This window comes from Falco punctatus, assembly GCF_963210335.1.
Source record: "Falco punctatus genome assembly, chromosome: 7".
Lineage (NCBI taxonomy): Eukaryota > Metazoa > Chordata > Aves > Falconiformes > Falconidae > Falco > Falco punctatus.
Window position 1 is genome coordinate 21739815 of NC_137587.1, and position 71532 is coordinate 21811346.

At 43.9% G+C, this 71532-nt stretch overlaps 6 protein-coding genes across 11 annotated transcripts in view; all 6 read right to left on the minus strand.

The window, feature by feature from the left end:
* The window catches only part of LOC308066952 (deubiquitinase DESI2-like), an 84057-nt gene extending 64441 nt beyond the window's left edge, over window positions 1-19616 (minus strand). For 4 of the 6 annotated variants that reach the window (XM_080394961.1, XM_080394958.1, XM_080394956.1 and 1 more), the window contains exon 1: window positions 1-19616. This exon is cut by the window's left edge. Coding sequence is in view for 1 of the 6 variants with exons in the window: in XM_080394960.1 (XP_080251086.1) it covers window positions 7516-7566 (51 nt within the window). In the remaining 5 variants the exon portion in view is untranslated. The other 2 variants (XM_080394957.1, XM_080394960.1) reach the window with 2 other exon arrangements.
* A 7207-nt stretch (window positions 19617-26823) lies between these two features.
* Window positions 26824-35671, minus strand: SYNJ2BP (synaptojanin 2 binding protein). Its single transcript, XM_080394962.1, has 4 exons — window positions 35538-35671; window positions 31488-31624; window positions 29810-29905; window positions 26824-28340 (listed from the first exon to the last, which is right to left on the minus strand). The coding sequence occupies exons 1-4, from the start codon at window positions 35602-35604 to the stop codon at window positions 28200-28202; spliced, it is 441 nt and encodes a 146-aa protein (XP_080251088.1). The 5' UTR covers window positions 35605-35671; the 3' UTR covers window positions 26824-28199.
* A 2101-nt stretch (window positions 35672-37772) lies between these two features.
* On the minus strand, window positions 37773-39959 carry LOC308066950 (disintegrin and metalloproteinase domain-containing protein 20-like; the record flags this gene model as incomplete). Its single annotated transcript, XM_080394954.1, has 1 exon — window positions 37773-39959. The coding sequence occupies one exon, from the start codon at window positions 39957-39959 to the stop codon at window positions 37773-37775; it is 2187 nt and encodes a 728-aa protein (XP_080251080.1).
* A 3244-nt stretch (window positions 39960-43203) lies between these two features.
* On the minus strand, window positions 43204-48391 carry LOC308066951 (disintegrin and metalloproteinase domain-containing protein 20-like; the record flags this gene model as incomplete). The annotated part of the gene is made up of 1 exon (XM_080394955.1): window positions 43204-48391. Exon 1 carries the CDS (start codon window positions 45388-45390, stop codon window positions 43204-43206), a length of 2187 nt encoding a protein of 728 aa, XP_080251081.1. The 5' UTR covers window positions 45391-48391.
* Window positions 48392-48634: 243 nt separating this feature from the next.
* Window positions 48635-52481, minus strand: LOC308067471 (disintegrin and metalloproteinase domain-containing protein 20-like; the record flags this gene model as incomplete). Its single annotated transcript, XM_080396345.1, has 1 exon — window positions 48635-52481. The coding sequence occupies exon 1, from the start codon at window positions 50819-50821 to the stop codon at window positions 48635-48637; it is 2187 nt and encodes a 728-aa protein (XP_080252471.1). The 5' UTR covers window positions 50822-52481.
* A 10202-nt stretch (window positions 52482-62683) lies between these two features.
* Window positions 62684-71532, minus strand: part of MED6 (mediator complex subunit 6) — an 11560-nt gene continuing 2711 nt past the window's right edge. Inside the window, exons 2-8 of the mRNA XM_080396137.1 lie at window positions 70187-70346; window positions 69118-69209; window positions 66501-66583; window positions 65700-65808; window positions 65122-65237; window positions 64331-64358; window positions 62684-63764 (exon numbers count right to left, since the gene is read on the minus strand). Of these exons, the coding sequence (XP_080252263.1) occupies window positions 63634-63764; window positions 64331-64358; window positions 65122-65237; window positions 65700-65808; window positions 66501-66583; window positions 69118-69209; window positions 70187-70346 (719 nt within the window). The 3' untranslated portion in view covers window positions 62684-63633. The remainder of the gene's footprint in view (window positions 63765-64330; window positions 64359-65121; window positions 65238-65699; window positions 65809-66500; window positions 66584-69117; window positions 69210-70186; window positions 70347-71532) is intronic.

A 71532-nucleotide genomic window follows, 5' to 3' on the forward strand; every position in this document is an offset into this window, starting at 1 on the left:
GGAAAATACCACCATCTAGCATGGAACAGAAAATAAAGAACCAGGTACAACCTTCAGTAATTACGTGGTACATTAACCAAGGCAGCAGCTAAGAACTTCCACCACCTCCCCCAGGTCCCAGACACAAAAGTGACTTGCCACTGTAAACCCTGCTGTGAGATTCCACTGGGGACAAGAACAAAAGAACTGCAGCACAAGAGAGAACTAATAGATGTATTAGAGGTGATGGTCATATCTGAGGGTTTGTCTACTTGTACTGCTATTCAGGAATTTTAATTTAAATTATTTCCTTATTTTCCCCTCATGCACTTTCAAAGGCTCCTTAGCAACCCAGTACACAATGGGGCTTTCAAGCATGTTTCACAGCAGGGCTGCCCAGTTGAAACTTTAAGAAATTTAATGTTCTTGTCATCACGTCAGGTACACCACCCCTGGCTGTCCATTATACTTTTTGACAACTTGTCATTTTGGATTGTATATAGTGCTTTTGCCCGTATCAACTTGTCATTATTATCCCGTTCTGAGCATATTAGCCAAGACTATCCTTTTTGAAGTAAGTATAAAATGGCCTTTTACAAACTAGAGAGAGTATTTTTTCAGGTCGCTGAGAATTGTGAAGGGTATTCAAGAATGTAAAGAGAGTCACGTTGCCCTTCCTCCACCTACAACAATAAATCACCTCCTGGGTAGGTGCTGGAGCTTTGTAGCCTTATTCCAGGAGTGTCAGAGGAGGTATTTTGGTTGAAAGAGGTTTATCTCATTTCTACCCAATACATTTGCATATACCAAGCAGCTGACTGATTCTGGTCTGACTTGAGTGTGGGATATGGGAAAAAATGGGGAGAGAAAATCAGCACATGATGCTAGCAACGGCAGAGGGCTTGTGCTTTGCCCTATGTAAGGAAATATATGAAATATTTAATTGCAGGTGGCTCCACAAAGGGAAAGAACAAGAGTTAAATTGGATGATTCCAACCATTTAAAAGATTTTATCCAAGATTGTGGAAATCTGTAGCTGAAAGCTGGTTGCATGTTAGTAGCTGGGGAAAACAAAGTTATTTTCATTCAGTTCCTCATTGAGTCACTACTGGGTTTGCATTTTGTCTCCCTTCTCATTGCAGCTACACTTCCCAGCTTCTTCATATTAAGTTGTTTGTCAGGGGGGAAAGAAGGCTGTCAGCTCCTAAAGGGAAAGGCACCTGAGTGCAGCAACAGGGCTGGCAGGGCAGGGACGTCACTACCCAGGGCCCTATCCCACAACCCATGAGTGAGGTGCACAGGGCAGGCCTGGAGATGGCCACCACGTTCAGCCAAGAGCCCAGATCATCAGGCAAGTTCATAAGGAGAAGGCAGGTCTAAAGTCAAGCTGAAACATCAGCCCCTGGGTCAGGCCAAGGAGGGCAGAGCTGGAGACCAACATCCTACCTATGCCACTGGGGCAGGCACTGCTGGGGCACAGACTTATGGCCCCAGGCTGGGCTTAAATGGTGCTCCTGGGCCATGGGCAGGCCCCAGAGGACTACAGGACTCTTATCATCTCTGCTTACATAAAGCAACACTGTCAACTGATAGCCAAGCAATGTACATAGAGACTTTCAACCTGGAAACTGGGTGAAAATGCTGAGCATTCATGTTCATTCTGATGCTGAGGATTAGGCAAGTAGTTGTTGTTATTATGATTAGAAATTCACAGCACAAACAATAATGGTTCAATGCATGCAGTTAAAAGGGATAGTACAAAGTAACAGTAATTTTTGTTGTGTATCTGAGGAGCTAAACAGGTTTCATGAAATGGGTTCTTCCATCAACAACATCTTCAGATTATTTATTTGCATTATGTTACAATAATGTTTAGAGGCTGCATTATGTTATAATAATGTTTAGAAGCTGGAGGGGGGAGCAGGTCCTCTTATTGGGCACTGTATGAACACACACAAGGCGACTGCACCTACTCAATGAAAGGTGGTAATTTAGAGCGATGATATAGGTGAACGGCAAGAAAGAAGGTACATCATCAATGCTGTGTCACAGAGGTATGGGGGAAGGAACGTGACCAGCCTTCAGCCAAACAGCAAATCTGCTCAAGTCGGGATCAAAGAGAACTGAAGCGAGGTGCAATGCCACACTTGCAAAGAAGAAGATAGGTACTGACATAAGCTGTAATCCAAAAAGCCAGATGCTGCTTAACTCTGTGTGTGTCTAAGCTGTCTCCCTCTTGGACCAGGACAATCTTTGTTACCCTGCTGAGCATTACCAGAACTACTCCAATGAAGGCACTGTGGTTCCTTACTGCTGTTGCAGTCTGACAGACACCCAGAAAATCAGCATGGTAGTATGTAACACCCCCAGATAACTTGGTCTGCCTGATGTGCTCTGATCCCCCCATCACACGTTGGCAGTGGAACACAGAATCCTGAAGAAGAGGCCAATCTCCTTCAAAAACACACTGCTGAGACCACTGACTGCTTTTTGCATAGTCACCTATTAGTTAGATTACAGGGAACTGGAAACCTGGGCTCTCTTAGTCCTGCAGTTTTAAAACTCACCCCATCAAGGAAAGCACCCAAACCTTCAGATTACAGAGTAGGTGTAGGCACCTTACATCCTTCTTGCTCACCACACAGCACAGCATGCAAGAGCCCTGGGCTCCATTCCCAAAGCAATTTATGCATTTAACGTTGAGTGAAGACAATCCGCAGAAAAGGAGATGGGAGCTCTGGCACCTCCTCCTAGACATGTTCCCTAGCTACTAAGCTACACTGTGCCAGCACCCTCAAGCTGCCTATTGATTCGTGTCCAGGCATTAGATGCCCAGGTATTATGTCTCTTTTTCAGTCAAGCTGAGTATCGTATACTGCAGATGCATCATAGCTGCATTCCACCCATTGCAGAAAAGCTACCAAAGCCAGTGGTACAGGGCATTGATTAAAGAGATGCTTATGTGCATCACAACGTATTCACAGAATTCAGGTATTCTTTATTCTATACCTAAGCTTCTCTTTGCAGTGCTTTTATAGAACCTGAACATAAAGGAAATGAAGAAATCACAAAAATATTGAAAGGTGTCTCAAAACTGGTCCTAATTTTTAACTTTTCCATTGAGTTTTTTAATTGTATGTGCAAAGTAGGGTAAAATGCAACTTGTAAGCTAGTCTTACAGCTTATTAACCAGTGGTTAGTAATTACAAGTGCTCCACTCTCTTTACTTGGATTGTATTAATTTCTTCACAAATCACTGTGGTTGGTTGTTGGTTTGTTTTTGTTTCAGAATACTAAAGCTTAACTCCCTTTTCTTGTTTTACTTGCCATTCATGTTGGGTGATTAGCCAGCAGATACAATAGCATGCTGTGATTCTCCGGAGCTATGATAGCATCCAGACAACACAAGGAACCTTTTAGCTTCTAGAGTGACACATCAAATACCACATCTGATGGCAGGTTCATCCACAAGTGCCTTCTGATAGGTTCAAGACTGCTATGCTCTACAGACCAGCACCACAGGTACCACCATGCCAGCTTTAGTTAGTTCATTTTGTTACTAGTTTTAATACCTGTCACTTAAAAACTTCTGTTAATAAACCTCTGTTAATTTTAAGGAGTGAGATTTTGATCTATGCCTAAGCAAAGATGGCAGCTTACTAACTCCCCAGGAGCACCTCATCTCTTGCTTGGTTAGGTAGAGTGGACAGCTCAGTCGATTCATTGGATCTCTGAATGTGGATAGCATTTCACAGCTTTACAAGGCTTAGTGATGGGTTTTGTTTAACCTAATATATTCCATAAGACATACCCGGAGGGCTCTAACAGGCCCTTGCATGTAATCTGTAAGAGCAAACAGGCTGTTAGACACGTGTATACTACTCAGATGATTCCTTATTTAGACAAGCCAAAACCCACTGCAGTGCCTTCTCAAACAACATTCTTCATATATAAAAAGATCATCAAACAGCGAAAGAATGCCTGCTGTTAAAGAAGAAAATCTCGAAGGAATGGGAGATGGAATTCAATAGATATTTTTTTCCCCCTTGTTCCTCCCACTCCCAAATTTTCATAAGCCTGCTGGGGTACACATGGCATAATCTGGCTACCAATGTTTATGAATACAGCTATAACATAAGCTGAAATCCATACCAAAGGAAACCAGTAATGGTGTCCCATCCCATCCACATTTGTTGAGCTTAATTTGAGGTCTTGGCAATGGCATACTAACTGAAAGAGCCCACTGCACAAAGGCAGCCTGTGGCAGTGCACATGTTCCATTGTCTGCCTATTTTTTGTCGACACCATGAAAGCAGCTCCAGGTTTTGTCACTATTTGCAGTCTTCTGCGAAGGACTGATGTGCTAAACTCTGTCAAGTCTAAATGCAGGGAGATTCTGGTTAACACTGCCTAAGCAAAAAGCTGTGTGTTTGTTTCTACAGAGCTACCAAAACCCAAAGCTTCAGATTAAATACATTTGTTAATTAGGAAGGCAGAAGCTATCACAGATGTCTTGGAAATATACTGGTCAGAAATGGATTATTTGAATTTATTTTCCCCATCACTTACTAACAACCCTGTAACACAGAAATCAGATCACCACCTGAAGAGCAAGCAAAAAATGTGAACCCAGCCACCCAAAGGATAAGGAAAAAACATTCTGTTTTGCAACAGTGATGGAGAAGGTTCAACTGGCAGGTAGGGTAGAGAGACAGTTGGTAGAGTTCATGGATATAAGGATGTGTTTCTTACCCTTCACTAACCTCCTGCGTCCAACCTGATTTTGGGATGCTGTTGCATCCTTGCTAATGCCTCAGTCTCTTCCTCCAATTTCAGGACCACGGCTCCCCATGAAACACAGCCAAACAGCTATTCTGTGGTAGCTACTCTCCAAACCCAAGTACATCAAATTCCTCTCACCCAATAAAGAATCAGGGAAGAAAGAGGAATGGGAAAGCAGCAGGCCTGGCTCCCCAAGGCATGCATGGGCAGGGTAGGCAGCAGAGCCTTGGTTCCCCTTTCCCAGGGCTGTTTTTCCCCCTCAGCAGTCTGCCCGGGGACCCAGCCATGAATGGAAGCCAATTCTGCATGACTTCTTCAGGTAGCCGAAATGCTAATATCAGCATCCCAGCAGAACTCCATTTGCTGCCTTCATTTCTCTGCACACTTTTAACTCAGGAACGCTATGAAATGCCACGAAGTACTAGTGGTATGTCACTAACCCCTCCAACTTCACCACAGACACGGCAACTATTGAGAGGACTACTATCAATAGTCTCTGAATCACTTTGATATGAATCAGACTGTTAAAATATTTAATAGTCATGCACCAGCTTGGCTGCTTCCTTACCAAGCTCAGACCTTACAAATTATGAGTAATACTTGCATTGAACAAGGAACTAACATTTTGAAGAGAAATAATCCCTATTTCTCCCACTTTTCCCCCCACTGGCTAACACCAGGGCAACTATTTTCAAACTGCTGATGAGATTGAATTATTTTATCTTTAAAGAAAGGGGGAAAAAGATCATTACATGAATGTTTTCCAAGTAGTTTTTATCCTTCTAAATACTCACGCCATTATTTCCTGCGTTCCAAAGGATGAGGAGGCTAGGTGGCACTGCAGGCTAATGGACTAGCTTATCATTATAGGAATTAAGTGAATTTAGTGATCTTAAGATCCACGGCTAACATAGACTTCTTCAGCCCTCAGTCACTGAAAAACTGAAGGCAACAGGCCTAGGTATGTGATTTTTCAAGGTCAATACTGGAATGAATAGCCAGTAGGCACCCAGTTTTCCTGAAGTACTGCTCATCCTCATAACTTTGCTTGAAGTAATGGAGTGAGTATGTAAAAAATGTCAATACTGCTTCAGACATACATCAGTTTGCCTGTTTTGCCAGTTCCTCACTGCAGGTGTCATGAACACTAAAGTACTCGCATTCCCACCTACAGCCATAACCTAGCCTAACAGAGACAGTGGTATCTGCTTCCTTCTGGTTAAAGCCCTGAAATAAGATTAAAAATAAAATAATGAAACAAAATAAAATAGTGTAATTCTTCCTGTGTTGCCTACTCTGCCTAAGCAGTATGTCAGTATCAGAGGCCTATCTATGTTCCTATTAGGAAAAAATGATGATATTAGTCAAGGTGTGATGCAGGTACAGTCCTGCTGGCTCACAAAAATATACACAAGGTTCTATTTCCACCAACAAAGCAAAACCCCATAGCAGGTTTGCCTCCCAGTGAACTCTGTGCCTTGCTCCTTCAGCATCATTCCTGACACCTTCATTTTCACTCTCATAGCCCTCCACATACACACACACATGCATCTTTGGTTCTCTTTTCAACCATTCCCAGATCACATGCTTTAAGCCTTGCTCAGACCCCATCTTACAGTCTAGTGCCTGTTGATCACTCTTCCTGTCTCTGCTTATTTTATTCCACTAAGAGATTTCATTTATCATTCTGTGTGTCTTGAAAAAACACATAGTTCCTGCCTTGCCCTTCTTGCATCTTTGCACAGCAGTAATCACAGTCACCCTCTATAACAACAATAATTCTCATGGATAAAATAACTGCAAGGAAGGAACTCCAGCTCTGAATTAGGGTGAAGATGTTAGTTTGAAGGACAGGTGTGCCTAGAATAAAAGTTCCTGCACGATTATTACTTAGCAAATGACTCCTTATTGAAAAGCAAAACACACCCTTAGCAGTATTCTAACAGAGGCAGGGTAAGCACAAGACACAGCACACAGGACAACAATAGACTGAGACAGCAAAATCCTCCAGCTTCTCAGATTTGACACTCCTGCTCGTATAGTGTAATTTTTCTTCCATGCTTTATGACTTAGATTTTGATTGTCACATGCTAAATCTAAGATTAGGACATGCCTTACAACGATGTGAGGATTGTACCTTGCAGTCTTGTCTAAAGAACCTGGGGGCTTCAATTACATCATCTGCTCTTTCATCTGCTCCAATAGGATAATCCTTATCCTTAAAGGATCCTTAAAGCATGCCACACCTGCTACCTTCATTTCACATGCACTTTTGCTGCAGTGACACGAGCACTCCAGAATATATAGCAAAACCTTAGCATTGTTACACTTAACTCAGGAGACAAAGTGGCTGTCCCTGTGATAAGGCTCCAAAGATACCAGTTATACCTGGAACGCACTTGTGTACTTCATACAGCTGAGGATTTACTGGAGCAGAAGGGTCTTAACCCCTACTCAGCCCTCTCCCTTTCTCCTGCGAGGGGGCTGTGAATCCCCAGACCAGCACCTGTCTTCCTTTCTAACTCCTAATCTCACTCACCAGATGTGGGGAATGACAGAAAAAAGTGACAGTGTCGTGGCAGGAGAAAAGGAGAGGAGTGAAACGCTCTCCCTGGGCAGGATTTGCTGAGCAGGAGACAGGCTGGTGTGGCTCCCACAGGGTCTGTAACAGAGTCTGTGATAAGAAGTGTGCAAGAAGAAATAGCCTCTATGTATCACCTCTACCCCGAAACCAGCACCACTGCCCTTTCTCACCAACAGGACGAGGCCAAGGCAGTATCTTTCTTCCCAGTTTCCTCTTGCCATAGAAGTTGTCTTTGAGCTCAAGCAGAAATCCTGGCCAGGGAGCTCATGTTGACATGGGACAGATCTCAACAGCCCCTCTGCTTCTATAACCCTGGAACAGCCTGAAAAGGGAGACGATTTACAGAAAAGCTGACGGGAAAAGGGGAAGGGAAGGGAAAAGGGAGGAGGCAGGAGCTGAAAACTGACCCTTTTTAAACCCACCCTATGGCAGTCTTGGCACACTTGTGCCTCAGATTTTCAGAGGTGAGGAGACACCAGGCTTAGCTTTTCTCTCTTGTTCTGTTCCCAACCTCTCTCTTGACTTCCACTAAGAAATCCAGTTAGATCTTGTTATCTATTGTTTGATAAAGGGCAGGGAATGGATCTGGCTACTGATAGAATTTCTTTTTATTTTTAGATGTGATAAAAAAATGGTGGGAAAATAAATCAATTGCGTTGCAAATCAATTGAGTTGAATGGGTGGTCCTTGCTGATCTAGAAACCAAAACACATCAAAGTAGCCATAGAAATAGCAACTGCTTCTGGTACATTTCAACAGCTAAAAAGCTCAGCTAAAGCACAGCAGCAACACCTGCATTTTTCATGAAAATAAAGCCTTAGGGGATACATAGACCCAAATGGTGTGTCCTATATAATTTCCTGCTCATCACTAAATAAGACAGATGAAAACAGCTGTCAGGCAGAAACAGCCCAGCACAAACCCTGTGTTGGCTAAGATGTGCCAAAGTACCAGATGAGAACTATGCCACCTTAGCACTACCATCAAAGAGCCCTGGCTTGCAGACACACCAGCCTGCTAGTGCCCGGGATGCAACTCTTGAAGTGGGAACCAACAAAGACGCAATTAATGTATTTATATCAAGGTGAAATGTTGCTATCTGGGTGAAAAAGCAGAGAGTTCCCTCAGTGCCAAAGCAGCAGAGCTAAGCCATGCAAGGCTCCACTGTAACACAAGGGCACGCTCCTGACATGGAGAGCACTATGGAGTGACTAAGCCAAGGGTACAGCCTAAACAGACAGAAAAGAGAAGAGAGAAAAGAGAAAAATAGAAGAGAGAAAAAAATTTAAAAGATACAACAGGAAGATCTGTCGTGTTGAACTGGGTAGATGGAGTGTAATAGAGAAGAGGTGCATGATGTGAATTCATCAGGCCTCCCCATCCCACCCTGGAATGACCACGTGTAATGCTCTGGAGACCCCTCTGGGATGCCAGTGGCTGTACCAATCTTATCACATGAGGATGCAGAGGCTATAGATCCAACACATCAGAGAACAAGGGAGAGGGGGGCTATACAATGAACAAGTTTGATCCAACATAGAGACTGAAGCCAACTGAAGGGTGAAGTCACAGGTGCAGATTTTGACCAGCCCCAAAGGAACCTGGATTATTAGAATTGAAAAGTAAAGTCTGATGATACTGAAAATATTGGCATGGAGACTTTTTCCACAAAGGCGTTCACGGTTTCATTATATATGCACATGGGTGTATATTCATATGTACACATAGATTCACATACATACAAAACCCTCAACTTCTGACAAGAGTTCAGTGCATTATTATTCTCACTTTGCTAAAATCCCTTTACCTGCTCCCCAGAGTCTCTCCACGGACAATGGAGAAGAAAGAAATTTGCTTCCTTTGGTAAATCCCACTGAGACCGAGTGGGAAAACGATGTTTTCTGATAAAAAAACCTAGCCTTTTGGATGAAAAGGCCAGTTTTTACTAAAAACACATTGCAGCAGAACAATCCTTGTCATTATAGAGAAAAGAACCACTTGCAAAATGGAATCCCAGCAGGCGTTCAACCTTTCTCCTTCCCCAGCTTAAAAGCATTCCAGCCTCATCAAGCACCAAGACCTCAACGAATTCATCCTTAGAAATTTAAGCAGTACAACTCCACCTTTTGCTACCAAGTCACACACATACACATCCTCTCTCACTCAGGAACTGTCGTGCTAATAAAGGCAAGGGGGTTAGTGGTATTTTGTATTCTGGGCATACTCCAAAGGGGCTCTTGAGATCTCACTAGGCTGAGGGAATTCAGCTTGGCCTCATTTGCAGCTGTTACTGAGATCCCAAATGGAATCAGATACAGGTCAGGTGTTTTTCATTATACTGAACTGCATTGCTTTTGAAATCCCTTTGCTAATCACATCTCTTCTGCATGGTATGAGAAGAGAGATTCAGATGCCAGATTCCAGAAAATGTTGGCTTAAAGAATTTTTTTTTAAATCTGCTTAGTGGCATCTCCTGTCCCTGCCACTTAGTTAAACACATCCAACCAGGAAATGTATCCTGACCCCAGCAGCTGAGGGACAGTCAACAATATCCTTTGCACCAGTTCAGCTATGTTTCTGCCATGCTTGTAACGACTCAGAACACCTGAATTTTCCATCTCTGACTCTCACTGCTAGCAGTAAGAAGACTTTCACATATGAGGTCTTTTTAGATATGCACAGGGCGTGTAACAGCACAGGAATAGCCCTGCCTTCTATTCCAACAAGGTCTTCATCAGGGCTACATCCCCATCTCCTTTGTACTACTCCACTACTCATCACGGACCAAAGATGAGCTTACCTCCCCTGGGACTACAATGCAAGAGGGGATCAACCATTTGTACAGGAACTAAAGAATCCACAGCAGAATATAATCTGAATAGTTCCCTACAAACTGCCCTGTGTTGCCTTATCACAGCTGTAGGAATCTGTGAGGGAGGCAGCATCCAGAAAGAAGGAAGTAGGATAGCTCAAAACCACCATCCAGCAGAGTACCCAAGGTTAGAGAAATAGGCTCAGGAGCACAACTTTTTATGGTACACAGTAGCAAACCAGTGGCCATCAATGGCTTTAAGGAGAGCAGACAAACAAGAGGCAAGGATCTAGGAGAAAGACATAATACAGAGCTTACAGGAATCAAAGTGCAGCCACCAGAGGCATGTTTCATGTGTGCCCAATGGCACCTCCATCCTCTTGGGACTACTAGGGAAACACCTTTGTACAGATGCTTGCCACATGTTAAAGCTCCACTTTTCCTTGATGTGTGTTCTACTGAAACAGTTACACAGTCAGCATGCTTTGGTAATCTCATCTTTAGATGGACTTGACAAGGGTCATACCCTACCCAATGTCTGACTTGCTGAGGCCAAGCTATGAAGAAACCAGTACCTTCGCTCTCATTCATACCAATCCTGTCCTTCCCTTGTGCCTGGCCCTAAGCATATTTTGTTCTTTCATACAGTCAGTAGACCACCACCAATATGCAGGTCTTAGAGGTACTATGGTCCGTGTACCTGGGGTCTCCCAATCTCATTAAGTTACACTAGTTTCTCAGGTGAAGGGAGAAAATGCATAGGCTTAGCAGGAAACATTCTGTGCTGTGTTTCTGGTGGATACAGCTCCACTAATAGTGCTGCAAGCATGATGCTGTTTTCCATCGTCTTCCCATTTCCCCTCTGACCAGCTCGCATTCACGCAGACACTGCCCAAAAAGAGCAGCGCTCAGCTTTGAGCAAAGCTTGCAGACTGCAACTGTCACCGCCCAAAAGTTGGGGGTAGGGTGCGGGGCAGGCACTTCTCTCTCCTCTCTTAGAAGTCAGCACCAGGGCTGTTGGATTTATCCTCAGAATAAGCTGCATTGATAGCCGTGAGAAGCTAAAAGAGACCAGGAGATGTGAAAACTCTCCAGGGAACCACTTCAAAGCCAGGTCCTCTAGGAAAGCTTTCACCCCTCTCGAAGAAGCCCTGGAAGGTCAGGAGATAAAAGCTTTGCATCAGATGTCCTTTGCTCAGCTGGAATGTCTGAAGCCTCTTCTATTTGCTGGAAAAAGGCCAGGCCAGAGCTCTGAGCACTGACAGGCGAAACCTGCTCCCACTCAGGTAGGAAGTCAAAGTCAGCAAGAGCAGAGGACATGGCCACAAATGTTTTGCCTTCTGGCAACTCAGTTCTAACCCAGCTCACGCTGTGCCTCCAAACCGCACAGGTGACAGATGTGTTCTGCTTATTGCTTACTAGAAGACAGCCAAAGAGAAAGGATTCACTGACCATACCCTCTTCCTTCTCCACTACCAAAGACAATGCTATTTACCTAAATGAGGAGGAGGTATTCAACCACACAAGACAGCTACCGGATGGGTGCTTAAGGAACCGATACACTCAATTGAGCAGTGCAGAGTATGTGTGTATAAAACAGAAACCTATTTCCTGAATAAGCCATACCTGCCAAGCAAAATACCTTGCTCTAACACATGGTGTCTCTGACATTTACCTTCAGTCGTGAGGAGACTTACAATTCACAAGTGCCATAATCATGTATGATTCATCAGCTGTCTCCACAACACTGAAAAATAAATCAGATTGAAACCATAACCTGTTTTATAGAGGCTTATTAACAAGTTATTTAATGTGCCGAGTTTGTTTTGCTTTGAGTAGTTGAAAGATTTTTTCAGCATTTTTGTTTATTTTATATACAGCTCAAAAGCACTTTCCCACAAAATTAATTACACCTGAAAAGTGCTTTCCTGCTCAGAATTCATGTTGTTTGCTTTGCTTTTTATAACAATTTCCCTCTCCTAATATATTGAAACTATGGACAGAAGCCCCACTGAATTCAGCATCAAAAGCAGACCCAAAAGACACAGAGAGCAGAACAGATTTTAGTGCTAAGAAACAGCAGCAATTTCACAGGTCTGAGAATCAATGGCATGGGGGAAAGAGGAAGCGTCCTACCACACTTGGAGAGCAATGCAAGATGTAGGGAAAGAAGGAAGAGCCCATGTGCCTGTCTAACATGGGTGATGAGGAGCAGTCTAATTCTGCAAGGTGCTGAGAGCCTCTGGTCACTGAAGCCTAAGTAACGCTGTTAAAAAGGATGTGCAAATGATTACCCCCAAACAAGGAGAAAGAATGCCCCTGTTCTCCCTGCTGCTGGGCTTTCTTGCAGTTTTCAGCATGTGCCCACTGGCTGATGCCCACTTAGCCTAGCTGAACTCACCATGCTGTTTATAGACAGCAGCAAAGGCTGGATGTGGCCATGATTCTGGTTGGCAGGACAGAATAGGCCCTGGGCAGCAGGGTACAACACATACTGCATCACCGTGCACACACTGCTACATAGAGGTGATCCCTGTAAGTGGCTCTACTGATCCCCAAAGTGCAAACGTGTTTCCCATGAGGCTTTGACTCACAGGCCGTTAAGTCAGCAGCACTACACTTTTTAGATGAGCTCATAAAGATCGTAATTCTTTTTCATGTCCTGAAAATCCGGAGTGCAGTGACAGCTCACTCTGAGCACTGCAGAAACTCCATTCAGTAAAATTTCACTGGCATGCAGGTCCAGACAGCCCCAGCCTCCACCTCCTCTGCCCTTCCAACCCCAGAGTGTTGTAAAGGCTCAGATTCTTCCTGCTTTGCTTCTAGATGGCTGGGTACCAAAACCCAGGGGCACTAGGTGTCATCCGCAGGACTGGCATTGCATGGCCACTCCATCACAGGGGACGAGTAAGAGATCCCAGGAGCAAAAGCTAACAGGGGCAAAGTAAAGCCTTTAGCATCTCAATGCAGGCAGCAGCAGCATTCTGGGAAGCCTAGCACTAAAAATAGTTGTGTCTGTAGAAAAGCAGTTTTACTGACACATGCCACTATATAACTTGACACAAGCTGAGCTCACCTTACCCACTACTGCTTATGACAGTTGTGTTTATAGCTGCATCCTGGGAGGAATACTGGGATTAAATCCAAAGTCTGCCACCAAACACAGACATGGGCACACACTCTCCTATCTTGCACACCTAAACATTGACTTTTGAATAGTTCTCGAACGGATTTTGTAGGCAGGCCACATACAGTACAGGCATGCAGAAGTCCATATATTTAAGCTGTACCTTTGTAGGGGATGCTTATAAACATAAAGCTGAGTGCATGAAAACGGAGATGAAGTAGCTGTCAGCCAGAAGCGACAGCCTTCAAATTTTATCATTCTTGTTTTAATTTTCATTAAAAATGACAGGATAAAATGGCTCTCACACAACTGTGGTGCTATGAAAAGGAACCAGCTCCAGTGCAGGTATCTCCTACTAGACAGCAATATTCTAAAGACGAACTCAGATTATCAAACTCATGTAGCTCTATTCTATTTAATTAAAACATTACTAGTGATTAGGCAATCCCACTGGCTTCCTTCCTCCCTCCCTCCTGATCCTCCCTATCCTTGAGATTCACATTTGCACCACCCTGAAGCACAGAGCATTTTTCAGCTCTGGATTCATTTTAGAGCAGTAGGCAGATAAAAGCAAGCAACAGAGTATGGATTGAAACTCCAATCAAAACTTCTTTAAAGTTCAGGAGAGTAGGACTGAGATCTGAAATCTGGAGTACTCACCTCCATTCACACATAACTAAGGACGTATTCAGCCTTTCAATCACATCAAGAATGAATCTGTTCCATTAAACCTGGTATACTGCACAATTTAAATCTGGGGCCAAATAAAGGTAACAGTTACCAAACATTTTCACCTTATTGACATATCGATTGTAAAATATCTTTTTTTATCCTATGACTGGGAACAGTATGAGCTAAGGAAACTCTCTGCAGACAAAAAAAAATAATGGATTGAAGCATAACATAGATATGTCAGAAAAACAGTCTGCAGAGCGAGGGTCCAACAAAAGACACCAAGAGCAGGAGGGATTAGATATAAGTATATTGGAAATCAAACCCTGGAACACTAGCATCTGACTCCATAGTTGTCAAAACTAGGTTTTTTCCTCTGCTCTCATTTGCGGAAAACTTGCTAGGCTAAAAGAAGGACACTGCATTAAAGCCAGATAAGAGAGGCAACCACAATGTCCCTCTTTTTTTTTTTTTTCTTCTTGAAGTAATCCAGAATCAGCAACCTTTCAGTTCTAGTTTTGCAATCCAGATATTTTACCCTTTTTTTTTTTTTCCCCTGGAAAATAAATAAATTAATAAATAAGGAAAACTATTTTAAAACCTTAGATCACATTTTCTGCATTTGTATGCATCACGTTGTTCAGCTCTGGTAGAAGGTTTAGCATGAGCAATATCTCACCTCATTAAATCCAGCTACCCTGCGAGCTCAAAACACACTCTGTGCCACTGTCAGCAGTGCTACTGTGATTCTGCCACTGTGCTGCTGAATTCAGGAGAGACCTCAGCCTGTGTTTCTGCCTGTTAGGAAGACTGCCAGCTGCTTATTTGCCTCCAACCTTCCTGTTGCTGTAACTGTTGATGTCTGAAAGAGGGAAAGATAAAGACAAGGAAAGGAGAGGGCATTTTGTAGATAGAAGACCCTTATCTGCTAATAATCTTGAGTGATCTCCAATTCTGAACAAGATAGAAGAGTGGAAATAGAAAGAAGCTGTTAGAACACCAGTAATTACTTGGTTCTCCACAGAAATAAGGTAACTACCTCTAAGGGATGCATGTATTACTCCCCCAACACTACAGGGTCGTTACAGTTTTATTAAATTGTCCCAGAAGACAAAGCACTATTGGGAGCTCTTCCACTTACTTCACTGCAGTGTTATTAGATCACTCCTTCCCAAATCTTTCTGGGTACTGCCATCTATAAACAGTTGGCTTTGATTGCTATAAAATTTCAGAGCTTGTGGGAGTCACAAAAACCCTGTCAGTGGCTTTTCGGTGAGCTGAGCACTGACAGCTGCCCAAAAAAAGCCCTTAAAAAGAAACAGTGCTTTCCAGAGGCAGTCTTTCAGCTTGGCACTCTTCTGACCTGCAAACATCAGCAAAAACATTAGAGAGTCAGAGCAGCTTTCCTTTGGCATCTCAACCAAAATCACACTATCTCTTTAAGATCAGCTTCTGTTCTGGAGGACAGGAGTGCAGAAAACATGGTATGATGTTCCAAACGGCACTCGGAGGAATCTGGAGAACTGTAGGCAGAAAGAGTCTTACTTTTTCTCCTGGTAGATTTGAGCAACGAGAGAAGAGGAAAAACTGAAGTTCATGGAGGAGTCTCTACCTAGAGCTCACCTGCAAGAGGATGGACCAGAGCTGTCTCTTTGAAACAACCTTTGCATTCAATGTCACATTGCCAGCCACATCAGCATCCTGAAGCATATCTCCCCATGTGGAAGTTTAGCTGACTTGAAGCTTGATAATGAAGGTAAGAACCTATCATAATCAAGATAATACATACTGAAATTAGTAGAAAAACTAGGACTTATTATTTAGGATGTTATCAGAAAGAGTTTAGCAGCCTCCACTCCAAAATGCATACATCACTGCTCAAAACAAAGGCGTTTATGGGGCTGTCCAGAGACTATAAAACAAAGGGGGTGAGGTGTACATTGCTTTTGATAGAGGGCTGCACTTACACATTTGTAGGAGAGCGAAACAAAAGTCAGGAGAAACACCACAGGAACCAGCATCGAGTAGGAGAAGAAAGCAAAATACCTGACAGACAAGCAGAACATGGCTTGGAGGCCAATTCAGAAAGGGAGTTTTGGGGTGAGATCTGGGTATCTCCTTGCAAGAGACAAGGAGAGGGCACAGGTACTACCTGCTGTAGTAAATGAGAAAAGAACCTTGAATATGTTTGTAAATTGGAAAGTAACATCAAAGACTCCTAATTCTACCATCATTTTCTTTAGTATAAATAACCCAAAGGGATTTGGACTCTAAGCAGCAGAAGGTGAGGCCTAGATGTTCAACTTTCAAGTGACTAGATACACAGTAAAAGCATGTAGCCTTATTAAGACCAGCATCTCTTCCAGACAACTGGAAAACAAGTTTGGTTTACCTGTTTTAAAACACTCAGACAGTAATCTGGGCAAGTTAGACCTTGCTTGCCTTCTTCACAAATCAGCTGAATAGCTCCTAGAAAGCATAATCCTAAAAAATACCCCCGCAGGATTAGGGGCGGGAGGGAAGCACCCTCTATTGTAATTCTTTGATTGTATCAATAAAACATCAGGAGAGAAGCAGTGACCAGCTGCTATTTTTGGAAGGCACCTAGCAAAGCTTGTCATGGTGCAGTGATGAATAATTATTGAGCCGCAAGAAATACAATTTGACCATTCTGATCTAAGATTGAGGGCAGAAAAATGGGAACAATTTTCCTCAATGACAGAAGGTCAACAGCAGGATCCATCAACTTTCAACAACTTGGATGTATTTTGTATAAAATACATGCTAGTGAACTGGAAGAGAAGACAAGCAATACAATCACAGTATTTCAAGTGATACCATTACATAGAAAAGCAAATTTTATACAGAGAGATGATACCTTTTATTTGACTAATGGATACAGGTGGTAGAAAACAGCAAGCACCTAGGCACATGCTAACTCTCCTCTGACCTGCCTGTCTGTTTCCAATTCTGCTAGCTGATCAAATAAAAGGATAACAACAATAACACCTCCTCATGAAACTTGCCATAGTTGCATCTGTAGATGATGTTTATAACAGTACTACCAGCAACAGTATTTACGAGGATAATTTTCAGAGGGACTTTGACCTTGATGTTTCCAAATATAAAGTAATGACTAATTACAGAGATTTATAAAAAAAGACCATCCCCTCACAACGCCTCCTGTGTGGTCCATTGCATATGCCACTGAAACAGCCGACACTGGTCCTAAACAGAGACTGGAACTAGAATCAGGCTCAAACTGGAAAGATCTATGAACTGTTCCAGAGCAGCAGTTCTTCTATCCCTATTACTTTCATGATACACACTACTTATATCATCACTGACTTCTTCTAACACAGGCTTTTTTAATATCACCTTACAAAAAGATGATTTTATCCACATGCCTCCACTACTACATTTTTTATTAAAATTGTATATAAATATTTAAAAAAATACAAATTTACTCCTCTACAGTCAGAAAAGCAGTTTCATGAAAGTGGTACTAAGATAGAGTTTGTCTTGTCTTGTAGACAAGAATTCAGCTTCAGCAGACATCAAAAGCTCTAGATCTTCATGGTGTGTTTTTATAGCTTGTGCTATCAACAGACAAAAGAGCACCTGAATATACTTCATATTGATGACACTTCCATTAATTCAGTTTTCTAGGGGTACGATTGTAGCAGGATTTGAGGCCAGATGCACATGCTATGGGACACAGGCAAATCACTTTGCCCTTGAAAGCAGATCTTCAATGCTGCAAGGCAGCTGTGCCTTTCCCTGAGTTTCTGTAAACATCTGAGGCACCTTTTGCAACAGCTGAGCAGAGACAAAGTTGTCTGTGTGAATGTCCCTTCCATTCAGAGACAGGGCAGAACTTCAATAGAAGCACTGCAAATTAAAAACCAGCAGGGATCTGGATAAAGACCAGAGTCCTAGAATACAGTTGGTGTCTTTTGCTTTGAGAGCTGTGGCACTGTCCACTTAGATAAGCTCCACGCTGAACAAACACTTGGTCCAGCTATGTGTATTTGAATTTGTATGACATTTGGACCCAGTTCCCTAGTTTGGAGTTGTCTGTCCTATGGTAAAGTTCATTATTATCATCCTGAAAGAAGCACAATCAATGCAGCCTCTTCTGAAAGGGGGGAACTGCAGTTTAGATAGTGAAAGAAGTGAAAAGCAAGAATGCTTCCTCTCTTCAACACGGGTAACTCCACTGATGGGTGGATTTTCCTCCTGGTGTGTATAACTAGAGAATTCTAACATGCCACGTGTCCTGGTTTGCAAAGCTGAAGATGTGCTGGGTAAAATATTAAAGCTCTCCATTCTTCTGCCCTCTTCCTGCTCTTTTAAGGTTATTTCAATAATCAACACATATCCTCTTAGCTAAGGGAAAACAACATAGCTAGTCACTGATTCTGGCATAGATCATCTTGCTGGAGACCCTCTCCATGCAGCCATGTGTGCAAGCAGCTGTGAACAAGTGGCTATAAGCATCAGCTCTTGAACAGTCTGTGTTGTTAAAGCCTGGGGATAAACACACAGGCCTCCAAATGGTAAGCTTAAACCGTACTAACAACTGTTTGAGAAAGAGTTCATTCATCAATAACTATTAGCACATCCAAGTCTGACACATCTCTTTCACCATCTGTGACAACGTGTTATTTGCATTAATCCCTCATTTTCCTTGCTCCACATTCCTCTTAGCATTCATGCTTCCCAACTTGCAGGAACATTTGTCTGACCCTTCCTCATAAAACAACAACCATCAGCACATCTATGTAGATGAGACACTGACCATAATTAAGAACACCACACTGATTTGATACTGCCACCTTGGGAACAATGAACTGAGAATTGATAATGAATCACTAATGCTCAGTGATTGTATCTTGAACAGGCAGTGATTGTACAGATGGGTCATTTCTGTGTATACACAGTATTACTTTTTTTTTTTTTTTTTTTTAATCCCTACTCTATTATGCACCTAAAAATATGTTCAGATAGAGAAAGTATATCAGGTGCCTTCATGAAAAGTATGGGGGTTAAACCACACAAATACTATGCATCAGAAAGAATTTACCGGGACAATTGTTAAATGATAAGAAACATGCCATTACCAGTGGTTTCACAAAACAAGCATCCTATTTTCAACACTTTAGATTTAATTCATACAGAAGATGTACAGAATACCTTTAAAAGGCAAATCAAACAATTTGAATTTATCTCTGAATCAGAATCTCCAGAAGACAGCTTTGGGGTACACTAGGATTTCCCTCCTGCTAATCCATCCCTGCTCCACAAGTTATAATCACCCCTCTGCCTTTTAGTAAAGGCAAACAGATCTCTTCTCTGCAGGAAAAAAACACTTTCTCTCTCAAGTTGTCTAAGCAACACAATAAAGTTAAACTCAGAGAAAATGCATTAGCCTGTATTTAGCTTCAACTTCATGGTTTCTATTTCAGGCTTGAAAAAGTTCTTGTGTCCCTCCAGTGCATGGAGGAGCTGGTAACAGGTAAAAAACTTCCAGAATTAGGCTGAGAAAGGTCACGTATGTTTTCTGGCAGCCCAGAAAATAAGCAATATATTTCAGGCATTGAAAAAAACACTAGAAGCAAAGTTCTAGAGAACAATTTCCTAATATAGAGAACAATTCCCTAATATCCTAAAATAGATCAGCATTTGACAAGCATGAGAGACAACTCTCTTGCCATCCTCCTCCTCCTTCCACCTGCCCTGGCTGCCAGGAGAAGTGTGGCGGGAACATCAGCCTGACATTGCTTTTCTTTTCTCAGTGCAAGACATTCATCCTCTCTACCCCCTGTTGTTAAAGCCCTGAATCAGAAATCGTTGCCCCTATTAAAGGGCAGCCTACAATCTCACCTCTAAAATGTTAAATATCACAACTGTCAGAACCTATTTCAGTCAGCTGAAGCCATTAAGAGCAAATCCCTTTAACCACTTCAAAATCAAGGGCATGTTGGCTTTATGCAAAAAGTAAATCTGCATTTTGGGAAAGTAGGTCCTGCTTCTCAAAGAATCTGCACAGACAGGGGACATTGACCAAGACACATGCCAACAGTGCCACAAGATGGCCCAAACCTCGTCCTTTAGCAACAACTGTTGAGTCCTCGGGGTTATTCAAACCTTTCTCCCTCTCCAGCCAATCAACCTTTTATATCAGTGCCTTTCACACCCAGCACACATCTCCATACTACTGTGTTCACTTTGTACAACACCACCCATGTTGTGATGCCAGCATTCAAAACAGCACTTAAGAGATGGCAGTAGCAGGGTAAAATCGTTTCCTTGAAGCAGCGTTTTGACTACACTTTTTTTTTTTTTTTAACCACAGCCACTGAGGTCCATGTGCTGGATTGTTTGATTTTATTTTACAGCTTCACACCACAGCTTCAGAACCTCATGTTCTCATTCAGCTGATCAGTGCTCTTACATCTTCCGTTCAGGATTTTTGTAAATATTTAAACACTATAAACAAATTCAGTAGCCAAAATGGAACATACTGGAAGTTCAAGGAAAGATTAATTAAAACTTGCCAAGCAGGGAGAACTTGAATACAGAGCGAAGGCTTTTCCCTCCCCATCCCAGCACATCTAAATGTTCACACAAGAACATCTGGAGTCCTGTTTCAACATCTGAGCAAAATGCAGTGGAGCCCATTAACCACTGTGCTGTGTAATTTCAGTACAGATTCAAACACTCCCTTTTAATTACCACAGAAGAAAGTTAACAGTGTGATCAGATTCCTTGACAATGTCCACCCAACACTTCCTTTGTGGTTTATAGTTAACTGGCAAAGCTGGTACCACTGCTAGGGAAAAAATTCAGGCAAATTAAGAAAAAGGACTCAGGACTGAAATGTCTTTGCAGAACTACAATCTGCAAGTGCTGGGCTGCCTGACAAACTGGCTTTTTGTGGCATTCTTGCTGCAATTCAGCCACGTGGCGAGTGACAACTCAGCTGGGACTCAGAAGCCCCACACTGTTGCAGGGACTTGGACAAAGGGGCCAAGGAGCTTGGTTTATGCAGGGAAGCTTCCCAGCAAAGAGGGCTGCTCTGCCAGGCAGACTGCATCTCTGCCACGTGTCCCACTGATACCCACTCTACGCCTGCAAGACCTCTGCACCTTTTCTGGCCTTACTTCCTACCTGATTTCTGCTCCCTTCCCATGTGACCCCCGCACGGCAAAGCCAAGAACACGTGAATACTTCCCTTGTATAAGAGCACTTTACAGACAAAGGTATTATCTTCGCCATGAGAGCGTGTCACCAGCATGCCTTTTTGTGCATCAGCTGACAACAGTCTGTGGAGGAGCATAAACATAGCTGCATAAAGTCTTTAAATTCTCTAGAAACACTTCTGAAGAGTATTATTTACACAATGCAAGACAAAAATAATAATGGATTACTACTTACCTTCTAAAATTAAATTCCTGAATTATATTCCCAAACTTTGTACCACATTCGCTACATTTAGAAAGAAGTGAAAGAAGCCCTAAATATCACAATTCTTTTATCCCCTTTCCTTCCATGTTCTATTGTTTCAGTGATTTAGAAGTTTACTAAAACATGCTGAGGAGCAACGAATGCAGAAGACCATTGGGGTAACTGTGAACCCACTATTTCATGTGCTGCATTTGCTCTCCCATACAGCCTATGTACTTAAGTGAGACAGCAAATATTTCACCAGTTAAGCAAGTAATTTCTTTCATACAGTCTCCAGGTCCACCCAGGAACCCCCATGCTAACAACTTCTAACATCACATTGCCAGTATCTCAATCATTCTAGGCTTAAAAAAACACCTTTAAGAACCCAAGCATTTTCATGCACTAATGAACGTTAAATAACCACAGAACTATCTAATTTAGCCTATTTCCCATTTAACAGCTTGATGTCCTTCAATTAACGTCAGCAATCTACATTGGAAACGATCTATGAACTCTGAATTTTAAGTGATCCAGGGAAACAGAGCTTCTAGTCTATCTGCATGAATGTTATTAACATCCAGAGTAGCTCTAATGGTTCATCAAGTGCTTATTACTAGTTAGACTGAAGTAGTTGAAGCAGGTGGCTGGGTCAAAGATGAAAAAACAGCATGGCTTATACCTCACACCACTACTTTTTCATTCCCAGAAAACACCGTGTTTAGATCAGCCAGTCCCAGCTGCGTTCCCTGACTTACCCCCTCATCCCCCCAGCAGTCCTACTGAACCAGGTTCAGCTGTCATTTCTCTTAAATCTCATTTCATTTTCTTTAGGAGCACACTTCCTTCACACACTCACTATGAATGAGAACAGGTTTATTTCAGCTTTTCTCTTCTCATCCACTCTAAGTCTCCCCAAAAATACTTTTCCCAGAGATGTTGTAGCCATGGATATATAGACAACCCTGCTCTCAAGCACAAGCAGAGCTGTCTCTCCAAAACTCTGCTTGCCTTTGCTAAACTTTCTCTGGAAATACTCTGTCCCAGCAACAGAATGACATGCTTAGCATAAACTGCACTTCTGCTGCGTTTTCCCAAGTAGTGGATACACAGTCATCTGGCTGGTGGGCCCTAAGATCTGCCTACCCTGCCCATCCAACCCACAGCAGGAGCTCAGGTACAGGTCTAAAGTGGACTGCCACCCTCCAACAACTAGAAACATCTTTTCTCCCAGCACCGCCACAATCAGGAACTTAGGAAGGTGAGACAGACAGACCTAGCGAGACATCATAAAGGGCGAAAAGGACAGGTCTGGAGCTGGGGGTTGTCCTGACATCAATATAGGTCTTCAGGGGTATTCCCAAAACTGGAATCCAGCCCCTACTGCTGTAGAGACTAGACCACTCTGCTTAAAATGTTGATACCTCAGCAAGAGTCTCTAGTGTCCATGTAATCCTAGAGTGAAGCTGTTTGGGCTCAGTTCAGTGCTGATCACAGCCTCTTACTCTTGTAACTGCACAGCCTCCACTACCTCAGAGAAGAGCACACTCCTGCTTAGTGTTCTGGGGATCTGTCCTCCAACACCTGACAAACCAGCCAGAACAAGGGCAGTCACAGAACTAAGTGCCAACACTCATTTCCAAAAGGAAGAGAAAAGAAGTTTAACACCAAGTCCAATAGCTAGTTCAGAGCAACTAAGGGGATACAGTTGAATTAACAAACATCAGTACCTGCTGACACAGGGCGAAAACAGCAATTTTTCTATGACAATTGCTTTTGTGTCAGGGCAAAAAATGCAAGCCAGGCACAAATGCTAGGCTGCTGAGAGGGGGTGAAGAGGGATGAGAGGGAAGAGAAAAAGGGACGCATGGCTGGAAGACTTGGACACAAACACAAGCATGAAAACTTGGTGAACAACCTCCAGTCATTCACATGCCACTTTGAAGAACTGCATACTTAGCACAGTTATTCTTCTTTACCAAGAGTGCCAGCCTAGGAAAGTTGGTTTTGGCAGTCAGGTAGGAGATACAGAGCTTGCTCTACAGCAAAGGTCACCTGTGATCAGTTACAGCTGCAGCAAGGACAAAACCTTTCAAACTTGACTGGAAAAGCCATTTCGAGTTTGCACATTGCTTGTCATTTAAACCAGTGTACGTTCTCATTGTACATGGATCCTTCTTCAAGGGTGCTTTGAAAGGCCCGTAGTCCCTTCTCAGCTGCACATGGGGAGAGACAGAGCAGAGCTCCAGAGAGGACACATACTGAGCACAGCAGCATAAGTCTACCTAAGGCTAGCCCCAAGGAAAACCCTGAGGACAAGGGTATAGTTAAGGCTCTCCTTCAGACTTCTGCACGTAACCCTTCCCACGGGCCCCCAGCCTGTGGGACACCATCCCATTAGTAAGTTACCTACTCTTTTCTTCAACCTGAGTAGAGGAAAACAACTTCCATAGGTAAACTCCACATCAACAAATCAGGAAAGAGAATGGCTCATAAAGCTCACCTGACCTGATTATTACCCTTGTATCAATCAGCCTCTGCCAGAAAGAGAACAGATGAAGTTACTGACCACTCAGATGTAACCTTAGTACTATGCCACAGGCCGATACATGTATTTTTTTAAAAAAATCAATTATATACTCTATCAAAATGCATCCATTAAAGACACAAAGAATCTAATTATCAGGAGATACCAACAGTTACTGAAAAATCATAACACAGGGAGAAGCTGCCTCTGTACCAAATTCCATTCAGTATTCTCACCAATGATTCAGCAGAAGACAAAACCAGTACCGCTAAAGATAGCGGACTGGTAAATAATACCACAGACAAGGCAGAGAGTGACTGATATGGGCCTGTCAGAGCGCACAGCCGACCCAAACAGGAGGTGCAGTCATTCAACAAAATGGAAAGGCAGATACCTTCACTCACACCATGCAGGTCACATCAGGTGTGGACAAGGACTTAGAAGTCAGAATATACAGGCACTTAACACTCGTTTCTAGTGTCACTCTAGGACCAAAAGGGATTGCTCTTTTGATCTACAAACTGGCATCAAGAAGATTTACCTCTCATGCGGCAATGGTGTTTATTGTGGTTTACAGACTCCTTAGGGCACTTGAGAAAGCAAATGAAGAAAGGGAAAGCTGTATACCACTTCTAAGAGATTTGTAAAAGTTATTTAAGAAAAGCCAGCTCTTAGGAGTTGGCTTAAATTTCCTTTGCACCTGTCTGCATCTTCACCAAAAAAATTTTAAGGGTTTGCAGATAAAAAAAATTATGGAAAACTCCTAACATATGGCATTGGCATGCTCAATAGCGAGACTCCGCATGTGGTTGAGGTGTCTGGATTTTACAAAGCAATACAGCAACACTGGAAAGGTACAGAAAGCCACAAAACCTACTCCCAAGAGAAAAAGTATCTTACACTATGAATCTCAAAGGGCTCATTTCTTAAAAATAATGTGAGGGGTAAGACAATTACAACACACAAATCCCCTCACAGGGAGGAACTACTGGTCATGAGAGGCCTCTTTAATCTAGCACAGAAAACCTAACAAACCAGTTGTTGGAACCTAAAGGCAAACGGAAAGCAAGGCACCTTTCCCTCCCACACACTTCTTTCTAGTTTGTTTTTAATTAAAAAGCACCAGCAGTAGTGGATCTTCCTATCTTCAGATCAAGACTGGCTGCTCTTTCTTACTGTTGCACCTAAGTTAATTGTGTATTATTAGTACATACAACTTGAGACTCTCTGAGACCCAAATGCCTAGAATATACAGGAAATCAAACTAGATGGATTTGTCTTTAAATTAAGGATATGAAACTCCAGGCTTCATCAGGTCACCAAGTTCACAAGAAGGCTGAGGGAACACATGAGAATGGGGGAGAAACATGGGGATTCAGGAGTTTCAGCTGCCCTCAGAATTAATGGCAAATGAATTTAAAAAAAAAAAAAAAAACACCAAAATTTACAAATTACAGTTAGGATGCTTTTTACATATGTTGTCAAGATTTCAACTTATTTTTTTTTTCAGAACATAAGAGACTGAAGTTGTAACAAAAGTTAAACTCTCTCTGATCACTTGGATTTACAAACTGTCCTCATTAGATATATTTTTTTTAGTTCACTTCTTCCACAATGACAGAATATGTATATACAGCATTCAGTGTAAAAATGAAACTCAGGGTTAGAGAAACCACAGAGCGGAAAAGACTTTGGAAAACACACAGTTTAGGTGAGACAGTCTAGCTGCTGCAAGTAGTATGAGCCACAGCTCACAGGAGAGTTTGGGGTTGGGGTATTATTTTCTATGAGGATTTTGTCAATAAATGGGACAAGAGATGGCTGGGGATTGGAAAAGGGATTGTTTGGTACTCCTCAGGCACTGGTTTGAAGGAGGCAGACATGGAAAGATGTTCCTAAGGGTTAGGACATTAAATTGGACAGTTTAAATTCTGAGTAAAAACTACTATTCAGACTTCTGAAAAAGCCACTGAGTTAATCCTGAGGTATTAAAATTATTCAGTGATTGTGAAAAGAAATCCAAAGGAACACTATGCACCAGAAGAGCCTTTTCTTTCTCAGTAAGCTACATTATCTGGGCACTGGATATAACCCTGCCCCCATAACAAACTGCCTGAGACACAGATGGTAATCATGTCTGGGCAGTATCAAAATCCCAAAGCTGAAAAACAAAAAACAAAACCCCAAAGGCTTTGCTTTCTCTGCTTACTTCAATAGGAAATGAGTAAAACCAACCACTCCCTTGTGCAAATCCTCATCCTCCTAGCCTGTTACACATACCTGCTCTCACAGAAACTCAACTCGGGCAAAGGCTAACAAGACGTTTGTCCCAGACAAGCCTTTTTCTTACAATCTGCATCTTTATTCTAATTGCTGTGATACAACAGCATCAACTTCTAATCATCTGCCTTAATACATGCACGTGCTTCATGTGGACATCACAGCCAATATTCAGAGCAGGTCACAGACATGTAAAGCTTGTTCATGCTGCATATGTGAAGATCTGTCTGAACAGCTGTTCTGTTATCAGCCGTAACTGGTTTGCAGGTCAAGGCAAGTCACTGCATGCATCGGCCCAGGCCATCCAACACCAATATATGTTCACCAAACCTCAAGTCTGTTCTCAAAGTCCCCTACGAACACTGAGCGGAATTCCTCCTGTTTCCTCTTCCCATTATATTAGCACAGTTTTTAGGCCAAAGCAAGATTTAATGTGGTCTAAGTGATCTGACACTCCATGGTAGTGTAGGAATGTCAGGGATAACAGCATACCATTTCTACCTCCAGCAGACAGTAGGAGTACAACCCTGAGGGAACACACAACAACTTCAAACACATCAGCAACTTCATGCCAGAGTAATAAAGACTGAAGTAAAGCACCAAGACACTGGTTTTTCTTTGTCTGAATACATATATTGCATAGGTGATATTTTTTTTTTGGCACCATACAGACCAGACCATGCATTTTGCTTTTCCTTTACAGAAACAACAAAACACGTTGATTTCTTGGAGACAAGAGAAACAGGTCTTACTCCAAAGAGCTCATGTCAGATGGGGCACTTAAAACCATTCAAATCACAGTGAGATGAGACTCTGCAGGTAAATTCAGCAATATGCTTTCCAGAGCAAGGGTCCCTCCCTTTGGTTTTACTTGCTAAGCCTTATCCCGACTTACATCTGCCAGTCTACCTCCTGAACATCATATTAGTCTTCACAAACAAGCAATATAGCCAGGACAACCCCAGCTTACTCTCGGTTTCTCCCTTTCAATCATCATAAGATTTTCTGACTGCAGAGAGCAAGTTAACTGCTACAGAAAACTTTAAATAAATTCCCCACAAAACAAAACAAAACAAAAAAACCCAAAACAAAACCAGACCTTTAACCTGAGAGATGCAGACTTCAATCTGTTTGCTGCATGGTGGGCCTATTGCTTCATCACTAATTTAAAGACTCTTCTGCAGCTTCAGCATGTCCAAATCTCTTGCCACTGCTTATCCTTGTGATTCAATTCTCTGACTGACTGTCTCCAGTACCCTAGCATTTTGTAGAAAGCTTTCTCTTACAACTCTGACCCAAGAATGAGCAGTCATGAGCAGTCACTCAGGCAATCAGTCTTTTTCTAGCTGCAGGCTATCTTCTATCTTTCCAGAGCTGGTAGAATACCTCACCAATACCGCATATTACTGTTAAATCATCAGCTATACCGACGGTTTTACCTGTGAAATCACAGATTAGATTTTATACCATTTTCTTAAGGCATTTATGTAGCAACAACCAACAACAATTCTATGAAAAAAATAATATACCCTCCGCATTACTTCTCTTTATTCATGGTTCAGACAGGGATCATTAGTTTCAAGAAAAAAATCAGTGGAAACAAGGCAAAGCCTCTAGTAAATGTTTTGATGTAAAACCACCCCAACCCCTACTCCCTATAACCAAAAGCCACATCTTAAAACATGGAATAGATGAATGTGTTTGAAAGTTCATGGTGCAAAACAGAGGGGGATGGCAAAACCTCCTCAGATTAGTCAAAAATACAGCCATCCCACTCTACGTGTGAACACAGTCATCTCCCTTCCCCTTTTCCTCTCTGCTTCCATCCATTCTGCAACAAAATCAATATATAAAGAACAGCAGCAGCAGCTTTATGATAGGCAATCATCCTTTTTGACATCAGTTTGTGATAAGATCGTTGATTCTCCATCTTTAAATTACATCATAGCTGTGTAAAATATGTAGTGATATCCAAAATGTGAAATCTTCACATCCGCTGTCGATACCTCAGCAAGATCCAGACTGCTGCCACAGCAAGCACCAGGCCTGGCACAAGAATGGTGGCTAGAGGAAGCCCACCTGATTCTCCATCGCCTTGATGACCCACAGGGCCATTTTGTGGTTGCAACTACAAGAAAAAAAGAAGTATTTGTGTCAGAGCCTATCACAGGAAAGCCCCCAGTTCTCTGTCAGGTTCAAGGGATTTGTAAAAGACGTACGAGACAGTTTCTCCGGGTACCTGTACACTCCACAGAACAGAAAGGACAGTTAGAACGGCTTTGGATGGACTCAGCTTTACCGCAGAGTACCCAGTTGCTACCAGGCACCCTCATGTTTCTCTGTCACTTTGTAAACCAGGACTCTAACAGCAGAAGCAATGACACACACATCAGTCATCCCTTGACGCACTTCCCACCACACCATTTCCTAGTGTCTTTACCAGGAAAAGGGCATCACTAATTATCTCCAATTTTCTTACCTGCCCTGTACACTGGTCCAGATTTACTCCTTTACTAAGGGAGTATAAAAGGGGCCTCAAACCCACCTCTCATCACCAGCATGCTTCAGGCTGATCAGTATTTCCTTTGTCAACTTCAACGCTATCCCGGGATGTTCAAATTACAATGGATTATGGATTCCCCTCTTTCTATATCCAAAATGGTCCAGTATATTTAAACTATAGCAGACAACATGTCACAGAATCATACAACAATTTAGGTTGGAAAAGACCTTTAAGATCATAGAGTCCAATCATTAGCCCAGCACTGCCAAGTTCACCACTAAACCATGCCCTTAAGTGCCACACTGACACATCTTTTAAATGCCTTCAGGGATGGTGACTCAACCACTCCCCTGGGCAGCCTGTTTCAGTGTTTGACAACCCCTTCTGTGAAGAAATTTTTCCTAATACCTAATCTAAACCTCCTCTGGTGCATCTTAAGGCCATCCTATTGCCTGTTACTTGGGAGAAGAGACTGATCCCCACCTTGCTACAGCCTCCTTTCAGTTAGTTGTAGAGAGCAGTACAGTCGCCCCTCAGCCTTCTTTTCTCCAGGCTAAACAACCCCAGTTCCCTCAGCTGCTGCTCATATGACTTCTGCTCTAGACCCTTCACCAGCTTTATTGTTCTTCTTGGGACACACTCCAGCACCTCAATGTCTTTCTTGTAGTGGTGGGTTGCACACACATCTCAACACTAACATGAGTGATGACCTCTGAAGCAACAGGGGAGTTTTGTCTCCAGTAAGATTCTAGCCTCTGAAACAAAATTGGAGAACCTGAGATTCTGTCTTCACAAACAAACCTTTGCCTCACAAGGGAGATCTGTGAGAAAACACAATACACTCCAACAAAACAAAAACTTAGGGACGTCTTCAAACTCACCCCTTCTCTGATACTGTTACAAACAGTTAATGCATGGATGATTACACCTGTGGTCAACTAGACAAGGCCATAGTTCAAACAAAACCTTTATCTATTATTCACAATGAGCACCTGGACATGGTATTTTTCTGCCTCATGAAATAGAGAATTATCAATCATAAAAAACAGTCTAAACTGAGACAGAAATAATCCTAAGAAACAGGTAAAACATACCCTGCGCTGAATTTTCAGAGACACATCACAGCCTGCATTCTTGAACAGTTCCACAGCATCCTTGTGCCGCAAATTCTTCAAGTCTCTGCCGTTAACCTAGTAAAAAAGGAAAAGGAGAATCAGTTGCTGAAGGGCAAAAAGCAGATTTTTTGATGATGCAAGCTAACATAGGAAGGAGATAAGAAACTTCCTCTTTCACAAAATTCCGCATTTGGGGCATGATACTAAAATCAGCAAGATCCATATTCATCCATTCATATTATAGATGTATTTTTATATGTTGAGAGATAGCATGAAAAACTCCAAGCCAAAACACAGAGGTACTGAAAAAAACTACCTAGAAGCAAAACTAGAATATAAGACGACAGTCATTAGCAATTTCTTATGTTGTTACTTTACTGGAAACAAATCAAAGGTGTAATTCTCACAGCTAATGAAATTGAAAGAGCAGCCACAGCAAAATTATTATTATGAGTTTCTTTCCCACACTGTTCCCTCTACTGGTCTATCTTTGAAACCTTTCTGTTTGAAAGATTGGTGTAAACATACATTTAAAAGCATACTGATGTAACAAAATAAAGACTTACATACATATATATATATATATTGGCATCTACTTTGAAAGTGTTAGGATTTTTTGTAATTTAATATCTTAGGATAGAAGGTTTTATAACCTACTTGATTTCATTCACTAACTGATGATATTCATCCTAATTTTTCTTTTTCAACCCCATTACCCCTGATTGTATGCCCTGAGATCACATCCAATGCCTCCCTTCTCTTGATATTTAGACTCCCCAAACAGAAGTATGTAACTATTAAACTGCCAAGAAAAGATAGGATAATGTTCTCCATTTAACTTGGTATCGTTTTCTGGATCAATAATAGGCTCCAACTACTGCAAGGCACTTTATAGAGGCTAAAAAGATTACATGTGTAACATAATAAGCAAGTATAAAATAAAATTAAAAGATCATGTATCACACTAGAAGACATAACTTCACTCATGACTTTGTAAAGCATATTGTCTTTTATGATTGCCAACTGTCTAAAGAATCAGTGGGACTGAACCTCAATCACTTTAAAAATTCTTTCTAAAAGGAGAAGCAGCCTCTATTATTCCTGGTATGCTGAAATGAAGAGTTTTATGACCTTCAGAAGTTTTAGAGCCTAAAAATCCCCCTGAGCAAAAGAATCAGCAGTAATCACAGCCTATCAGTCAAAAAATGGAAACTTAGAGGTAGAAAACCTGGAAGTTTATTTCCACATGTGTAAATGATGATTCACTGTGAGCAAGAGAAGAAACAGTGGATTCTAAAACCTGGAAGTTTATTTCCATGTGTGTAAATGATGATCTGTTGTGGGCAAGAGAGGGACCAACGGATTCTAAAACCTTAGGCAGGGAAGTCGCAGAGGAAATACAGACATATCACCAAGGAGTGCTTCTGAGACAGATCAAGAAGGCAGAAGAGATGGGTCCACGTGTAGAGGCACTCATCTCCTTAGTGCTCAAAGCTCTCCCCAAAGCACCAAATTAGCTCCTTCATGGAATTTGCTCAGCATCATCTAACTGCATGCATCACATCCCTCCTCTTTGTGCACTGCAATGGCAAACCCGCATCACATCACTGATCACAGCGTTTCAAGAACACATAGGGTGACAGAAGAAAAGGCTTACCGCTAAAATTTTATCTCCTTCTTGTAACCGGCCATCAAGGTAAGCTGCCCCATCCTTTTTGATCCAGCTGACATAGATGCTGCTGTCATTGGAAATGTACGGCTTATCTGTCCCACCAACAATGTTGAAGCCCAGGCCTAAGGTAAGCCAAAGAGAAAGCTGATGAGAAAAAGCTCAAAGCTTCACACTTCCTTGCTGTTGTTGGGGACTGTACCTTCCCACATTGTCTTATTTTCTCCATCATACTAAAACTCCCAGCACACAAATCTGCATCATCCTTTCCAGCCATCACTGTCTAGCAAAGTTATTCTCATGAAACTGGTCTTGAAAGCAGAGAAGAGACACTGAATGCCTGAGGGCCCACATGCTTTATTCCATAAAGCATCCATGAGCCATTTTCAGGTGGGCGCTGGGAAATGCATTTCTAAGACGACAACTGAGCCCTCAGCAGGAATGGAATACGTCTCTTCAGCACAGCATGAAAGCAAAGCATTCTCCATTTCACAGGAGGCTACAATAAATCATTACCTTTGAGCAACAAGAAATCATGCCCAACAAGCATTTCATGATCTGGGAAACAGAGTTAGGAAAGGCAAGGAGCATTAGACCCTGTCTACAGATGAGGAGACGGGCAAGCAGAGCTGTGCTACCAGCTCGAGGGCACCTAGAACTCAGAAGGCTCCCCTTCCACATCTCAGGAGTTGAAACTGGCACCTCAAAAGAATAAGGTTAGCTTAGATGCAACTACTTCAGATTGTATGTAATCACTTTGTCCTGTTTCAGGAATTCAAAACACTACAGGAAATAAAGACAAAGTTCTCAGATTTAAAGCAAAACAAAATGGAACACACATACATTAAACAAAACTGATGTTCACTTTGTATTTTTGTTATGTTTCGTATTGTTCTTTAAAGTAAGCTTTGATTACAGATCTCTAGCTGGAACCAGCTGCTGGATGAAAGTGCAGTTAAAGATTAAGACTTCTTGTTTCATAGAAATCCCGAAGAACAAACTGAATTCAAAATCTGAAAAACGACAGGTTACAAAAGCACATTGCCCACTGCACATGCAGCTAAGTTTCTCCGTAAATAATAAGTGACAAGGGTTGAGAAAGATTCCTTAAGAAGAGGCTTGCAATGAAAAAAGCAAAGTTGAGGGGGAAAAAAATATATACAACCAAAGTAAATGGAAGAAGAAAAAACTTCTTTTTTTTTTCCTGACTTAAATTAGTCAGCCAAAACCTATCGTCAAGATCAGCTGAAGGCAAATTCTCCCCACATTCAGCCAGGCTGATTTATTTATTTTCTCTTTCTTTTCTACTTCCTCTCAAAGTTAGGATTAGAAAGTTTGAGAAGCAGAGTTGCAAATGAAAATAAAATCACCTTGTGCCTGCTGGGAAGCAGCATTTTAAATCAGTCATAGGAGATCAAAGGATATATCAGATGAGTCACGCTATTTTAAGTGTGCATCTACAGCTGTGAAGTAAAGAAATATTAATGGCAAACTTGCTACACCTTTTTTCTTTTTTCTCCCCTTCCTGGCAGCTTCAGAGAAACAAGGAAGAAAACGGAAGCAGCAGCAGACTGAAGAAACACTGACATTTCAGCTATTCTATATCTATCCCAAGAAGGGACAGTTGTGCACAATAACACACCATTCAATGGGAATTAAAAAAAATAAATCCACGATCCTAAAAATTATTTGTCATGAAGCTAATGACCTGAGAATATGGGGAATGAATACTACAGAAAGTACAAGGTTTAATCACTTTTAAAAAGCCAGAAAGAAGGAATCAGGAGTTTCAGAACACACTGATTCTCTACATATAAAGAAAAAAACCCAAATATATATGAAAGAAGTATACATTTTACAAGTTTTCATTCATGATTGGAAAAATGATTAAGTGTCTCAGTTTTCATCAGCAGAGACAATATTAGATAGGAGCAGATATTTGTGACAAAAAGAGGCAGCAGTTCATGCCCGACCAATTTAAGTATTCACAGGGCTTCTTCACTCTGTCTTTCCTTTCCAGCACTTAAAACTTTCACTCTGACTAAAAATATCTTCCCTATCTTTCCTTGAGCTCTCTGCTGTTCTCCTCTTTCCAGTTCATGCAGCCATAGAGACACAGCATAACCGGGAGAAAAGGAGCAAGGGGAAGAAGACGGTACATGGCACTGCATCTCTTGTCTACAAGGGACCACAAGTGGAACTGCAAAGCTTTAAAAGCAGGTGCTGGGCTAAACTTCTGACCTTCCCTGAGGCTGCAGACCTCCCTATGCCTCATTTACCCCCCTCCCTTAAACTTCAAAAAGTTCCTCCAAAAGCCATTTTAAAAAAAAATCATGATTGGCAGGATTAGGAAAAGAGAAAATTAATAATGTTACAAATTGAACCAATGAAGTTATTTAGTTTTCCATAAAACCACATTTTTCTGCCTAATTTCAGCCTAGTATCTCAGAAGGAAATTTGAGAGACATACACACAGTTTTGTCACTGTAAATGCATTCCCCCTGTTGGCAAACTTTTGCCAGAGATGTTTAGCAGCCGACCCGTTTTAAGAAGTTGCAGTCAGAACTCCAATTGCAGAGATTACGGGATCACACTGTGATTTACAGAAAACAGTGCTTTTTTCCTTCCACAGAAAATAATAATTGTTCACATGGCAGGACCTTCAAATCAAGTGACGTAGTTAGAAACCTAACTCTAAAAGTACACAGTCCACCTTAACGATGGGACAAATGCTGCTTATGGTAACAAGATTTAAACTGCCTTGGCTGCATTCAAGACCTGTCAACTCTGCCCTTTCAACATCCGCTTCTACCTCCCTCACAATTTTAGGTTCCCAAAAGTGTAGAAACAGCTTTCCCATCAAAACTGGCTTTCTTTAGCAAATACTTTTCACTGACAAGCATGGCTTCATTAGCTCGAGCTTGTGGTTGTGCAGGCAGGGCTAAGCAGCTTTCAGACCAGTGGCCGCTGTTAGGCAAGGGTGGCAGAGGGCTGCCTGCTGGGCTCACCCTTTTGGTTGTGATCGCTGGCACAAGGGCCAGGACAGACCCCAGCCCTGCACAGGAACTACCATCACCCCGGAGAAAGAAAAATGGTACACACACCAACAGTGTGGGTGCTGTGGGTTCCTGCAGGGCCCATGGAACCAAGGGTTCCTGGGGGGCCCGTGGACCCAAGGCCGACTGGCAGCCGCACCCGGCAGCTGTACAGGCAGAAGGGCTGCCACGTTTTATTTCGTGCTTGTATTAATTAAAGAGAAGGCCTCGTGCACCAAAGTTCAGCTCCAGCTCCAACACCTCCCTGGAGCCTGCGGTTCTTTGGAGCCAGGATTTTCCTCCAGAGCTGTAGGTTTGGTGCTAACTTGCTGCGCTTCTGAAAGCGTGATTGGAATGGCATCAGAAATTCTGTAAGAATACAAGGGTGGACAGGCGTCTGCAGGCTTCCATGAGAGCACATGCTGCTGTGACCGGGAAAGCGAAGCCAAAATAACACCACAGGGGCTGCCCTGCTCCCTCTCCCTCCCAGCCTGCACTCCCGCCGCCCCGAAGCCCCCTGACGCTGCCCCCCAACAACTAGCACGAAGCTGACGGTACAGGGCATGGTCACTTTGAACCAATATCTTTCAAAACGCTCCCTAACGCTGGGTAACCCACACGGCTGAGGGCTGAGCACTTGCCACCTCACTGGAAAGCAGGAGATGGCAGCTCCGGGAAAGCCAAGAGGGAGCCGGCCTACCCCAGCCACCGGCCGCTGCCGCTGCTCGTACCGGGGACAAAGCCGGGCCCAGCCGGCTCCCCTCACGCGGGACACGGGCTTTCCCCGCCACGGGCCACCGCCAAGGGCACGCCGTGGCCGGGAACCCCAGGGTTACCGCACCAGTGCCTGGGAGCGGGCACGGCCAGGACCGTCACGCCGCTGCCCCAGCGCCGCCGAGCCCCCCGGCCAGCCCCCACCATCGGGGCCGCGCAGGCCTCGGCGCGGCGGCCCCGGCCCGGAAGGGGCCAAGGGCCCGGCGCCGGGCGGCCACCCCCGGCCTACCTGAGGGTCGGCGAGTGAGGCTGATGACCTGCTCGGAAAAGCCGCCGCCCGCCACGCTGCCGTTCATGCTGCGGCCTGAAGGTGAAGTCGGCTCCTGGGGCAGCCGCTGTCGTTTCCCCGGCCGCCACCGCCGCAGGGCCGTGCCGCGGAGCGCTGGGAGTTGTAGTCCGCGCCCGGCCGCGCCGCCCGAGGAGCGGGCCCGTCTGCCAGCCCGCGGCCCGGCTCGCCGCGAGCACCCGGGACGGGGCGGGCGGCCAACGAGCGCTGGGGCCCAGCACCGGCCCCTGACCCCGGGGCTCGGCCCTGGCAGTCGGCCGGAATCCCCCAACGGCCCTGCACTCCGAAGCGGTGCCCGGACGCGTCCGGAGCGCGAACATACCCCGGGAGGAGGGCCCGGGAGCCGCAGGGGCCGACGGAGCGGGGCTACTCCCTCGGACCCCTGACGCCATTAGCGATAGGCTCTCACCGCAGCGACGACTGCGGGCCGGGCCCCGGGGGACCGTCCTCGCCTGCCGGGGCGCACAGCAAAACGCCTCGTGCAACGCACTGTCCCTGGCCTCAGCACCGCACGGCTCCCCACACTCGAGCCGGGTTCCTCCTGAAAGCTTAAAAAGCGGATAAAAGTACGCTAGAGTGGGTGTAAAAGAGCCTGCAGAGCCTTAGGTTCCGAACCACAATTAGCACATCGAACCGCTGTGCTGACCAGTGCCGCCGGGATCAGTAAATACATGACTATGTCCTGTAGAAGGCGTTCAGTCTGAGGATTCAGGACATTCCCTCAAAACTCTACAGAATAGATCATTACCTAGCAATAAATGAGGCAAAGTAGTTCAACGTTCCATCTAACAGAGAAGCCACTTGAACCTGGGACTCCCGCACCTCGGGGAGTTCTTGAACCAACAGATTATTGGGAACGATACCGCAAGGCAAAATCTATCCCTATTTATTTCCTTGTTAAAGTTTATCCTTATCTGTTTCAGCACATGCTACAAGTGCGGCAGGAGAGGCAACAGGAAACAACGAACAAGGCCCAGTGCAACTGAATCCCCTAGCTGCCTGGCGCTGTTAGGACAGCCACATCTACACGCTGCAGAAATTCCTCTGATGAAAATGAGGACCAGGTGCTCTGGTCTTCAGTGTTACGCTACCTTTTTATTCATTCAGTGTTGCAGTACAGATAATCTTCGAATTAATGCAGTCAAAAATACGTTATCTGCACTTCTGGATTCCTGAATTTTACAGGGAGGGAGAAACAGCCTGTGTGCTGGATCTCTGGACTAGAGGAAGAGCACGCCACGTGCCTTCATGCTACAACATTAACACTTACTGCTAAACTGAATGTTAGGACACCTGCCTCAGAGGTGGAAGACAGGCATTCAAGGCCCAATTACACCTGCAATGATGAGCAAAACCATGACTTGTCTATCACAGGAACTATTAAGCAAGAAACGACAGACAACTTGTTCTTGTGAAATGTCAGGTTTGGTGTCACTACACTCCTGACGTACATCTGATGGTTCAGATCTCTAATGCTTACTGGCATGATCCAGCTGATTCTTCTCTGCCCTCTCGCAACCTGAAGACCCTGTTCCCTACAATCTACCTCCCTCTTGAAGGGCGGCTCCCTGGAAACAGTTGGAAGGGCTTATGCCACAGACACCTGCAGCATCTCACTGCAATACCTGCCTCTTGCTAATACCTTTGCATGTCACAGACGGGAAATAAATGGAGGCTGCAAGAGCAATTTTTTTCTCTTTCTGTTTATTAAGGAACGACAGAAGCAGGATGCTCACAAACACCTCTCCCCCTGAATGAGAGAAAACATTAGGTGGAGTACATTGGAAGAAATAATTCTTTTATACCTGTTTTAAGAAGTTTACATTTGTAAACTGTTGATATGAAGCATAGAAGCTATACCTAACAGATTACCTACTGCTTCAGTTTAAAGAGCTCAAGGTGCAAAGAAGAGCGTGCCTTACTGCCTGCGTTTCTTAACTTAAAATACTCAAAGATAACATTTACTCTGCATTTAACGATATCACATCAGAGTAGAGCAATTCAGAACGTGCTGGGTTATTTTGATGAGTTATCAGCTGGCTCTGCTCAAAGAAGGTTTCTCCAGGAGCACCCGAAGCTACTGCTTGTTGGTCTTCAGCAAGCCCTTTGTGATGGATTTTGACTCGCCGGCCGGCGTTCTCCTTCAGGAACGGCTGACTTTTCCAGTATTTTAAACAACTATCTTCTTCTGCGGGCCTTTCTCCTCCTGAGCCATCCCACTCTTTCCCATTTATAACATATTGTAAGGGTTAGTCCAAAGATACAGAGGGCAAGAAGAGCAAGTAGTGTTATTCCTGTTTTCGCTCTCTGGGAAATCCTCCTGGCTGGAGGGGGTCCACTGTCAATGCTGCCTCCAAACCCTTCTTGTTCACAGTATGGAGGAGCCCAGCCATACCTGCAGTGACAGTTCTTATGATTGTTACACACTCCTCTGTTATGACACCTTGTCACGTTACAGTCGTAGTTCAGCACTGCTATGCTGGTACATGTCCTGTTGATACAAAGCATGTCACTACCACATGGTGTGCCATCTTCCACAGCTCCCACATCAGCTGTTGGCATCCCTACGTGATAGTCGAGACCCCAACACTTTTTATGTCCAACAGGGGTTTGGACTAGCGTTGCATGGTTCTGCAAGAAAGGTAATGTCCCGATGTTTTCACACTGGACCCTACCACATAAGATATTCTTAATACTGCATTTTGTAAAGTGGATATTGTCACGGATACCACAGTTCCCAAACCGGTCGCCTACAGTATTCACTGCTTTGAAGCAATCTAAAGGGGCTGCCCTGGCTTGTTTGCCAAAGAGACGCTGGCACTGTTTACTGTGGGAGGGACATTTTCCTCGATAGCAGTAAGCACCATCTGTGCAAGGGGTTCCATCTTGTATGTACGTGTCCAGTGGGCACTGCGGGGAAGTCCCATTGCAATACTCTGGCAGGTCACAGTCACCAGTACTTGCTCTGCAGAGTGTTCCTGCTGGAAGGACCTGACAGCTCTTGCAGCATTTTCCAGAAGCACAGACTGAACCTGCAGTAAATGTACAGTTCGGGTGGCAACAAGGATCCTTTCTACAGTCCGCTTCTGAACCACAGTCACATTGCTCTCCGCTTTCTACTATCTTATTCCCGCAGTATTCACGCTTCATGGTGTAGAGAGTACCGGGCGCTGGTGGTTGACGAATGCAGGCAGCGCCACGCCCGAGCAGGTCAAAGTAGTCTTTATAACTGCAGTCACTGAACGCATCGGTGTCAGCGTCGTTTTCGTACATAATGCATTTCTTCCGTCTGCATTTACAGCCCTGTTTGTCATGGCGCATCCCAAGAGTATGGCCCAGCTCGTGGACAAACGTGGTAACAAGTGAGGACAACTTCCTATCAGTGAAGGACACAACTGCTGACGACCACTGGTTGTCACATATGGACCCTACAAATGCCAATCCCAGGCTCCCTCCAAAGTTCTGAAATGCAAATAAGTGAGCGGTATCATGGCGCATCCGTGGAGACAGGTCTGACTTTCGCCAGTTGTTGAAGTCACCCAGTGTCTTTTTGATAGAGTTAGTAACGTTTATAAGGTTGCTTTTGGTCCAGATCTCCAATCCCACAAGAAACAGCCGGACAGAAAGCTGTTTATAAAGAGCATCCCCAATATTGATGACTTCTATGACTTGCTTCAAGACTTCGGATTCGTTCCTGCCCGACTTCACAAACCGCACGTTGTCCACGACCACTACCAGCTTCACATACCTGGTGTGCGTCCACCAGTCCTTCGGCATCTCCCCCTCTTCTGCCCGGGGGACCCTGAACCAGGGCAGCAAAGTGTTTTGGTGCTGCAGCTCCTCCGGGGTCAGCCCACCGGTGGGGCCCCAGGGGCCGCTGGCCGCCTCCATGCGGTAGAGGATGTGCCGGAAGGCTGGATCATGGGGGATGGGCTCGATCTCATAGGTGCCATCCTCCATCCAGAGCACACCGCGGAGGCTGCTGCCACAGTTGGCGAGGGCCACCAGGGAGCCAGGACTCCCCTGCACCTCGCCCTGGTAGAAGCAGTTGTCGTGCACAAAGGGGTGCTCTTCCCAGCGGGCCCCGTCCTTGCCGTAGGTGACCAAGGTGAAGGGCTGGGAGACCAGGCCCCGCCTGGGCCGCACGCGCAGTACCCGTGGCCGCCCCGCCACCTCCAGCCAGTAGGCCACGGCCAGGGGGTCGGTGCCGGCGCGGGGGCTCATCTGCCTCGGCACCGTCATCCACATGGCCGTGACACGCAGCTCCCCGGACAGGTCCCCTGGCACGGCCAGGCACCCCGCCAGGCCCAGGAGCACCAGCAGCACCTGCAGCGCTGCCATCGCTTCTGCCCGGTGGTGGCGCATTGTGAGGGGATGGGGCCTGGAAGGGCCCCGCCCCCATGGAACCACCTGAGGTCACAAAACGCCTGTTGACCTTTCAGGGGCCTGAAAGGTTGCCTAGAAACGTCCACCCCCTCCTCTTTGAGCACCTACAGAACCTCTAGCGGGGAGGAACAAAAAAACTGGCTCACCACAAGCATTTTCAAATTAACGCGTGTTTCTCCTGAGCAGATATAGCGAGGAAGGCCTCCGCTCAGCTTCACACTCCACGTCACGGATGTTTGCGTTGAGGAAAGGGATCATTTCGTTAGAGCACAAAGGAGAAAACTGTTTTAGTAGCTCAAAGGCTGGCTTTTGCTTTGCTCACTTTTCTTATTAACAGGTAATTTTAGGAAAAGACTATTCCAGCTCAAAAGAGTGTTCAGAAAAGCTTGGGGTCTGAAATGAAAAAGCACAGAAATACTAGTCTCCCAGCTGGTTACCAGGACACACCATTCCTTGGCGCCCTTTCTTGGCATGCACCTTACTATAGCTACTACAGCTATACACATGCACACCTACAAAAAAAAAAAAAAAAAAAAAAAAAAAAAAAAGGTAGAATCAGGGAGGAATTCACTTCCACTACCTTCAGTAATTAAAGCCAAACTAAGAGTACCTCGTATAAAAGCATAAAGCCTACCTACGCCACAGCTGCTACATACCTACAACAAGGTGCCTTTATTACATCACTGACTCAAACGGCCTTTTTCCCACATCACGACCCTTCTAAAGTGTGAGAAACAAACAAACAGAGATTGGCTTTTCGCTAAGTGCTGTGCTAGACAGGTAACAAGCTGCCCTGCTCGGGTCCAAAGTTCACCACGAGGAAGATAGCTGACTTCATCCCTGCACGACCACCAGGGGAACCCCAACGACTGAAAAGCACAAGCGCAGTGGGGGTGGAGTTCTTTAAATCATTTCAAGGAATATATGTATGTGGCTGGTGCAACCTCAATGGTAGAAGTAGATCATACTTGAACCTGTTTGGCGCGCCTCTGACTAGAGTCACGCGCCCAGCGCTGCGGTTTCTGCTCTTTGACTTTGCCTCACAAGAAAAGATTTCCGAACCTACCTTTGGCGGGTCAGGTATTTATAACAAAAGGTTTGTGCTTGCCAGAGCACTAGGAACAGAGAGCTTACAGGTACACCTACCGCTTGGCTGCCACCCCTGATTTAGGGAACAGCTCCATCAAGACACAGCTATATGACAGCGATCTGGATTGCTGCGGTAAGACAGGATCTCCTGTGTGGCACAGCTACGTGCACTGGGGTTTTGGCACGTAGCGCTGGGATTTGACATAGCCACAGCTGTTGTCTTTTGGGAACTCTTCACAACTTTCTTTTCAGCAGTGAAAGCACGTCTGGGATGAAGTCCAACCTGCCACGTGGCCCTTATCCCTCTCAGCTGCAGGAAGTGCATGCTCTCACCAGCCCATCTGCATCTCAGGGATCCTGCCCTTTGGCACCAATGCCTGGGTGTAGCAGAGACTGGAGAGATGTGTGACCTGCTCCCAGCCCTGTCAACTGGCCACACAGCAAACTGAAAACCGGGTCAGACAGGGATGGGCAGAAGCAAAAGCCCAGTGCAGACTGGTAGCCCAGAGCGCACCTGTGCCAACTCCCAGTCACCGTGGGATGCGGCGCAGTGGGAGCCTTAGGTTCCGAACCACAATTAGCACATCGAACCGCTGTGCTGACCAGTGCCGCCGGGATCAGTAAATACATGACTATGTCCTGTAGAAGGTGTTCAGTCTGAGGATTCAGGACATTCCCTCAAAACTCTACAGAATAGATCATTACCTAGCAATAAATGAGGCAAAGTAGTTCAACGTTCCATCTAACAGAGAAGCCACTTGAACCTGGGACTCCCGCACCTCGGGGAGTTCTTGAACCAACAGATTATTGGGAACGATACCGCAAGGCAAAATCTATCCCTATTTATTTCCTTGTTAAAGTTTATCCTTATCTGTTTCAGCACATGCTACAAGTGCGGCAGGAGAGGCAACAGGAAACAACGAACAAGGCCCAGTGCAACTGAATCCCCTAGCTGCCTTGGCGCTGTTAGGACAGCCACATCTACACGCTGCAGAAATTCCTCTGATGAAAATGAGGACCAGGTGCTCTGGTCTTCAGTGTTACGCTACCTTTTTATTCATTCAGTGTTGCAGTACAGATAATCTTCGAATTAATGCAGTCAAAAATACGTTATCTGCACTTCTGGATTCCTGAATTTTACAGGGAGGGAGAAACAGCCTGTGTGCTGGATCTCTGGACTAGAGGAAGAGCACGCCACGTGCCTTCATGCTACAACATTAACACTTACTGCTAAACTGAATGTTAGGACACCTGCCTCAGAGGTGGAAGACAGGCATTCAAGGCCCAATTACACCTGCAATGATGAGCAAAACCATGACTTGTCTATCACAGGAACTATTAAGCAAGAAACGACAGACAACTTGTTCTTGTGAAATGTCAGGTTTGGTGTCACTACACTCCTGACGTACATCTGATGGTTCAGATCTCTAATGCTTACTGGCATGATCCAGCTGATTCTTCTCTGCCCTCTCGCAACCTGAAGACCCTGTTCCCTACAATCTACCTCCCTCTTGAAGGGCGGCTCCCTGGAAACAGTTGGAAGGGCTTATGCCACAGACACCTGCAGCATCTCACTGCAATACCTGCCTCTTGCTAATACCTTTGCATGTCACAGATGGGAAACAAATGGAGGCTGCAAGAGCAATTTTCTTCTCTTTGCTTATTAAGGAACGACAGAAGCAGGATGCTCACAAACACCTCTCCCCCTGAATGAGAGAAAACATTAGGCGGAGTACATTGGAAGAAATAATTCTTTTATACCTGTTTTAAGAAGTTTACATTTGTAAACTGTTGATATGAAGCATAGAAGCTATACCTAACAGATTACCTACTGCTTCAGTTTAAAGAGCTCAAGGTGCAAAGAAGAGCGTGCCATACTGCCTGCGTTTCTTAACTTGAAATACTCAAAGATAACATTTACTCTGCATTTAACGATATCACATCAGAGTAGAGCAATTCAGAACGTGCTGGGTTATTTTGATGAGTTATCAGCTGGCTCTGCTCAAAGAAGGTTTCTCCAGGAGCACCCGAAGCTACTGCTTGTTGGTCTTCAGCAAGCCCTTTGTGATGGATTTTGACTCGCCGGCCGGCGTTCTCCTTCAGGAACGGCTGACTTTTCCAGTATTTTAAACAACTATCTTCTTCTGCGGGCCTTTCTCCTCCTGAGCCATCCCACTCTTTCCCATTTATAACATATTGTAAGGGTTAGTCCAAAGATACAGAGGGCAAGAAGAGCAAGTAGTGTTATTCCTGTTTTCGCTCTCTGGGAAATCCTCCTGGCTGGAGGGGGTCCACTGTCAATGCTGCCTCCAAACCCTTCTTGTTCACAGTATGGAGGAGCCCAGCCATACCTGCAGTGACAGTTCTTATGATTGTTACACACTCCTCTGTTATGACACCTTGTCACGTTACAGTCGTAGTTCAGCACTGCTATGCTGGTACATGTCCTGTTGATACAAAGCATGTCACTACCACATGGTGTGCCATCTTCCACAGCTCCCACATCAGCTGTTGGCATCCCTACGTGATAGTCGAGACCCCAACACTTTTTATGTCCAACAGGGGTTTGGACTAGCGTTGCATGGTTCTGCAAGAAAGGTAATGTCCCGATGTTTTCACACTGGACCCTACCACATAAGATATTCTTAATACTGCATTTTGTAAAGTGGATATTGTCACGGATACCACAGTTCCCAAACCGGTCGCCTACAGTATTCACTGCTTTGAAGCAATCTAAAGGGGCTGCCCTGGCTTGTTTGCCAAAGAGACGCTGGCACTGTTTACTGTGGGAGGGACATTTTCCTCGATAGCAGTAAGCACCATCTGTGCAAGGGGTTCCATCTTGTATGTACGTGTCCAGTGGGCACTGCGGGGAAGTCCCATTGCAATACTCTGGCAGGTCACAGTCACCAGTACTTGCTCTGCAGAGTGTTCCTGCTGGAAGGACCTGACAGCTCTTGCAGCATTTTCCAGAAGCACAGACTGAACCTGCAGTAAATGTACAGTTCGGGTGGCAACAAGGATCCTTTCTACAGTCCGCTTCTGAACCACAGTCACATTGCTCTCCGCTTTCTACTATCTTATTCCCGCAGTATTCACGCTTCATGGTGTAGAGAGTACCGGGCGCTGGTGGTTGACGAATGCAGGCAGCGCCACGCCCGAGCAGGTCAAAGTAGTCTTTATAACTGCAGTCACTGAACGCATCGGTGTCAGCGTCGTTTTCGTACATAATGCATTTCTTCCGTCTGCATTTACAGCCCTGTTTGTCATGGCGCATCCCAAGAGTATGGCCCAGCTCGTGGACAAACGTGGTAACAAGTGAGGACAACTTCCCATCAGTGAAGGACACAACTGCTGACGACCACTGGTTGTCACATATGGACCCTACAAATGCCAATCCCAGGCTCCCTCCAAAGTTCTGAAATGCAAATAAGTGAGCGGTATCATGGCGCATCCGTGGAGACAGGTCTGACTTTCGCCAGTTGTTGAAGTCACCCAGTGTCTTTTTGATAGAGTTAGTAACGTTTATAAGGTTGCTTTTGGTCCAGATCTCCAATCCCACAAGAAACAGCCGGACAGAAAGCTGTTTATAAAGAGCATCCCCAATATTGATGACTTCTATGACTTGCTTCAAGACTTCGGATTCGTTCCTGCCCGACTTCACAAACCGCACGTTGTCCACGACCACTACCAGCTTCACATACCTGGTGTGCGTCCACCAGTCCTTCGGCATCTCCCCCTCTTCTGCCCGGGGGACCCTGAACCAGGGCAGCAAAGTGTTTTGGTGCTGCAGCTCCTCCGGGGTCAGCCCACCGGTGGGGCCCCAGGGGCCGCTGGCCGCCTCCATGCGGTAGAGGATGTGCCGGAAGGCTGGATCATGGGGGATGGGCTCGATCTCATAGGTGCCATCCTCCATCCAGAGCACACCGCGGAGGCTGCTGCCACAGTTGGCGAGGGCCACCAGGGAGCCAGGACTCCCCTGCACCTCGCCCTGGTAGAAGCAGTTGTCGTGCACAAAGGGGTGCTCTTCCCAGCGGGCCCCGTCCTTGCCGTAGGTGACCAAGGTGAAGGGCTGGGAGACCAGGCCCCGCCTGGGCCGCACGCGCAGTACCCGTGGCCGCCCCGCCACCTCCAGCCAGTAGGCCACGGCCAGGGGGTCGGTGCCGGCGCGGGGGCTCATCTGCCTCGGCACCGTCATCCACATGGCCGTGACACGCAGCTCCCCGGACAGGTCCCCTGGCACGGCCAGGCACCCCGCCAGGCCCAGGAGCACCAGCAGCACCTGCAGCGCTGCCATCGCTTCTGCCCGGTGGTGGCGCATTGTGAGGGGATGGGGCCTGGAAGGGCCCCGCCCCCATGGAACCACCTGAGGTCACAAAACGCCTGTTGACCTTTCAGGGGCCTGAAAGGTTGCCTAGAAACGTCCACCCCCTCCTCTTTGAGCACCTACAGAACCTCTAGCGGGGAGGAACAAAAAAACTGGCTCACCACAAGCATTTTCAAATTAACGCGTGTTTCTCCTGAGCAGATATAGCGAGGAAGGCCTCCGCTCAGCTTCACACTCCACGTCACGGATGTTTGCGTTGAGGAAAGGGATCATTTCGTTAGAGCACAAAGGAGAAAACTGTTTTAGTAGCTCAAAGGCTGGCTTTTGCTTTGCTCACTTTTCTTATTAACAGGTAATTTTAGGAAAAGACTATTCCAGCTCAAAAGAGTGTTCAGAAAAGCTTGGGGTCTGAAATGAAAAAGCACAGAAATACTAGTCTCCCAGCTGGTTACCAGGACACACCATTCCTTGGCGCCCTTTCTTGGCATGCACCTTACTATAGCTACTACAGCTATACACATGCACACCTACAAAAAAAAAAAAAAAAAAAAAAAAAAAAAAAAGGTAGAATCAGGGAGGAATTCACTTCCACTACCTTCAGTAATTAAAGCCAAACTAAGAGTACCTCGTATAAAAGCATAAAGCCTACCTACGCCACAGCTGCTACATACCTACAACAAGGTGCCTTTATTACATCACTGACTCAAACGGCCTTTTTCCCACATCACGACCCTTCTAAAGTGTGAGAAACAAACAAACAGAGATTGGCTTTTCGCTAAGTGCTGTGCTAGACAGGTAACAAGCTGCCCTGCTCGGGTCCAAAGTTCACCACGAGGAAGATAGCTGACTTCATCCCTGCACGACCACCAGGGGAACCCCAACGACTGAAAAGCACAAGCGCAGTGGGGGTGGAGTTCTTTAAATCATTTCAAGGAATATATGTATGTGGCTGGTGCAACCTCAATGGTAGAAGTAGATCATACTTGAACCTGTTTGGCGCGCCTCTGACTAGAGTCACGCGCCCAGCGCTGCGGTTTCTGCTCTTTGACTTTGCCTCACAAGAAAAGATTTCCGAACCTACCTTTGGCGGGTCAGGTATTTATAACAAAAGGTTTGTGCTTGCCAGAGCACTAGGAACAGAGAGCTTACAGGTACACCTACCGCTTGGCTGCCACCCCTGATTTAGGGAACAGCTCCATCAAGACACAGCTATATGACAGCGATCTGGATTGCTGCGGTAAGACAGGATCTCCTGTGTGGCACAGCTACGTGCACTGGGGTTTTGGCACGTAGCGCTGGGATTTGACATAGCCACAGCTGTTGTCTTTTGGGAACTCTTCACAACTTTCTTTTCAGCAGTGAAAGCACGTCTGGGATGAAGTCCAACCTGCCACGTGGCCCTTATCCCTCTCAGCTGCAGGAAGTGCATGCTCTCACCAGCCCATCTGCATCTCAGGGATCCTGCCCTTTGGCACCAATGCCTGGGTGTAGCAGAGACTGGAGAGATGTGTGACCTGCTCCCAGCCCTGTCAACTGGCCACACAGCAAACTGAAAACCGGGTCAGACAGGGATGGGCAGAAGCAAAAGCCCAGTGCAGACTGGTAGCCCAGAGCGCACCTGTGCCAACTCCCAGTCACCGTGGGATGCGGCGCAGTGGGAGCCTTAGGTTCCGAACCACAATTAGCACATCGAACCGCTGTGCTGACCAGTGCCGCCGGGATCAGTAAATACATGACTATGTCCTGTAGAAGGTGTTCAGTCTGAGGATTCAGGACATTCCCTCAAAACTCTACAGAATAGATCATTACCTAGCAATAAATGAGGCAAAGTAGTTCAACGTTCCATCTAACAGAGAAGCCACTTGAACCTGGGACTCCCGCACCTCGGGGAGTTCTTGAACCAACAGATTATTGGGAACGATACCGCAAGGCAAAATCTATCCCTATTTATTTCCTTGTTAAAGTTTATCCTTATCTGTTTCAGCACATGCTACAAGTGCGGCAGGAGAGGCAACAGGAAACAACGAACAAGGCCCAGTGCAACTGAATCCCCTAGCTGCCTTGGCGCTGTTAGGACAGCCACATCTACACGCTGCAGAAATTCCTCTGATGAAAATGAGGACCAGGTGCTCTGGTCTTCAGTGTTACGCTACCTTTTTATTCATTCAGTGTTGCAGTACAGATAATCTTCGAATTAATGCAGTCAAAAATACGTTATCTGCACTTCTGGATTCCTGAATTTTACAGGGAGGGAGAAACAGCCTGTGTGCTGGATCTCTGGACTAGAGGAAGAGCACGCCACGTGCCTTCATGCTACAACATTAACACTTACTGCTAAACTGAATGTTAGGACACCTGCCTCAGAGGTGGAAGACAGGCATTCAAGGCCCAATTACACCTGCAATGATGAGCAAAACCATGACTTGTCTATCACAGGAACTATTAAGCAAGAAACGACAGACAACTTGTTCTTGTGAAATGTCAGGTTTGGTGTCACTACACTCCTGACGTACATCTGATGGTTCAGATCTCTAATGCTTACTGGCATGATCCAGCTGATTCTTCTCTGCCCTCTCGCAACCTGAAGACCCTGTTCCCTACAATCTACCTCCCTCTTGAAGGGCGGCTCCCTGGAAACAGTTGGAAGGGCTTATGCCACAGACACCTGCAGCATCTCACTGCAATACCTGCCTCTTGCTAATACCTTTGCATGTCACAGATGGGAAACAAATGGAGGCTGCAAGAGCAATTTTCTTCTCTTTGCTTATTAAGGAACGACAGAAGCAGGATGCTCACAAACACCTCTCCCCCTGAATGAGAGAAAACATTAGGCGGAGTACATTGGAAGAAATAATTCTTTTATACCTGTTTTAAGAAGTTTACATTTGTAAACTGTTGATATGAAGCATAGAAGCTATACCTAACAGATTACCTACTGCTTCAGTTTAAAGAGCTCAAGGTGCAAAGAAGAGCGTGCCATACTGCCTGCGTTTCTTAACTTGAAATACTCAAAGATAACATTTACTCTGCATTTAACGATATCACATCAGAGTAGAGCAATTCAGAACGTGCTGGGTTATTTTGATGAGTTATCAGCTGGCTCTGCTCAAAGAAGGTTTCTCCAGGAGCACCCGAAGCTACTGCTTGTTGGTCTTCAGCAAGCCCTTTGTGATGGATTTTGACTCGCCGGCCGGCGTTCTCCTTCAGGAACGGCTGACTTTTCCAGTATTTTAAACAACTATCTTCTTCTGCGGGCCTTTCTCCTCCTGAGCCATCCCACTCTTTCCCATTTATAACATATTGTAAGGCTTAGTCCAAAGATACAGAGGGCAAGAAGAGCAAGTAGTGTTATTCCTGTTTTCGCTCTCTGGGAAATCCTCCTGGCTGGAGGGGGTCCACTGTCAATGCTGCCTCCAAACCCTTCTTGTTCACAGTATGGAGGAGCCCAGCCATACCTGCAGTGACAGTTCTTATGATTGTTACACACTCCTCTGTTATGACACCTTGTCACGTTACAGTCGTAGTTCAGCACTGCTATGCTGGTACATGTCCTGTTGATACAAAGCATGTCACTACCACATGGTGTGCCATCTTCCACAGCTCCCACATCAGCTGTTGGCATCCCTACGTGATAGTCGAGACCCCAACACTTTTTATGTCCAACAGGGGTTTGGACTAGCGTTGCATGGTTCTGCAAGAAAGGTAATGTCCCGATGTTTTCACACTGGACCCTACCACATAAGATATTCTTAATACTGCATTTTGTAAAGTGGATATTGTCACGGATACCACAGTTCCCAAACCGGTCGCCTACAGTATTCACTGCTTTGAAGCAATCTAAAGGGGCTGCCCTGGCTTGTTTGCCAAAGAGACGCTGGCACTGTTTACTGTGGGAGGGACATTTTCCTCGATAGCAGTAAGCACCATCTGTGCAAGGGGTTCCATCTTGTATGTACGTGTCCAGTGGGCACTGCGGGGAAGTCCCATTGCAATACTCTGGCAGGTCACAGTCACCAGTACTTGCTCTGCAGAGTGTTCCTGCTGGAAGGACCTGACAGCTCTTGCAGCATTTTCCAGAAGCACAGACTGAACCTGCAGTAAATGTACAGTTCGGGTGGCAACAAGGATCCTTTCTACAGTCCGCTTCTGAACCACAGTCACATTGCTCTCCGCTTTCTACTATCTTATTCCCGCAGTATTCACGCTTCATGGTGTAGAGAGTACCGGGCGCTGGTGGTTGACGAATGCAGGCAGCGCCACGCCCGAGCAGGTCAAAGTAGTCTTTATAACTGCAGTCACTGAACGCATCGGTGTCAGCGTTGTTTTCGTACATAATGCATTTCTTCCGTCTGCATTTACAGCCCTGTTTGTCATGGCGCATCCCAAGAGTATGGCCCAGCTCGTGGACAAACGTGGTAACAAGTGAGGACAACTTCCCATCAGTGAAGGACACAACTGCTGACGACCACTGGTTGTCACATATGGACCCTACAAATGCCAATCCCAGGCTCCCTCCAAAGTTCTGAAATGCAAATAAGTGAGCGGTATCATGGCGCATCCGTGGAGACAGGTCTGACTTTCGCCAGTTGTTGAAGTCACCCAGTGTCTTTTTGATAGAGTTAGTAACGTTTATAAGGTTGCTTTTGGTCCAGATCTCCAATCCCACAAGAAACAGCCGGACAGAAAGCTGTTTATAAAGAGCATCCCCAATATTGATGACTTCTATGACTTGCTTCAAGACTTCGGATTCGTTCCTGCCCGACTTCACAAACCGCACGTTGTCCACGACCACTACCAGCTTCACATACCTGGTGTGCGTCCACCAGTCCTTCGGCATCTCCCCCTCTTCTGCCCGGGGGACCCTGAACCAGGGCAGCAAAGTGTTTTGGTGCTGCAGCTCCTCCGGGGTCAGCCCACCGGTGGGGCCCCAGGGGCCGCTGGCCGCCTCCATGCGGTAGAGGATGTGCCGGAAGGCTGGATCATGGGGGATGGGCTCGATCTCATAGGTGCCATCCTCCATCCAGAGCACACCGCGGAGGCTGCTGCCACAGTTGGCGAGGGCCACCAGGGAGCCAGGACTCCCCTGCACCTCGCCCTGGTAGAAGCAGTTGTCGTGCACAAAGGGGTGCTCTTCCCAGCGGGCCCCGTCCTTGCCGTAGGTGACCAAGGTGAAGGGCTGGGAGACCAGGCCCCGCCTGGGCCGCACGCGCAGTACCCGTGGCCGCCCCGCCACCTCCAGCCAGTAGGCCACGGCCAGGGGGTCGGTGCCGGCGCGGGGGCTCATCTGCCTCGGCACCGTCATCCACATGGCCGTGACACGCAGCTCCCCGGACAGGTCCCCTGGCACGGCCAGGCACCCCGCCAGGCCCAGGAGCACCAGCAGCACCTGCAGCGCTGCCATCGCTTCTGCCCGGTGGTGGCGCATTGTGAGGGGATGGGGCCTGGAAGGGCCCCGCCCCCATGGAACCACCTGAGGTCACAAAACGCCTGTTGACCTTTCAGGGGCCTGAAAGGTTGCCTAGAAACGTCCACCCCCTCCTCTTTGAGCACCTACAGAACCTCTAGCGGGGAGGAACAAAAAAACTGGCTCACCACAAGCATTTTCAAATTAACGCGTGTTTCTCCTGAGCAGATATAGCGAGGAAGGCCTCCGCTCAGCTTCACACTCCACGTCACGGATGTTTGCGTTGAGGAAAGGGATCATTTCGTTAGAGCACAAAGGAGAAAACTGTTTTAGTAGTTCAAAGGCTGGCTTTTGCTTTGCTCACTTTTCTTATTAACAGGTAATTTTAGGAAAAGACTATTCCAGCTCAAAAGAGTGTTCAGAAAAGCTTGGGGTCTGAAATGAAAAAGCACAGAAATACTAGTCTCCCAGCTGGTTACCAGGACACACCATTCCTTGGCGCCCTTTCTTGGCATGCACCTTACTATAGCTACTACAGCTATACACATGCACACCTACAAAAAAAAAAAAAAAAAAAAAAAAAAAAAAAAAGGTAGAATCAGGGAGGAATTCACTTCCACTACCTTCAGTAATTAAAGCCAAACTAAGAGTACCTCGTATAAAAGCATAAAGCCTACCTACGCCACAGCTGCTACATACCTACAACAAGGTGCCTTTATTACATCACTGACTCAAACGGCCTTTTTCCCACATCACGACCCTTCTAAAGTGTGAGAAACAAACAAACAGAGATTGGCTTTTCGCTAAGTGCTGTGCTAGACAGGTAACAAGCTGCCCTGCTCGGGTCCAAAGTTCACCACGAGGAAGATAGCTGACTTCATCCCTGCACGACCACCAGGGGAACCCCAACGACTGAAAAGCACAAGCGCAGTGGGGGTGGAGTTCTTTAAATCATTTCAAGGAATATATGTATGTGGCTGGTGCAACCTCAATGGTAGAAGTAGATCATACTTGAACCTGTTTGGCGCGCCTCTGACTAGAGTCACGCGCCCAGCGCTGCGGTTTCTGCTCTTTGACTTTGCCTCACAAGAAAAGATTTCCGAACCTACCTTTGGCGGGTCAGGTATTTATAACAAAAGGTTTGTGCTTGCCAGAGCACTAGGAACAGAGAGCTTACAGGTACACCTACCGCTTGGCTGCCACCCCTGATTTAGGGAACAGCTCCATCAAGACACAGCTATATGACAGCGATCTGGATTGCTGCGGTAAGACAGGATCTCCTGTGTGGCACAGCTACGTGCACTGGGGTTTTGGCACGTAGCGCTGGGATTTGACATAGCCACAGCTGTTGTCTTTTGGGAACTCTTCACAACTTTCTTTTCAGCAGTGAAAGCACGTCTGGGATGAAGTCCAACCTGCCACGTGGCCCTTATCCCTCTCAGCTGCAGGAAGTGCATGCTCTCACCAGCCCATCTGCATCTCAGGGATCCTGCCCTTTGGCACCAATGCCTGGGTGTAGCAGAGACTGGAGAGATGTGTGACCTGCTCCCAGCCCTGTCAACTGGCCACACAGCAAACTGAAAACCGGGTCAGACAGGGATGGGCAGAAGCAAAAGCCCAGTGCAGACTGGTAGCCCAGAGCGCACCTGTGCCAACTCCCAGTCACCGTGGGATGCGGCGCAGTGGGAGCCTTAGGTTCCGAACCACAATTAGCACATTGAACCGCTGTGCTGACCAGTGCCGCCGGGATCAGTAAATACATGACTATGTCCTGTAGAAGGCGTTCAGTCTGAGGATTCAGGACATTCCCTCAAAACTCTACAGAATAGATCATTACCTAGCAATAAATGAGGCAAAGTAGTTCAACGTTCCATCTAACAGAGAAGCCACTTGAACCTGGGACTCCCGCACCTCGGGGAGTTCTTGAACCAACAGATTATTGGGAACGATACCGCAAGGCAAAATCTATCCCTATTTATTTCCTTGTTAAAGTTTATCCTTATCTGTTTCAGCACATGCTACAAGTGCGGCAGGAGAGGCAACAGGAAACAACGAACAAGGCCCAGTGCAACTGAATCCCCTAGCTGCCTTGGCGCTGTTAGGACAGCCACATCTACACGCTGCAGAAATTCCTCTGATGAAAATGAGGACCAGGTGCTCTGGTCTTCAGTGTTACGCTACCTTTTTATTCATTCAGTGTTGCAGTACAGATAATCTTCGAATTAATGCAGTCAAAAATACGTTATCTGCACTTCTGGATTCCTGAATTTTACAGGGAGGGAGAAACAGCCTGTGTGCTGGATCTCTGGACTAGAGGAAGAGCACGCCACGTGCCTTCATGCTACAACATTAACACTTACTGCTAAACTGAATGTTAGGACACCTGCCTCAGAGGTGGAAGACAGGCATTCAAGGCCCAATTACACCTGCAATGATGAGCAAAACCATGACTTGTCTATCACAGGAACTATTAAGCAAGAAACGACAGACAACTTGTTCTTGTGAAATGTCAGGTTTGGTGTCACTACACTCCTGACGTACATCTGATGGTTCAGATCTCTAATGCTTACTGGCATGATCCAGCTGATTCTTCTCTGCCCTCTCGCAACCTGAAGACCCTGTTCCCTACAATCTACCTCCCTCTTGAAGGGCGGCTCCCTGGAAACAGTTGGAAGGGCTTATGCCACAGACACCTGCAGCATCTCACTGCAATACCTGCCTCTTGCTAATACCTTTGCATGTCACAGACGGGAAATAAATGGAGGCTGCAAGAGCAATTTTTTTCTCTTTCTGTTTATTAAGGAACGACAGAAGCAGGATGCTCACAAACACCTCTCCCCCTGAATGAGAGAAAACATTAGGTGGAGTACATTGGAAGAAATAATTCATTTATACCTGTTTTAAGAAGTTTACATTTGTAAACTGTTGATACGAAGCATAGAAGCTATACCTAACAGATTACCTACTGCTTCAGTTTAAAGAGCTCAAGGTGCAAAGAAGAGCGTGCCTTACTGCCTGCGTTTCTTAACTTAAACTACTCAAAGATAACATTTACTCTGCATTTAACTCTAGCACAGCACTTAGCATTAAAGCCACACTCCTTCCTCCTGCTGCTACTCCAGCCCTCCCGCCCAGCCCCCTCTGCTCCTCCTCTGCTCAAGCGGGATGGAAATGCCGAAAACCCAGATTCGGATCCAGGTACGACAACTTATCAGTCACAGGCAATGAAGAAGGCAGAGGTGGTAACATATCCAGTTTCCAGTGGTACGGTAATGCTGCGCGACCCTCGGCACTTTTCGAGGGCTTTGAGGGATGGGCACTAAAAGCAGGAAACTGTGATTTAGTAGAACAGATCGCCGGACCGCCCCTGGATCTTCGTACTCCTTCCATCGCTGCTCCGCACGCATATCCTGTTGTAATGGGAGATGCGGCAGCTCCTAATCCTCACGTTCATAAGCCATTTGCTTGGAAAGTAGTGCAGGACTTGCAATAAACTTTTTCTCAGTACAGGGTGACCATTTTCTGTCACGCAGAAAAGCTGTTTATAATCTACTGTATTACAGCAGTTGTAATATATTTTGCTAAAAAAAGAAAAAAAAAAATGAGAGAGAGAGGAAAAAACGAGAAAAAAGGGGGGGGGGGGGGGGGGGGGGGGGAGCAAAGAGTGAACGGAATGACCCCAGAGGCACAATTAGAGAAAGCATGCTATGTTTTGAACTTTCTGAAAATCTCTGTTGACCATGCAGTGCCTCCCATTGTGCAGCACTTTGTGTCAATTGGTGGCAAGCAGCAAAAGCATAAAGCCGTCTTAGTATACATGAAAGACCCTCGTACTGGGCATTGGTCAGGACCACATGAATTGTTAACTTGGGGGAGAGGTTATGCTTGTGTCTCTACAGATAAAGGTCCACGATGGATAACTGCTTGCTGTGTGCAGCCTGAGCTTAGCGTGCCAGACCATGGGAGCACTGCTGCCACCAGTCAACCCAACAACTAATGTGTGGTCTCCTTACTGAACCAGTCTTTATTTGGTGTGTCCTTCCTGGAAACTGACTTGCAGACATTGTTGCAAAAAAGTGAATGTATGATTTTGACAAAGAATGAAGAATCTTACTGAAAGCCTTGATACTTGGGATAATTGATTACCTCTGTATAACGTTAATCCAAAAGAAGTTGATATTGTTTGCAGTTTGAATATCGATAGTTGTTTTTATGTAGATGCTAATGTAGTAGGAGGCTATGGTGGAACCATGACATCCGCATAAATCAACACGTGAACATGTTGATAAGCATAATGCACTTAAACGCAATGTAACTTTGGATGAAGCATGTAATGATGTAGTTGATTTATGGAACTGATGGGAACATATTGCAGCGGTTCTCTTATCCGGAGCAACAGCAGGGAAAGCATTAAAGAGTTAAATCACCTTGTTTGTTAGGCAGTTAAGAATGTGAGTCAAATCTGCCACTATGACATACAAAACAGAGCAACTGTTGGCTTTTTGTTGTTGGCTCAAGGACATGGCTGTGAGGATTTTGATGGTACGTGCTGCATGGATTTTAGGCACCCCATTGCAGCAACATGTTATCAAAATCTGAGAAAATGTCAGCCTTTTTGGCATCAATTCACTCAGTTGGCAGTATTATTTGTTTGCAAGGGCCCTGCAGCACACGGCAAACCTGGTACTAGCTGTTCAAAAACAAAAAGGGGGGATTGTTGGGGTCTGCAGCAGTTTTGCAGACAAGTTAGTTGACTTCAAAGACTTAGTTGTGTACCTTTAAGACAGCCACAAATTGTCAGGTTTGTGAACAGGATGTGCAGAACCAGAACTTAGAACCGCAGCATACGGGCACCTACAGCAACAGCAAACAGCAAGCAAGACAAACACAAAAACCTATCAGGGTCTGACACACGTACTGTCTAAGATATATAAATAATTTGTATAAACACTAAAGGGCATTTTGCCGTTTTGTCCGAACCCAGCCACACAGACATAGTGTTTTTTCAGTCCGCCTCAACCTGCGTCACCACACTAGACTGACCCACATCTCTTGGGAAATTGTGCAGCAGTGTTTGCAAGCTGCCTCTTCCATGTTCAAGCTACTTACACATTAGCCAAGTTCTCAGATCCATTTAAAACATTAAAAAAGGCCATTAAAACCAGGAGGACAAAAAGAGGGGGAAACCAGAAAGATCAGGACTGAACTTAGACTTGCACTTTCATAGCATAACAAAGTAGAGGGACATTTCTAACCACCATAAATATAAGTTACTCATTGCTATGGGGAAATCAGAAACAACATTTTCAAGGAGAAAACCTTAGCGAGGGAGCTTACACATTTTACAAAACATAGACTAGGTTTATTGGGGTGCTCATTTGTCTTTCTTATAAGGCCAAGGCAGAAGCAGAAGTGTACAGAAATACCCTTACCCAAAGTTTGCTGAAAGCCTCCTCCCAATTAAGTCATGTTTTTTTAAATCAATCTTTAAGCACCAAGAAAAATGGAAACTACAGCATTTTATTGCTTTGTCTCTTCCAAAACTGCACTTGGAAGTAAGCTTTCTAGGCTAAGTTGTGCTTTCATTTACACCTCTGTCACTTTAGTATGTAGGTCCATAAATAAGAACTCTCTGACTCTGTAAGCATTTCTCTGGTCTCAGCATAGATCTATACTCAGCAATTTATGGTATGCTATCAATCAACAACAGCAGGCCATCAAGGCTGCAGCCTAAGACTTCTGCCACTGGTATTTATGTATTTAAAAAGCAAAATTTAAGAAGTCTGCCAGTACTTACTGGTTGCACATAGTTGAAAGGTGCTGGGTGTAGTGCTTGTGCTACTTTTATCTCTATCTTCCACCTAATCCACATCCCTCTTGTTTGTCACACATGCCTTGCTTCCAACACCTGAATTAAGATTATTATTTCTTGGTGGAAGAAAGAAAATCTCCACTCCCCCACCCCTACCTCCTCCTCCAAAAAAGGTCTCTGGTTATAAGGAATAAATTTGGGTTGTTAGTCAAGGGGTGGTTATCTTGTCTTTTGACATAAACACAGGATTAAGTTTTCTTCATCTAATCAAAACCATCCATGTTGTATCAAGACAATAAGCGTAGCCTGCTGAATAAACAATGTGTTACCTCAGTTCCCCAGACAAATACAGATAAAGATTTAAGGACCCATTTGCTTTAGACAAAATGTCATGAAGAACTGTGAATCACATCCTTTGTACTTCTAACCATAACATAACCAGCCCTTTTTGGATGCAGAACACAATCTTTTAAAAAAAACACAAACAAACCCGCACCAAACATAGAGGAAGGTGTGTTTTCTAAAAGCATAAATACCTTGGGAGGCAGCAAGAGTTTACCATCGTCACTTGTAGAGTCACCAACGTCTTTCTTCCCAAATGTTGCATGTATTGGGATACTTATTCTACCTTTATAGAATGTTTGCTAAAAATGCAGTCTTTGCTTCCCAAATACAAATAATTATTTTGGTAGCAGCTAAGTGCATTATAGCCCTCAATCCATTTCAACAACAGCCATTTAAAATAAAGTTTTCACCGTAAATCTGGAATACAGACTCCTCTTTATCCCAATCTGGTTGAAAGATCTAGTCACCGCTACAACAAAAATAATAAAACTTATTGCATAGCATTTCTACCTCCCTCCTATTTTTAGATAATTTAGACACATTTTATCCCTTCTTAAAAAATGAAAACCAATACTTCTGTGTGGCACTACATAGTGCTGCAAGGACACATTCAGAAACAAGCTAGCTTAAGGAGCAATCACATCATAAACCAAGAGAAACACCCTGAGACAGATAAAACATCTATCAAATATTGCAGGAATTGTGGGTGAGGGAGACATGCAGAATAGGTCCAAGTATTTCAGAAATGCAGTTAACTTGTGCAACCTCACAGGCAGCTCCTCTTAGTGACAAAATACACAGCACTTCTCAGAAGAACACAGCAGTCAAGGCACTGGAAAGTTTCCAGAAAAGAAAAACAACTTGTTCTTGTGAAACGTCAGGTTTGGTGTCACTACGCTCCTGATGTACATCTGATGGTTCAGATCTGTAATGCTTACTGGCATGATCCAGCTGATTCTTCTCCTCCCTCTCCTACCGCTTGGCTGCCACCCCTGATTTAGGGAACAGCTCCATCAAGACACAGCTATATGACAGCGATCTGGATTGCTGCGGTAAGACAGGATCTCCTGTGTGGCACAGCTACGTGCACTGGGGTTTTGGCACGTAGCGCTGGGATTTGACATAGCCACAGCTGTTGTCTTTTGGGAACTCTTCACAACTTTCTTTTCAGCAGTGAAAGCACGTCTGGGATGAAGTCCAACCTGCCACGTGGGCCTTATCCCTCTCAGCTGCAGGAAGTGCATGCTCTCACCAGCCCGTCTGCATCTCAGGGATCCTGCCCTTTGGCACCAATGCCTGGGTGCTGACCATCACCCTGGCACGGGCAGGAACACTTCACATTTCAAGCTGCCCAAGACAGGCACTGCCCCTCGGGAGGCTGAGCAGTAAGAGAAGCTGGCATAGTGCTCAGAGCCTCCCGCTGCTGCCTCATGCCCCAGGGTCCTGAGTGGGCTAGTACCCTGAGCCAGGCACGTGGCGAGCCTAAGCTACAGCTGTGGAGGTTACCATGAGCTGTCCGGAGGGGCTTCAGATTCTATGAATTGGCACCTTGTTTATTCATCGCAAGCATGGCCAGCATTAGTAGTGTACATCTTGTAACACAGTACCTCAGATTAAAAGAATGAAAACAGGAGGTCACCTGCTTCTGTTAGGATCCATCTAGAAAGACTTTTCTAGATACTCATAAATGTATATTGTTTGAAAATTACTGCTTTACCTAAAAGTGAACAAACTCATGACCTGTTAGCCTTAGATCTATTTTCTTATTAGTTTTTAATTTTAAAATTACAGAAACTATTTTCCATGAAGTATTTTATGTGCCATTAATTGTTGACTAATTGTCCACTACTCTTCAAGTATCAGTTTTGCATTCCATGGCTGTGAACTACGTCAGATTATGTCTTTTGAAATAAATATAACTCAGATCACTAACTATAACAGAAAAATCCTATTACATAATCTTTATGTGCAGTGTCTACAGTGCTATTTTTAAATGTGCGCTTCTGCTGTGTGATCACTCCTTAAGTTACAGAAAAGGCCCTGCTAAATCAGTCTGTCAGCTTGCTAGAGACACGTCTTACTTGCTCCCAGAAGTTGCCTACTAATTACTTTATCTTAATATAAACATAACTATATAGTTAGGACTAGAAAGTTCTCTGGTTCCATTATTGAACTCAGGGCAGATTTTTCTTGGGCAGAAGTGTCAACATAAGTTTGCAACACTGCACTGAGCCCCTAAGCAAGCCCTTCAGCATCAAGGTTACATAAAAAGAGATGACACTTTTGTGTTCAGGTTACCAGAGCCTTGCACTTCTGTACTCTGATCAGGTAAGGATCAAAGTGGAGGGAGGGAAAAATTTTCGTTATATGACAAAGAACAGGCTGGAAGAAAAAATGACTGACCTTACAGTAGAGCAGGGGAAAAAAAATACTGCAGAAATCCATAGCTACTTCAATGGCAGAAACATTTGTCTGGCAGCTGTAACTGGCTTTCTCATGACTCATCAGTGTTTTTTAAATTTTTTTCAATCTTGTAGCCCCCTAAAATTTCCAGTGAAGGTGTATGCACCTATGGAATTGAATTCTACCAGCAAGAAGTTTACTTTTCTCACTGTTTCTCACTATTGAGTCTTCAGGAACAGGTCACAAAACCCCAGCAGCCTTGTGGATCACAGGTTGAATTCCACTGTCCTAGCAGAAAGAAATGAAACCTTCTGATTGTTGAGAGATCAATAATGCATCATAACTCACTCCACTGGGAAAATTTCTCCTCACGACCCATCCATCTATGATCCACATTAGGCTATGAAGGACATTTTTTCACATAGCGACTATTTGTTTGTTCTCTGCATGATTACAGGACCAAAGCAACACTTCATCAAAAATACACCTTCCACTCCAAGAAAAAAACGTCTTGAACCTTGAATGCCTAGCTGTCATGATGTGGTTTGCCATTGCAAAAAATAACAAAAGAAAATACTGAAAAAGCATATCACATCAGCTTTTGTTCAGAAGCCAGCTGTTGGTTCAGTGAAGCCACAATCTATTTGCATAACCTATGTTCACTATTTTTCTCACTGGGAACCTCCACGTCTCAAAATAAAGCTAACCTCTCCCCTTTGCCTTGTCCCTCTTATTGCCCATACCCTTCTAACCTTGCTCTAAGTACAGCTCGCTTTGGCAAACAACACATACTGACTGCCCAAATGGCATCTAACCTTCTTTGCCTGGAAAAGGTTACCAAAATACAGAGTATTGGGGGCAGAGCGACAAAGAATAATGGGCAAGAATAACACATAGCCTGGTCAGACCTTACTTTAGTGAAGAGTTGAAAAAGTATTTCTGCTGCATCTGAGACACCATTAGTATTACACAGTGAACTGAGGTAGCTAGAGTCTGGCTAGATTTTTGCATGTATGCGTGTATATGTGCACATGTATATATACATTTACACGTACCTATCTGTTCATGTGTATACACACATTTATCTATGCTTTCAGGCTCTCAGGAGAATGTTTCTAGTAGAGTTTTAGGTCATTTTTAGCTCCTGCTACCCTGTGATTTAAGCCAATAAAAGCCCTTTTGAAGTCTGAATGGTTATTATCTAAGAGCAAAAAGTAGAGGTAGTTCTGTACAACCAAATCTCTCCTTCATGCAAAAGAAAGTGACACACAGGGCAAATTTCAGAACTGCTTGCTTATTTCCCTTTCATCTTAAGCTTTACAAATACCGAAGGTCCTTTGAAGGACTCTGGACTTCAGTGCTCAGGCTCCAAACCAAGAGGCTGTGTATAAACACTATAGACAAAAAGGCTTCACACACTGGAAAACACCGACTAGAAGGTAGCTGCTTAACAGCTTTTGGAGTTTAACAGCAGTATCTGAATGTCACTTCAGTATGTTAGTATCAAAGCTCACTTAACTGACATTATTTTTGAACATCTTGTCAGCAAGTTACAAGATCAGAAGATATTTCAGTCCCTCATTTCCTCATATGGCAAACCTTCAGCACTGAAGGACAGCTATTAAGAAATTCATACACTCATTGGTAACATCCCTCACTGCTTTAGAATGCAATTCCCTCAGGACAAGATCATTCCCCTGGAAGAGACCTTGCATATTCAAATGCATTGTTTCACACATGGAAGCCATCTTTTATCCTCTTAATAGCTTAGACGCTGGCACTTTAACTCAGATGGGATCAGTCCAGAAGCCCATCTTTCTTAATGCCCTCTGACACCAGCCAATACCAGATATTTCTGCAGAAATCAAAAGGCTCTTAAAAGACACAGACATGAGGACAGTCTGTCCCTTCAGGTTCCACCCTCATCTCTGAATGAGCTCAAATTCTGAGCATGGAGCATAACGATTCAGTCTAAATGTAACTCCAATTCAGCTTCATTAACTTGTCCCCCTATTCTTGTACTACAAGACAGAACAAGAGTTCTACTTTCCGACTTGCTTCACAGTATTATTTTTCTTGAAGACTCAAACTAAAGTCTTGGTCCTCCCAGTGGCTTCATAGCAGAAACTTTCTCCTACTCATTTTATTGCCCTTCTTCAAACCCCTCTACTTTAGGAGAATTCTTACTCATGAGCTGTACAACACACTTATTTCAGGTGAAGTCTACTGACTGACAGAATACTTTGTTCATGCTATGTGTTCTGGTATCCATTTTTGACCACAGTTGTATGTGCCTTCAGCAATAAGCAAGACATCTTTCTTCTGCTAGTAATGTTGAATCTTTCCTTGGTGTGTAAGTAATTAACTTTTGTCCCTCAACCAATAAAAAACCTCAACAAAACCAGAACACCCTAGATCTTCATTACAGTGCAGCCTAGTTGTCCATCTTGTTTAATTTTTTCCAAATGACATACAGGTTACTAGTAATATGACTAACTACAGAGAAATTGAGCTCCTTTAATGGCCATTTCCAAGGACTTTATACTGAACATCAAAAATCCAGCAAGGGTTCCTGAGGTTCCTCACCACTCATGCCTCGTTTCTGGAGATCCCCCCTTCCATCATGGGGGTGGGTGAGAGGATAGTTTTTGTGCTTCTTGAACTCCTTGCTTTCAGAGGAATTTCTTTAATACAAGAAAGAGTCAACACCTTTTTGTTCTAAGTGTATTCACACTACCTTGTAATTAATCAATGCTGAATAATTACCTCTGCCTTGTTTTGAGCAACCCAGAATAACTGATTTGTGTATCTTCACTTGATTTAAGAGTTCACACTAGCTTATTATCTACTTATCAACATTTGGAGAAAACAGCTGTTCAAATTTCACCCACACAGTATGAAACAAAGCTAATACACACTTAAGTACAGTGACATATGAATTTAAGATCTGTATATGCATCAACGGCAAACAGCTATTGGCTTATCTACATCTTTAATGTTACAGCTTTGGGTTACAGGACAAAAATTACATGGGTCTTTCCATCATTCAATAGCTACTCAACTACAGCTGTTTTAAGTTACTGAAACAGAAAAAGTCTCTTATAACCTCAAAATGAATTTGAAACACTTATCTAAGCATATCTTAGTCTTCCTTCCTGTCCACATTGTTTGCTACGTACAGACCTTTTCCTGCTTACTACAGTTTACTACAAGAGAGCAGGTAACAGTTGTGAAAAGAAAGCAAGCTCTTTCAAGGATTGCTTCATACTTCAATTAAAAAAACCAAACCAAACCCATAGCCATTACTTTGTGAAGGATACCTCTAATTTTTGAGAGGAGGGGAAAAAAGGTTCTTATAAGCAACATGTTTAAATAGCAAAGGATACAGATGTCAGTGTTGTTTCTCTTCCACTGACTAAAAGGCAGATGACTAATCAAGGTGATCAGATGCAGCAAGAAAATGCTGGAAGCACACAGGAAGAAATTTAGTTGGTATATTTGAGTTAGTGAAAAAAGGAGAATTACAAACAGTTTCACTGAGTGTGCAACAGCAAGACATTTTAGCCTGTTTTATGTCATCATAAATCTCTCCCATAAACCACTAGTTTTATAATAAAGACCAGCTTAGACATTAAGTAAAATGAGTGCCCAAGAACATTTAGAGACCGAGAGCAATATGACATCTCATTACACGGAGCTGAGCCGCCGGTTATCAAATATTTTTCTGTATCCCAAGCATACTAAAGGCACAACATTTATAGCAGGCAGCCTAAATCCTTTAGCTGAACTTTCCTTCCTCAAAATAGCACATAATATATTCCGATATCCAAGCAGAAAAATGCTGGCAACATATGGCATATTTGCTACTAACTAAATAAGCACTGAAGAAAGGCATTCCAGCAGCCAGAAGTTTTATTTGCCAGGAACTCAGTTTTGGGTTTTTTTTAAGAGAAGTTTTTTTCTTTTTACATAGGAGACACAAGGGATGCAAGAGTTTGTAAAGACTTCAGGAGGCTGCAAAGTACGTCCATGTAAAAACCATACTCGGAAGCCAACATTCAAAACAAGGTGAAGACTGAAAACACCTTCTTTGAGGCAGCTCACATCCTGACATCAACATTTGCACAACAGGTTTCTACAGAAAAAGCTGTTAAAGGGACTTCAGTCCCTGAATCGTCAGTCTTAGTGGAAAAGTTTAAATATAAACAAAAGGGAGCAAAAATCTCCTGTTTTCCAGGCACTGACTAGTCCAGGTGTGCAAAAACTTCTCCCTTCACTGGAGTCTCATCCGTTTTTCAGGTGGTCCTTTAGTGCCAGCACTCTGCTGAGCATTCTTTACAGTCTCTTTCTCCTCTGGCTTGACAGCTTCAGGGGCCGGTTCTGGTTCCTTCTTGATCTGATCCACTTAAGAAGTAACAGTAAAAGACAGTTAAACCTCCAATTTTTATTCCTAAAATACTGTTTAGAGTACTTAGAAAATATTGTTGATGTCAAAGGGGCAAAATTAATTTCAAAGGTATAAGAATAACTAAGGACTAAATTCATACCTATATGGGAAAAAAACCAGGAATAGATTGAAGAGATACAGTTTATGCTTTTCCTGTTTTGAAGTTGCTTACAATCAACTCAAAGCCTTCACGCACTTCATTGAGCTTGTAGCACCATGCAAAAATCACTAAGATGCTGAACTGACTAAACTGCTCCCTCATTCACCCTTTTCACCTTCCTCCTGCTTTCAAAGACCATTTCCTGCAATACCATTTTACAGACAGAAAGGGCATGAGTAATATACAGTTTTTCAATTTCACTCTGGCTGCCACAGAGAACTCTTATCTAGTACTTTGCATAATTAGGCAAAGCTAGAATTCCTAACCGCTTCAGTAGCAACAGCAAGAAGCTTATATGGCAACTGGAAGACACTGCTATATAGAACCTATTTTTTAATTCCTGTGAGAATATTAGAGTTTTACCTGGGATAGGCTTTTCTCCAGGCTTTTGCTGTGGGGAAGGAAGAAAAAAAAAAAAAAAAAGTGTAACACCACATCAGTGGGATCGAAGTCATAATTCTTAACCCATCCTTCTATTCATTTAGGAATACAAACCAAGCAACACACTCTTATACATAAAGCAGTTGAGGGTAGAAGGGATCACTAAATACACTTTAAACAAAATCCAGTTATCATTTTATAACAGGTTTTCCTCTGACAACTGAAAAGCACCAAAGCAAAAAATACAGTTAGCCAGTCTTTCCCACATCTGAGGAATGAACAGTTTTGTGAGATGCTGTAAACATTTCCTTTGTTCCCAAGCAGAAGACCTGGTAGAACAAATGGCTACTACACATGATCAGAGGTAATCACAACAATTTCACAGAATGTCAGGAATTTCCACACTAATTAATGAGCCCCAAAACAACAGAGTAACTAAAACAAAATAGCTGTGGTGGCTTGATTGAGCTCACAAAGAAGGAAACTGGAAGCAGCAAGGAAGATCTGATAGCCGACAAGAACAGATTATGATTAGGTAAGTAACCTGTATAATAAAATCTGCCCTCAAAGTTTTGCCAAAGTCTTGACAACTCCTTCAATTACAAAGGGGAATCCTACACTCCAATCAGAGACTTGCATTTCAAATTTATTATCTAATTTACGTTACCATTGTGGGAAGTACACAAAATTCCCATTCAGTTTCAGCTGTACCAGTACTTATGACAGCCTTAAGATCTAAGTTACAGTAATACTATGGCTTATAAGTGTCATACCTGAACAAATCTGGGTGGAAACTTCTGTCTTAGGTCTAAAAGCAAAGCATCTACCCGTTGCCTTTGGAAAATAGAACTTGGTTCTTCCTTCTTCTTGGCTTTTGGTTTAGCTTTCTCTGGAAGTCACAGAAATGTACAAGAAAACTGTATTAAAAGTTCTTTTATCAGCTCTTTGTTGTACGGCAAGTCAGTATCTGTCTCTCCTCTAAACTTCACCAACATTTTCCCTTTGACATGAGCTATTTTTCTGTGTGCAACACATTAAAGACAATTGCTACCTCCTGACAAATTGGTTTTGCTTCTGAAAACATACTTTGGTCTCCAATGAGCTGAAGAGCTGCCCACTACGTTGACACAGAGCTGACCATTTTCATCTCCCACCTATGCCTCGATGTTCATCCCTACCAGCACAGAAAAGCAAGATTCCTTCCACCTGATACAGAGCACTAACTTATAATAACACTATCCTTCAGACAGACACTTAACCTCATCTCTACACCATCTCTGTGCACTGCCTCAAGCTTTTCCCCATGTGATCTTCCCCTGCCAAAGTACACAGGCGCAACTAGGAATCATACCTCGTTCTTCTTGATCTTTGAAATGCCACCAGTAGCCCTTGGATGGGTGATAGCGACAGTAGGACATAGCTTCTTCAAAAGCAGACTGAATTCCGTGCACTGCAGTGAGCTTTCAGAACAAGAACATAAGGCAGTGTTCAGAAATTAAGAAGAAAATGGAGTATACATTTTTGAAAGCATGGATTTTAAAATTAGTATTCTATATACATTTTTGTTCTGGGAAGGGAACTTGGGACATCTAGTTTTGGATCAAGACTGTCAACTCTTTAACAGGTTCTTACAAGGCCTTTTCTACAGTGCTTTTCTACACTGACTGAGAAAAACGTGCAAAAGCAGTAGTTTGCCAGAACAGAAGAAATCAAAACAAAACCAAGTATCCAATTTAAAAATATCACATCAACAATAAGCTTCATTTAAAGAGAAATATTACACTACCTTAATATTCCAAAGCAAGCTTCACTGAACATGTATTTAATTACTATTTCATATGTTCTTGTCATGTAATTTTTCTTTTGATTATTCAAACCTCATGCTGTTCCATCAATTGTGTAGCTTCAGTTACTCTGATCCTTCATTCTTAAATAATGTATCCTACTTTTTGAACTATACTGCATTCTCTCAGGATCTTTCATTTCCATATGGGATGCACACCATATTAACCACTGCGGTTTGTTTTAAGTTACTGTACACTACACAGGATCTTTCCTCAGAACAATGAAGGAGGGATTTAAACAGCTTGGGGAACAACAAAAAGTAAAAGCAGATGTATACCACTTTAGATCAAATGCACAGAACACTTACAACTCTGGAGTTAATGACAGACCCTAAGTCAGGTGCCTGATAAATCACTCCAGCAATAATATAGTAGTCGGCCAATGGAATAACTGTGAGGAGAGAAAAAAAAAACAAGACAGGACCAATTTAAAGCTCTGGCTGAAGACTGTGTATTTGTTGCTGAATTTCAGTAGTAACATCAGAAATCGCTACACTGATCTCACCACCACATTTTCTCTTTCTAACCTTTTCCTTCAATGTACTTTATTTACACTTTAGCCACAAACCAGTAAGGGATAAAAAACAACAAGGTCTGCTTCACAGACAGAAAAGCATCAACTTTAACCCCTGCAAACAAATAACTGACCTTACAAGAGTTGGTGTTTTTGGAGCTACACAACAGGAGTCAAGAGAACTGCAGTCAAGTAGTTCTGTTTGCTACCAGCAGAAACCCACAAAAGATCTTCTGGCCTCAGCTTCCTCCAACTTGTACTGTCCTCCTAGTTAGACTTCCCAGAACCAACGGCAGCTAAGAACACACCGAGCATGCCTTTCGAAACTAATGAGATTTTGCCAGAAGAACAGATCACCTTCCAAAGGCGTTTGCTAAACCAGATTTGGAACCTCTACTGACCGATCAAAAGTTCTTGTTCATGAAAGGCGCATTGCAGAGGAACATCACAATTACCTCCATAATACTCTGCCAAATATTCTTCAACCGAGAATGCTATCAGCTTCATGTTCCTCAGGATCTTACCTGTGCACACATTTGTTCCAGTTCTTCCATCTGTATTAACACGTTCTGTCTGAACGTTTTTACTGACAGGACCCAATTCATCCAGTACTTGCATTTTATGAAGGTTGGACACCTGCCTAAATTAACAGACCAACACAGCTCTGTGCATATTACAGCCAGCACCCGCTCCTCCTCTAGAGAAAGAGGATTCTCAGGATTTCCTTAGAAGTGGAATAAGACACAGAAGAGCAGCTATACTGTCTCACTGCTCTGTACCAGAGCAGTCTACTTTCCTAGACAGGTAACTCTCTCTAATCACTGGATCTCAAGGCTTTTCCAAATTAACTTCAAACAAGCAAAAACTCGGCTTAAAGAATTTAAAATACACACTTAAAAAACCCTGACACATAAGTCATACCACAGGCCTGCACCAGCTCTATCTGAGGACTCAACACTAGCTGTGAACTCATTAAATTTTAGTTTTCCATCCCCAAATACACTAATATTTGTACCATGATAAAATGAAACATGGGTAACATCTGTGCTAGGGAACTATGCGACTCAGTCAAGGTACCTAGAATAAACTGTACAGTCACAACAGGAAAAATGTTACCAAACAAGTCCCAGTAAAGTTCCACCAAACATACATGCACATTACAGCAGAAGTCTGAACACCCATATTGTAAAGTCCCAACTCTACTTTTCATCTAAAATTGTCAAAACAGGAAACTAAGGGCTGCACAATATTTCCATACTCACCTTTAGAAAGCTAGAATCAAAACCTTTAATAAAAAAACTTGAAAAATTTGTTGAAGAAGGAAATACTTTTTCAGTATGGAACTGCAATATAAAGAGGCCATTATCTGATATAAGCAAATAAGAAGCATTGCTAGACAATGGCAAAGTCCTGCACAAGACCAAAATGTATATGCAGAGCCTAAATCACCAAAACCCCAAAAAGTTAAGAAATATCTACCATTAATCCTGCCTTTCTTTTCTATAAAGCTTACTCTGAAATAACCTGTTATTTTACATATACGTACAATAAACAGGGAAGACAGTCCAGTAACTAATTAAAAGGCCACATTTCAATAATCACACATGCAAACACAAATTTAAGAATAAAAAGTACTGAAGCTAGCTGCATGCAAATGAAAAAAAAAAAGCCAAGAAATTTCATTTAAAACTTGGAAAGGTCATCAGTGACACTGTAAGGAGTGATGCTGTTGTCACAAGATTCACTCACAATTCCAAAAGACACTGTTCTCAGAGGAATAACCAAAACAACAAGCATTTGCACTATCTCATGGTCACCTTTCACATGGGTCGTCCTCTACTGACAAGACCCTACTCAGCAGCATAACCAATCCACAGTTGAAGGTGAAAATAGTGCAGAATAACCGAGCGAACTGTAGTCAAATAAGCAGTCAAAGAGAGCAGAAGTGTGAATGATCCCTCTCCCTAATGGAAATCATGGTTCTCCAAAATAAATAAAACACATACTAGCCACTTAAGCTTAATATGAGCTAATCATCTGATCAGCCCCAAGCAAGGACGTTGTTAGCCTTATATTCAAATAATTAAAACCCTTGCACAGCCTAAAAGATAAATATAGCATGGCATGAATTCTTTTATCAATTTCCCATGGCGAAATAGCTCACAAGGCAGCACTTTCTCACTGCACTCTTCACATTTCACCACAAGATGGCAATCCCTGCTACCAGCACGCTAGAGGTCACTGCCAGGCAAAGCATCTCCACCCCACCACAAAGCCTCATACCCTTCAATTTAGATCTAAAATAAAAGACAGAAAAGGGGAACCAGAAGTGCCTAAACACAAATTAGGAACGAATAAAAGCAATTAACTGATCGGCCTTCTCAACAGTGACAAGAACTGAGCAACCTTACCTTGTGTTGGTGATTGCCTTTGCTGCTTTCGGATAATGAAGAGAATGGGCTCTTGAGCATGAAGAAGGATGTACTCCACTCCAACCATCTGGCTGAAAAAGAAGCAGGTGGAATAAGTATTTTCTTTGAAGTAAAATCTATAGGATGCAAATAGCTACCAAAGGGCTTGGCAGTGAAGGGATGAAGTTCTGATGCTTTGGAAGCTCTTCTATGTAATGTGCAGTAAATGAAGGCACAGGATTTCCTGAGCTAGCTATCATATACAGAGTTAGAACAACCTGACACAACATCTAAGCAGAACGTGTTAGCAAACAAAGAGCAAGAAAGATAATCTATCATCACAGACAAAGGTCACAAAGATGTGCCCATCTGTGTGTCTGATGTTAGAGCCTCTCTGCAACCACATCTGAGCACAAGTGACTTTACCAATGAACTTTTAAGTCAGCCTGCACACTCACTATCATATTGTGAAATCTTTAAATAGTTCTCAAACATCTCATTTGTGCTTGGTGTAGCAGATGGGGAACTGCAAAGAAAGTTAACTTGCACATGCTGCGATCTCATTACACAACCATCTGCGACTGCTTTATTTACAACACTCACTACTTTTATTATCCATGCTAAAAAGCCAGTTCTTTGGAGGAATTACATACTAATTATGGCACATAGCCAGCGAGATATGGAAACACAAACTATTTATGAACTCACAGTATCCCCTAACTAAACCCTATTCACCATAGAAAAACATTTAACTACATTACCATTACTCAGGTTCTGTTGAGCTAGGAGGATGAGCGAAGACAACTTTTCTAATTCAGAGAAATATCTAGAAGGTAATTTATGAAACCTCAGAATATACATAGAATCCTTTATGCTTAACATTTCCCTGAAACGGCATAAGAGGAAGCAGAAGACATCCAAATACAAAAAAAGCTGGGCTCCTCGGCAAGTGGTAGAACTAAAAATCATGGAACAGAAGTTTTCTAGCATACTTCCATTCAACCATCAAAGCTTCTGGATGGAGGGACAAAGAACACTGCACAGGAAACAGTTCCAAACTACAACTTACTTCAAATGGTCCAAGGTCATCCGCTGCATTTTGACAACTTCATTGTTACATGTTCGGTCATAGAAAGGGTTACTTCGCTCTGAGAAGTAGTCCAACACACTCCCATTGTTTAATATTGGGATCCAGGAGCTGTCAACCCAGGAAATTCCCAAGAGATTATCTAGGAAGAGAAATCTACACTGAGTACCAAAGCAGCCAGAAACACTACAAATACCTCCAAGAGTAAATAGCCACCAGTTAATGATTATAGCAGGGGAAGGAGGTAGAACACAGCCTTGCACAAACCAGTTCTAAGTAAAAATAGGTTTCATAGAGTTCAAATAACAATTGATATCTTTTAACCTTCTGCAGTTCTGTTGTAGGTACACAACAGGAATAGTTTTTTTATTATTGCACTTTCCTTTCCTTGACTACTAGCTGCTGGTAGACATTTTTGTCTCAAGAATGTGAGCAGGGTCTGTGTGCACATGTGTGTGCTGTGTTGGCAAGAGTTAATTAGCTCTGATACTGTATATAATATTAGCATAATACATCTACTCAGTATATTATATACACTTTATTTTATGAACCATAGCATTAGCTGAGTAGAAAGACAATCCAAAGCATGGTTCCTTTTGAAAGTTAGGTCTCTGGTAAGTAAGTTGAATTTACAAAACAAAGTTAGAATCCATTAGAGTGGGGGGATTAAAAAAGAAAGTGATGCACCCCACACTAAATCTGAGCCTGGTCATGTTTAAATCAGTTTATTTCTTACAAAAATATTTTCAAAGCGTAAACTACGATGCTGCAGAACAGGTAAAACACTATAAAGATCTATTAATTAAACCAAGAGTTTTCTTTTGCTAAGCCAATGAGTAAACTACCAAGTAAAACAAAATAGTGCCATTGGTAACTTTTCTAAGATGTTCTTTTATTAAAATACCTATCACTATGACATCACAGCAGCTGATACTGTTACGTTTAAAAGATTATTATTTTTTGATGCGGATGAAATCTATAATAAACAAAAACCCCAAAACAGCAGACAGAAAGATGCTATCTTTGGGCAGATGTTTCCCAATAGTCTTCAGCAACAGCTTCTATTCCTGACTCTACAGTTCATCTGCCAAATTGCTTGCAGCAAATCACTTGCTCCATAACTCAGCGGGTATCACAGAAATCTAACATTAACAATTACATAAAAAGCAAGCTTTATAAATTAAACACACTGTATAACCTGCAAATCATTATATGTCAGTTAAGTTCCTACAGATTTGAGGACATTTGAATTAAAATCCCTGGATTTTGTTATCATACTGCAGCAAAATAGTATTTCTCCAGCAAACCAGAGAGATCAGTGTCAACAA

Coding starts and splice junctions, on each gene's coding strand:
- SYNJ2BP (XM_080394962.1), bottom strand. CDS start 35,604: ATGAACGGCAGCGTGGCGGGCGGCGGCTTTTCCGAGCAGGTCATCAGC. Junction 29,906..31,487: donor AAGGAGATAAAATTTTAGCG/GTAAGCCTTTTC, acceptor CTTTTTTACTAG/GTTAACGGCAGAGACTTGAA. Junction 28,341..29,809: donor CTCTGAAAATTCAGCGCAGG/GTATGTTTTACC, acceptor TTTTTCTTGTAG/TTGCAACCACAAAATGGCCC.